The sequence below is a fragment of the Babylonia areolata genome, chromosome 18, assembly GCF_041734735.1.
Source record: "Babylonia areolata isolate BAREFJ2019XMU chromosome 18, ASM4173473v1, whole genome shotgun sequence".
In the NCBI taxonomy this organism is placed as follows: domain Eukaryota; kingdom Metazoa; phylum Mollusca; class Gastropoda; order Neogastropoda; family Buccinidae; genus Babylonia; species Babylonia areolata.
This window is the reverse complement of record NC_134893.1, coordinates 24894862-24966559: the sequence shown is the minus strand read 5'-3', so window position 1 is coordinate 24966559 and position 71698 is coordinate 24894862. Positions and strand designations below refer to the sequence as shown.

Sequence of the window (71698 nt, the reverse complement as noted above, 5' to 3'; positions counted from 1 at the left end):
GGTGGACTGAGCTAGACGGTCAGGGATTGACAGCCTCGCTTAAGACCTGCCAATAACACAGCACGTTGCCGAAATTATTCGTGACGAAGCCGGCGAGGTGGCGCTTCCTGTATACGGGAACTATGTTTCACTTCCGCTTCAATAGTTTCAAGTTACCTGTTCTATTTGCAAGTCTCGTCGACTGATCATAGGAACGCAAGGAAAAGTCTCTCAATACTTGAGTCCCTGAGCAGCTAAGCAGTTACCATGGAGACTGCACAACAGGAGAAGGAATGAATGACCTTCCAACCGGAAGGCAAAGTCTCATTACTTAGCTAAGTCCCTGAGCAGGTAACCAGTTGCAGTGGAGACCGTGCAATAGGGAGACGGACTGGTGGACAAATTCCCACACGAAGGCCATGTACCATGACAGTTGCCATGGAGACTGTACAATCGGACACGGATGGTGGGCCATGTCATGTGTGCCGGGGTAACTGGGTCATTATCTCTGCCTTGGGGCGCGGCCATGATGTCCTTCGTGTACACCAGAGCTGTGAGAGTGAGTGAATGAGTGAGTGAGGGGGGGAGAGAGAGAGAGAGAGAGTCTACGTACGCGCGCGGTGTGTGAAAAAGAAAGAGTGTGCGTATGTCTGCTAGTGTATGTTGTTATACATTGTACGAAACTATGTCATACGAAACCATGCCAATGGTTGGGCGGCTTTGTCTGGGAAGATCTAGAGAATAAACAAGAAAGATCCACACGCTCTGGGTTGTGTCCATTCTGTCATAAATACTGTATCATACGAGTATTTCATGGTGGCAGCGGTGGGATACTGGCAGTTCAACGCTTCTAACCGCAAGTAAACATAAACTTTTGAAGAAGACGAAAAAGACGCTAAATCGCCATTGTTTAGGTCAATGCACAAAACAAGAACAGTTTGTATAGCTGCGATATCTCGACGCGACATAACGATGACGGAAAACAGCGCTGCTATGACGTCTTTTATCGCCAAAGAGTAACCCACACGACACGAGACAGACTGGTGACACATCAAACAGACGTAAATATCTCTCTTGCAGCCATACACATTACACAATCATGGCTGCTGCACGCATACCTCAAATGAATTGGGCTACTGACAATCACGAGGAAGCTTTACAATTGTTCAAAAGCAATATCTCCGTATACTGTGAAGACGAAGAGATCGAGAACGATAACAAAAAAGCGCTCAAGATCTTGCGCGGCATCGGTGACGAGGGCACCAGACGACTGCAAGTGTCCGGCCTGTCAGAGGAGGACAAACGCAAACCAGACAAGCTGTGGGAGTTCTTCGAATCCCAACTCAAGCCCAAGATCAACTTCAGAGTCCACCGCTTACATCTGATGGAGTGTCGGCAACGCGAGGATGAAACTCTGGATGATTTCATCCTGCGAGTGCGCACTCTGGCCATGAAGTGCGAGTTTGACCAAACAGAGATGGAAGAGAGACTGATAGAACTGATTATAGCATCCACTCCACTTGAGGACTTCCAACGCGACCTGCTGGGAAAGGCAAAAGGGTACAAGCTGGCCGACGCTCTTGCTGAAGGCAGACGATACCAAGCCATAGTTGCCGGACGCAGCAAGCTTCAGCAACTCAACCCTAGCACAGGGGAACACAAGCTTGACCTGCTTAGCGACAAGCACGTACGGAAAACCAGGTCATGTGGGAATTGTAATACTTCCCATGATCCACGGAAATGCCCAGCGTTCAACAGCACCTGTCACCATTGTGGAAAGAAAGGACATTGGCGACGAGCATGCAGACAGAGAAAGAGAGAAGACCTGGCCCGCATACAAAACAGTGATAGCAAAAAGAAAACCAAAGGCAGAAAGAAAATTCACGACATGGCGTCGGAGACTGAAGACACAAGTGATGACGACAACATTCAGCATGACACAATCAACATTTCCAGTGTCCGTAGTGAAGCTTTCACAACGATGGATGTCATAGCCCCAGGAAAGATGGGCAAGATACCAATTAAGCTGAAAATTGACACTGGGGCATCTGGTAACACTCTAACTCTACAGACATACAGGAAGCTGTATGGAAAACGTGATCCATCCAAAATTATCACACCTGTCAAGAACACAAGACTGACGGCGTACAACGGGCAGAGGATTCCTTGCCATGGTAGCCTCGAGCTTGAGCTCAGTCACAAGGGCAAGCTCACTAAAGCCAAGTTCTACGTGGTAGACGTAGAAGGCCCATGCATCATCGGTCTGCCTACCTGTGAGAAGTTGAGGTTGGTGACTATCAACTGCAGCGAAATCAGCACAACAGACGTTTCATCAATTGAAAGCCTAAAGCAGGCTTACCCAGGCCAGTTTGACACTCTTGGGGACTTCCAAAACCCAGCCCAGCTATACACCAAACCGGGAGCAGAACCCTCCATCGATCCCCCAAGGAAATGTTCAGTGCACCTTGAAGAACAGCTAAAAGCAGAGCTGGAGAAAATGGTTAAGCAGGGAGTCATCCGTAAGGTCAAAGAGCACACAGACTGGTGCTCCAGCCTAGCCTACTCAGTGAAAAAAGATGGCTCTCTCCGTATCTGTATTGATCCCCAGAAGCTCAACGCAGCATTGAAGCGATGTCCCCACAAAATCCCTACGCTAGAAGAGATCAATCCCAAATTCACTGGATCGTCAGTATTCAGCAAGATGGACGCCAAGGCAGGATACTGGTCAGTCCACCTCGACGAACCAAGCCAACTGTTGACCACGTTCCGAACGCCCTTTGGTCGTTATTGTTGGAAACGACTCCCTTTTGGACTGCGTGTATCGCAAGACATTTTTCAAGCAAGAATGGACGAGATCCTGGAAGACCTTCCAGGCGTGACTGGCATCACAGACGATGTGTGCGTGCATGGCAAGAATGTGCAGGAGCACGACGACAACCTCAGGCGCTTGATGGAAAGAGCCAAACAGTGTGGGCTCGTTTTCAATTCAGAAAAGTGCGACATACGCAAGGAAGAGATCTCCTTCTTTGGGAATATATACTCCAAAGACGGGATTCGCCCAGATCCGGCCAAAATCCAGGGCATTCAGAGCATTCCAATCCCTGAAAACAAAGAAGACTTACAGAGATTCCTCGGCATGATGACGTATCTGTCGACGTTCATCCCAAATTTCAGCAAGGAGTCACAGCCGCTGAGGGAGCTGTTGAAAAAAGACGTGCCATTCATCATGTCAGAAGACCTCATCCACTGCTTCAACAACCTCAAGAAACTGGTGTCATCAACCACATGCCTCAAGTTCTATGACCCGAAGAAACCGACTGTGCTGGAGGTCGACAGTTCCATGAAGGGCCTGGGTGCAGCCATCATTCAGGATGGGTATCCGGTTGCCTTCGCATCGAAGTCACTTGACTCCACACAAAGCAACTACCCAAACATCGACCGTGAGATGCTCGCGGTGGTCTTTGGAATCACACGGTTCCATACATACCTCTACAGGAGGCCTTTCAAGGTGATCTCGGATCACAAACCGCTCGAGATGATAGTACAGAAGCCACTGCTCAAAGCCCCACCACGTCTCCAGCGCATGCTACAAAAGATCCAGGGATACGACTATGAGGTGGAATACCGCAGCGGGAAATCCATGACCCTCGCAGACACGCTGTCAAGACTCCCATCCCAGGCGGACAAGGCATCCATTGATCTCGACCTCCGTGTGGACGGCCTAGACCTCTCCGAGGACGAGATTGGTTTCTGTCAGTACGACTTCATAAGCTTCACACCCAAGAAGCTATACCAGCTACGTGAAACCACCAAGACCGATCCTGTGCTGAACAGCCTGATGGAGACCATAGTTCACGGGTGGCCAGACAACATTAAAGCACTCCCCACAGATGTCAGACCATACTGGTCATTCAGAGACGAGCTAGCAATAGAAGATGGGATCATCTTCAAAGGACAGGAGGTAATCATACCCAAGGTTCTCCAGAAGGATGTACTGAAACAACTCCATCAATCTCACCAAGGCCTAGAGAAGACGCGACTCCTGGCCAAAGAATGTGCGTACTGGCCAAACATCTCCAGAGACATTGAGCAAGTAGTCAAATCATGCGCAACCTGCCAAGAATTCACGAGTGCAAACCAGCGTGAGCCCCTTCTTCCCCATGACATTCCCAACAGCCCTTGGAGAAAATTAGGAACAGACCTGTTTGAAATTGAAGGCCGCAACTTCCTCCTGATTGCAGACTATTTATCAAAATACCCCATCATGACCGAGATGAAAACCACGTCCAGCCAAGCCATAGCGGATGAAGTGGAGAAGGTCATCGCCATGTTCGGACGGCCCGACCAGATTGTCAGTGACAACGGGCCACAGTACCAAGGCCAGCCTTTCAGAGCACTCATGGACAAGTACGGCATCGAGCACATTACCTCATCCCCAAGATACCCCCAATCAAACGGCTTCATAGAGCGCCAGGTGCAGACGGTCAAGAAGTCCATCAAGAAATGTGACAGGGAAGGAAAAGGTTTCCAGCTCGCCATGCTCAACCTCCGGGCCACTCCTGTGGACTCCAAGCTCCCATCCCCTGCTGAAATGCTCTTCGGTCGTCCCCTAGCCACCCTCCTACCCTCGCGGGTAGCGCCGCTCGCTGAGTATCAACAGTACAAGCTACAACTGGACGAGAGGCGACAGACTATGAAAGCCAATTATGACAAATCTGCCTCCAGTGACCTCCCCCCACTCTACCCAGGACAGGGCATTCGTATCTGGAACCAGGAGACCAAAAGATGGGAGCCAGGGCAGGTGGTGAACAAAGCCTCCACTCCTAGGTCATACAACGTCAGAACGTACACGGGCAGCACACTCCGCCGGAACAGGATTGCCCTGCGCGAACGCGTCAGAGGAGAGGAAAGTACCGGCACGTCCGAGTCAAGAGATGCACCGACACAGCAGCAGACCATTGGACCAAAGGAGATACCGGCTACAGACAAGTCGATGTCGGCAGGCAGCCAGAGCTCCCCTGTTCCCCCGTACACTCAGATACTCACGGCAGAGAGCCCTCCCCCACGGAACACCACGCGCTCTGGCAGGGAAGTGAGAAAGCCCCTGAGATACAGGGAAGAGTGACACTAACAGACTGTTCACACACACACACACACACACACACACACACACACACACACACACACCACAGTGCTGAAACAAGGTAACTGTTTTACTTTTCGTTTTCGTTATTTCTTGCATGCACAAGTTATGTGCTAGTTTAATGACAGTTTCCGTGTTCAAGAACAGAGCAATTTAATTTTGAGTAGATTGTTTCAATGTTATTGAAATTGGATCTTCTGTTGAAAGAAGGGGGATGTTATACATTGTACGAAACTATGTCATACGAAACCATGCCAATGGTTGGGCGGCTTTGTCTGGGAAGATCTAGAGAATAAACAAGAAAGATCCACACGCTCTGGGTTGTGTCCATTCTGTCATAAATACTGTATCATACGAGTATTTCATATGTGTGTGTGCTCTGTTTGTCCGTCCTCCGTGTTCAGTTTGTCCACTCTTCTCAAAACTCTACTTATACTTTCGAATCCCACACATACGAGTGTATATACGCTTTCAGTTCGCGTGAGTACGTGTGAAAGTACGTGAATATATATATATATATATATATATATATATATATATATATATATAGGTTTGTACTTTTAGTTTCTGAAACTATTTAGCACATGACAATGTGTATTAGGAATGCGCAATATACATTATGAGTGTACAATATGCAGGATGAATGTGCAATACTGTACGATATGCACTATGTTAATGTTCATGTCTTTAACCATGTTTATATTTATAATTACGATGTAATAATTATTAATCAGAATATTTGTAAAGCGAAAATGTGGAATGCTTTTATTTGGAAATTTTTTATTTTTATTGCTCCTGTTTAATCAAGTAATGCTTAATGTTGTTTTCTTGTGTGTGTGTGTGTGTGTGTGTGTGTGTGTGTGTGTGTGTTTGCGGCGCGCGCGCGCGCGTGTGTATATGTGTGTATTGGCTGATTGTCTAATTGTGTTTTGCGCACCTGATGCAATTTCTCTTTGCGACATAATAAAATATCTGTAAGATAGAGATAGGGGGGCGGAGAGAGAGAGACATAGGGGGAGGGAAAGTGCACTGTGTTTGTGTATGTGAGTGACAGAGAGAGAGAGAGAAATAGAGAGTGTTAGTGTGTTTGTGTTTCTGTGTGTGTGAGAGAGAGAGACAGAGAGAGAGAGAGAGAACTGAACACTGAACACTGAAATGTTTAATGCCATTAGCTGAAAAGCTCTGGTGACATAGTAGGTACTAATCAGAACAAAATGGTGCAAAATAGATAAAATGTAACAAAGAAAAAAAAAAACAGAAGTGAAACAACATAAAATAAACTCATTAAAAAGAGCATCAGTCGCATGTACTGTCTTAGAAAAATGAAATCTTTTAATGTATGCAAGCTGATGCTCCAAATGTTTTTACACATGTTGTCTGCAGTGTTTTAACATATGGAGCCGTGTGCTGGGGGGGAAACTTGACCAAACATGACAAAGACAGGTTGGAAAAAGTCATTAGGAAAGCGGGTGGGGTGGTGGGTTTAAGACAAGACACCTTCAGCGACATGCACAATAGAAAACTGACTGACAGACTAATAACAATTTTGACCGACGAAAGACACCCACTACATGATGACATTAATAGCAGAAGGTCAGACATAAGTGGTAGGTTCAGAGCTCCACGCGCAAGAACATCTCGCTACATTCATTCATTCATCCCTACAGCCATTCGCGCACACAATCAAAACATCCAATACACTAACTCATGAGTGAACCCTCGGAAGTAATTTTTAAATATTTTCTTATTTTACTTGGATTTCATGTCTCTTAATGTTAATGTACTAATTTTATTGGCGTTACATATGTTATGTGCATGCATACGTGCCTACATCCGTGTGTGTGTGTGTGTGTGTGTGTGTGTGTGTGTGTGTGTGTGTGCATTTTACTTATATTTACGATTTATTCCCTTGATGTTTTTATTAATATATTGTTGTACAATACCTTATGGTCTTAACGTGTGTGTGTGTGTGTGTGTGTGTGCGTGCGTGCGTGCGTACGTACGTGCGCGCATGTCCTTTTTAGTAATATATATCCTTTATTTGTTGGATGTTTTCATTTGTAAATATTGTTGTGCAATACCCTATTGTCTTAACATGAGTATGTGTGTGTGCGGAGGGGGTGGTTAGTCTATCGTCAGCTATTGGGAATTCTTATTTGACTAGTTTTAATGTCTAGCCTGTGATTGCACAACTTAATTTCCATGTGGATTAATAAAGTGTTTTTGATTGATTGATTGATTAATAAGAGATTTACGACACTTTGGCACTTTGTCATTAGCTTAAAGTACATGTGACAGGGGGGTAATGTGCCTTTTTTGTCAGTCGTTCGTCTCCAAGGTTTGGATAGTACACAGAAAACAAAGGACAGATAAACCATATAATAAATATTTACGAATGTAACATCGACACACATATCAATACAAACACATACTAAAGTACATATAAATCCTGAAAAAAATATTTATGCCTCAACATCAAAACCCATCACATTAATACGAACACATCAAATAATTACAATGTCGAGATTGACCATCCAAATGTAGCCCTTCCTTTTTATCTATGCTTTTTTCCTCATAGAACCCACGCTGATTTTTAATTGATTAATGAGCATTTAGACCGATGATGGACGTTTTCTGTATATTAATTGCCTCAGATACATATTTCGCAAGTGAAAGTATCATATCTTCATTTTCTGTCATCTGTATGCCGAGCAAATATTTTCTCTGCGCTGGAGCTGTATTGAAAATGGTACAGTTTTTTCGCAGTTCATCGTATCTTTTGCAGCTGAATATGAAATGATTTTCATCTTCTGGGCTTTCGCCACACATTGTGCAAGGAGATGTTGCTACGTCCGAATCGAACCATCTTCTGTTGGCATTCAGTCCAAGTGCTCTCAATCTAAGCTTCGCAAATCAGATTTTATGCCATTTATTTGTTATAATCTCAATATAGTTCTCTGAATTGCTCTCTATTTCTCCGTGCCAGTTTTATTTGTAACATGCTATAAGTCTATCTTTAAATTCCGATACAAAGCCGCTCTCATGTCCTACTCCTTGACACATCCAAACAAGACCGAATCCATGTTCCGTTAGTGTTTTCTTGATGTGGAATACCCAGTTCTGTTTGCCCTTCTCTTGCAGCAGCAGCATCTCGTATGCTTGTCTACACAATCGTGATGTTGGCAGTCTTGTTAGTTTGAGCCTTTTTTTTTCTTTTCTTTTTTTTTAATGCATTTTACAATTGATCTAATATGCAGTGAGTACCTGCCGGTTTCGCCATACATTATAGTTTATGTGTGAGGGAGAGAGAGAGAGAGAGCCTGAGAGAGAGAGAGAGAGTGTGTGTGTGTGTGTATGTGTGTGTGTACTGAGAGGGGGGATGGCACGGTAGGGGTGGTGTCTACGACAGGATGAAGTCAAAGTCATTTCACAGATCAGAGTCTCACTTTCACACTTGCTTCTCCAACTTTCTTCAGTCCCACGACATCGTCTCTTTTCTGGCCACGACGATGATAACGATAATACTGACGGCGCTAATGATGACGATGACGACAGTGATGATGATGATGAAGAGGAGGAGGACAAGGATTAGGACAGTGGAGTGGTGATGGTGATGATGACTCTTATGATGACAGTGATAATGATGCTGATAATAATTACTATAATGCTGATAAAGATGACATGATGACTGATGATTTTTGTTACCCACAGATGCCAGAAGGAAGCCTTTCTCCACGCTGAACAAGGTGAAGGCCGACAACACCTCCACTGCCCCTCCTCCTCAATCCCACCTTTACACACTCCGGGACTGGATCCCCCGGTACCAGAGCCACCGACAGCCGTGCACGGCGGAGGAGGAACGACGGGCGGCTTGTATGCTCGACGGCCACTGCTTCGCCCTTGACTTTGGTGACGTCAGGCGCGGCGCCTTCTGCGCATGTCCGGAACTGTACGTGGGGTCCCGGTGTGAACAGCTGTCAGGGGACGTCTTGGTGAAACGTAAGTGAACTCAGTGTCTGTGAGGTTTGAGCATCAGTCAGCATTATTATCTCTTTGTGTGTGTGTGTGTGTTTGTTTGTTTGTTTTGTTTCGTTTGCTGTTGTTGTTGTAGTTGCTGCTGTTGTTGTTTTCAGTCTTCCAGTGTTGCGATTTCTGATGTCTAAACTAGTTCTTTTGCAAAATTATACTGGAAACTTTCACATGTAAACAGGTATACAAACATTCCACAATGCGGTGACTAAAGACCACCAGTTTAAAACTGAAACAGTTTAGTTGTTGTTTTAATTATTGTTATCATTATTGCTTTCTTTTGTTTTAACTAGATTTTCTGTTTTTTAGACTAATCCATCTGAAAAAAAAAATGGTCCTGTCAGTTTGGTGAGTCATGCCCAGAATGTTGTGTTGCAGATCTTTCCCTCACACACACACCTCCGCTGACAACTACAGCGTCTCTGGTTCCTGTGACACACCTTAAGGCGGACAACACCAACACCACCGCTGCCAACACCACCACCACCACCACCATCATCGACATCAACATCAACGCCACTATAGCCACCACCACCACCACGACCACCACCATCAGTTTATCAGTGGTGCTGACATGGACCGCGTGGATAGGAGGGGCGGTGTGCGGGATGCTAGCGCTGTTTCTCTTCTGCTTTGTCATGAAGATGGTGAGAGACCAACTGACGGCCATCACTGACAAACCTCACACCTTGTCACCGACCACGGGGCCACTCGGCCCCCTACACATCGGAGAACTGGCCGAACTGAAGACCGTGCTGGTGGAAGAAACCACGACCCGTGTCATGACGTCATTCTCCACGTCATACTGCACCCTGTCAGCTGTTATGACGTGTCATGACACGGTCACTGACAGCCAACGACAGCTATCATCCTTCACGTGACACGACACCCTGTCAGCCGTTACACGTGTCATGACACAGTGACGGACAGCCACCGACAGACGTCATCCTCCACGTCACACTACACCCTGTCAGCTGTTACACGTGTCATGACGCGGTAACGGACAGCCAGACGTCATCCTCCACGCGACACCGCACCTGCCAGCTGTTACACGTATGTGCACCCTCCCTCCTGAGACAACGGCAGTTTCCAGCGGCACTGATAAAAGGCTGCAATAACAAACAACTCATTTGAACTGTTCCCGGCGTCGGAACGTTACCTGGTGACTTGTGTGCCTTGCCATAAGCCTTTAAAACGTTGTTGAAAGACTGGTTCATTCCGTCCTTAGTCTGTTGTGTTGAAAGTTTCAGACTTGTGTCCCCCAAAATATTGGTCACCGTGAGAGAGAGAGAGAGAGAGAGAGAGAGAGAGAGGTCGCCAGGATTCTGGGTGACCAGAATAGTCAAGTTTATTTGGGGGACATCCACGACTCCTCGAAATGCCTGACTTGTGTTTTGACTCTATACAGACCAGTTTCTCCACACCCCCATACTATCTTCGTCCCAACCATTCTCTCCATCTGTCTGTATCTATCCCCCCCCCGCCCCCCTCACCACCACCACCCCCTCCGCCCCACCTCGATCTCTTCCTCCCACCACACTCTCTCTGAAAATTTATATATTTTATATGTGTTTATATGTTATAATGGTGCATAAGAATGTGACTGCTTCATCTGCAGATGCGAAAGTGTCTTTATGGCCTTGATGAAATGTGTGAATAGTGTCTGCATGGCCTGATTAACGTGTGAAAAAAGTGTATGCGTGGCCTAATAAATGTGTGACAAGTGTCTGTGTGGCCTGACAGTTGTGTGAAATGTACGTGGGTGTATGGCCTGATGGATGTGTGAAAAGTGCATGTATGGCTTGAAGATTGTGTGAAAACTGTCTGTATGGCCTGGAGATTGTGTGAAAAGTGTCTATACAGCCTGATGAATATGTGAAAAGTGTCTGTACAGCCTAATGAATGTGTGAAAAGTGTCTGTATGGCCTTTTGATGTGCACAAAATGAACATTTTGTCTTTTGTACTTACCGACCTCGCGTATCCCTGTTGTGACCGAAAGCTGATATATTTTGTTGTTGTTGCTTTTTTCTGAAACGGGTACTGCCGGCGACAAGTGGACGAACAACATGTCAGAAATATGTAATCATTATGAATGTGACAGCTGGTCGAATTAGTGTTTTGACCCGGCGATTGATTAAAATATTATTGGTGTTATGACAGATTGACTGAACAGCTGAAGGATTATTTACGTTGGAGAGAGAGAGAGAGAGAGAGAGAGAGAGAGAACAAAATCTTTCATTGAACTTTGGCCATAGACCACACAATTCAAAACCAGGAGACTGGGAACTGAGCGTGGGAAGAGATATTATTACAATACTTGTATAGCATTACACAAAATCAGACTGTGCATGGATATGACCTTCTTTTACATAACTTGTTACGTCTGAACAGATGGTGTCTCCTTTTGATTGCATGTAAAATTAATTTCGGAACTTGATAACTCCCGTGTCTGTTCATTGTTTGATTGAAGGTGAAGTGCACTGAGAGACAAACAGTCTTCAAGAAATTTTGTCCGTAAATCACTGTGCACAGTACAAACACTACATAAATTGTATACGTTTTCCAGTTCACATCGGCAAAAAGGAAGGCGAGGATATGAATAAATGGTAATAGATAATTTTGAGTCGATCTTTAATTTGAGACAGAGTTTGAGTTCATAGAAACGACTGATAGATGGGAGTTTCTAATTTTTGGAGCCGGCAGTGAAACCGGCTAAAATTACGCTCTCCGACTGCCTTCATTTTATAACTAGGAATTCTCAGTAACATTCCGTCATAAGAAAGAGATGTAATGTTAAAACGCAAAATGATTTGAGAATACTTGCGGAGGAGGGTAAAAATGCAACAGAATATGAATCACGGTTGAAAACTCTGTCTAGAAGTGACAGTGAATATTTGGGTCAATTAATATCGCTGCCCCTGACAGAGCAAGCCCAGTTGTCGTTCGCCCTGTCATTCCGTAACATACCGCTAACCCCCCCCCCCCCCCCCCCCACTAATCTAAAATAGAATATTTTTAGATCAGTGCCCCACCCCCACTCTCTCCCAACCCCCTTTTGTTTCTCAACTCTTTTTTTTCTTTTTGTTCCATTCTATCCCTTTTCCTTTTTTTTTTTTTTTTTTTTTTTTTTTTTGGTATTGATTATCTGTTTATGCTGAGTTTCGTTGCCTAGATTGCACTGATCGAGCAAAATCACATCCCTGAGTCAAGCAACCTCGGGCCCGGTTTATACTTATAATCCAGCCCCCCCTCTCCCCCCTCCCTTAAAGCCTGACTAAACACGTTGGGTTACGCTGCTGGTTACAGTGGTAGAACATCTGCTTAGTAGATGTGGTGTAGCGTATCAGGATTTGTCTGAACGCAGTGACTGAACTCAAATATTATGTCAGACTGAACGGAATGGAAACGTCAGAGGTTAAAAATGTGCCGCCGGTGTAGCCCACAACTTTGTAAATTGTATGTGTGTGTGTGTGTGCTCGCGTGTGTGTTTGTGTTGGTTAGATTCAGTTGTGTGCTAGGTAACGCTTGTTACTGTTCTGTAGTTTGTGATCAGTGTGTTCTTGTTCATGAAGTGTTTTCTTCTGACATGGTGCAATGGGTGTACAGCCGGGGTAGGCATTGCAACATTACATCTATCATTTATGTGTGTGTATTACTCGCTGTGCTGTGGGTAAAATTAATATAATTATTGTATATAATGCGATTCAGTCTCCAGAAGTGGTCGCAACTCAGGGTCGTTTATCATCGAATCAGTTTCCACATGTATTGAAAATGACCATTCAAATGTTTTGCTTGTGTGATTCATTTGAATAAAGAAATAATTGCAACAATTGTATATGAATCTGTTTTGTTTTAATGTCACAAATGAAATGGATGTTGTGACAAATCATGACTCACATCGCGATTTTGTGTCATTGATGTCTGAAATGAAGTGGCTAGAAACAATGCAGAACTTACCAAAACCCATATTGTTGATGTTCTTCCAGTATGAATCCAATTTACAGTTTAATTGAAAATATTAAAAAGGCAGATATTATACAATATATAAACTACAGACTAAATAAATTCTCTGCCAAATGGTGTCATTACAAAAACCTGCTTACCGCACCCCCCCATTTTCTTTTTGGATACTTATTTTATTTAACAAGAACCAGTTCCCAACAATTTATATGTATTGGCGTTGTGTTGTTTTGGATAACCCAACGCAATTTTCAAACAGACGGATCTTGATTGCAATTATTAGATCACCATTATCACATACCACCTTTGTGGCAATGGGGCCGTTGTAGTTCTCTTATGTCCCCTGTGATCCATTTAATCTGTCAAATGAGTAAAGCCAGTAAGGAATCGAAGTGTCATACTGTAAGTGATAAAGGATTTTTTTCCCCTAAAATTACGTTTATCTAACATACTTACCGTGACCCACTAATGCAGACTCCGGCAGGGAGTCCGATTCCTGTCCTGTGCAAACTACTATCCGCCTATGCGGAGAAAACGAAAGTAACTATGGCCGATAAAGGGAGAGACAATATCGGCCTGAGCACTGCCGAGTGGCAGGATCAAGTTATAAAGAGGCACTCCAACGTGGAAGTGCCAATATTAACCTAGGTAACAACAGAGTTAGGCGGTGGGGCAGAAGGAACCAGCACTGCCAAAGTTCAATGGGCCATGCACGTACGTGCTCTCTGTGGGCAAGGTGTGGTGCAGGCGCAAGGGAGGTAACCGCGGCAGTCACTGGCAGGGGTGCCGAAGCAGAAGCTGCCTCCCTTGAATTTGATGTTCGGGACAAGGGTGAGCACACGTATGGGCGTGTGTGTACCCTATTGGTCCACCTTCCTCCCTAACTAAATGGAGGGCTTCCCGACTCACCACGGTCGCCACTGGACACGAGGTGGTCAGGGCATACCAAGTGTGAGGCGTGGATATTATGTGCCGCGTCACTGACGAAAACAAGGTGCGTGTGCACACATATGGCATGTGTCCCCCAGTGGTCCACCTTCCTCCCCACCTAGAGGGACGGAACCCCGACTCACCATGGCCGCCACGAGGTCAGGGCATGCCACGTGCGGGGCATGGATATGTCGTCCAGCCGCTGACACGGGCAAAAAACATACTGATAGAGTGTGCAGTGCAGCCGACATACGCCCGTGTTGGTTACCCATTGAGAACGCATGCTCAGTCATTGAAATTTTGGGCATAGGGAAAGAGACAGAGGAGGGAAACTTGTACACTGCTGACTGGCAGGGCAGAGAAAACACGAAGTGCAGACACGAATTGATCTAGTCAAATAAGGAAACAGCACAACTGACCTTTGTGTGGGTAAACAAACCCACAGATGACACCGGTGGAGGTGTAGGAAGTGGTAGTGGTCTGAGGTGGACCAGAGGGTGTGAAGGAGTGGAAAGGCCACAAGGCTTAATTTCTGCCCCAAATACTGTACCTGTACCTATTGTTGAGTGACCCGAAGTAGAGGGCCATAATTTTAGCTCGACTGGCCAAACGATTTAAGTAAGTTTGTGACCTGATGCAAGTCTTCGTCAGATACAAATCATGAGTGTCAAAGAATTGACAGACAGAAATACAAAAAAAAACTTAGCTGTATGAAGAGCACAGGATCAGGAGTCAAGATGGCTGCCGGAAAAAGAGGAAGCTGAACAGGGATAGAGGGGAGGTAACCTACTTCCAGGAGGTTATTGGCCGTAGCTACTTTTGTTTTCTCCGCATAGGCGGATAGTAGTTTGCACAGGACAGGAATCGGACTCCCTGCCGTGGTGAGTCATGGTAAAAGTATGTGTAGTGAAATCCTTTTTTGTTGATGTTTGTTTTGATGTTTGGTGGCCCCCCCCCCCCCCCTTTTTTTTTTTTTTTACATTGCAAACTATTACCACACTTGTACTGAAATTACTTAATGTGTCAAAAGTTATATTTTCATTGTAATACGTAATTTGTTACATGAAAATGTTATGGTGATGACGTTGAAAGAAAATACAACCTTCAATGCAAGGGGAAGTTCAAAGTCAAAGTCCAAGGTGTTTGATAAGAAAAGCCTGTAATGATCCAAGTCACTGTCTGGATGAAAGGTTTACTGTGACAATATGACCTGCACTGTTGTCAGGACAGTGAAGGCAGAAAACACCTGATCACCATCTACCACTTCAGGTCATGGTTTTTATCAGCAGACATACCTCCTAACATAATACCAACTATTATGTTTCATGTTCACCTAACACCCACACACATACTTGCAGGAAGCCAGATGATCATGTCTTGAAATTGTACGATTACACAATGCCAATTTCTTTTTAATACTAGCAAGCAAAATCCGTAGTTTCATTTTCTCCGCATAGGCGGATAGTAGTTTGCACGGGCAGGAATGTCAGACCCCTGCCGGAGTCTGCACTAGTTGGGTCACGGTTAAGTATGTGTAATTAAACTAAAATTTATTGCAAGAAAGAACAAAATGTGGAAATATTAACTTGAGAAAGAGAAATGAGAGAGCAAGCAGAGAGATGAGAGATGAGAGAGAGTTGAGAGAGAGAAAGAGTCGGAGATACGAGTTGAGAGAGATGAGAGAGCACCACCCAAGGCACACAGACTGCAGTGAGTTAACTCCACGATTTATTCATAATGTTCATGTGCGGAGCCTAGTCCTCAGTACACTTTCTGCTCCTGTTTCTGCACGGCCACACGGGAGTGATTCTTCATCAGGTAGTCTGTGAACTCCTGGTACGGGGACTTGGTGAACACCGTCTCCTTCCACAGGTCGGGGGTCAGGTAGGCATATGTCTTGGAGATTGCCTGGTACGTCGCCTTGGCTGCAACAACAAACCAGTCCGCGTCAGGCTTTGTCACTTGTTTTATTATTATTTTTTTAATGCTGCAGCTAAACACAGATGCCAATTATAAATCTTGTTTCTTCCGTGACTTCAAGGGACTTGAATCAATCCTTTTTAGTGGAAGTAAAACACTGTTTACAAAGGAATACTGGGGAGGAGATAACTAGCCACATCTACTTTCGCTTTCTCTCCTTCAGCAGGGTAGTAGTTTGCAGAGGACAGGGAATCAAGACCCCTACCGGAGTCTGCACCAGTGGGTCATGCTACAGTATGTGTAATGTAATTCATTTTTAGCTTATATATCAGAGCTGTGAGATGCAAAAATGCACCTGTTGAATTCCCTACTTTCCCTCCCTCAAGTGTTGCAAGTGGTTTCCCATTAACACTAAATCCAGAATATCAGATGCCTAAAGTCCTGAAAACATGACACTGACAAAGTGCAGTCTGTGTCACTGGGGACTCTCTATACACACCAAACATGAACATGCTGTAGAGACCAGTCAGCGGGGACTCAATACACACCAAACATGACTGACATGATGCAATGACTGACATGATGCAAAGATCATGTCAATGGGGACTCTCATTACACACCAAACATGACATTGACATGCTACACAGACTTTGTTACAGATGTTATCCAAACATGACACTGGCAAAGTGCAGTCTGTGTCACTGGGGACTCTCTATACACACCAAACATGAACATGCTGTAGAGACTACATCAGTGGGGACTCAATACACACCAAACATGACGCAAAGATTATGTCAATGGGGACTCTCATTACACACCAAACATGACACTGACATGTTACAAAGACTATGTCACAGGGGACTCTCAATACACACCAAACATGACATTGGCATGCTACACAGACTTTGTTACAGGGGACTCTCAATACACACTAAACATGACACTGATATGTTGCAGAGACTATGTCACTGGGGACTCTCAATACACACACATCCTCTGCTCAGCCTGAGCAGCCAGTCCAGAGAAGTGGCAACTCACCAAAGTTGCCCAGGGTGGCGGTGGAGCCCCGGGAGGAGGTGTAACAGTCATCGATCCCAGCCATGGTCAGCAGCTTCTTGGGGACAGGGGCACTGACGATGCCCGTACCACGGGGAGCTGGGATCAGCCGCACCACCACACTACCACACTTCCCTGTCAGCTGTCACCACACCACACACACTTATCAGTTACTCACAGGATAACTCACATGGATGTCCTAGGCAAGCTGAATGTTCCAGTCCTGTCATGTGCCATTACAGTTTTGCTGCAAATGAAGCAGCCTAACCTAAACCAAATGTGCTACATCATCACCATGGATGCTGCTTAAAACAGCATTTCAACTTTGCAGATATCGTAATTTTTTCAATGCCTCCTAAGTAAGTATAAAAAGGAGGATTTTATGCTTTTGTTTTTTTCAAAGTTGTAATACTGATGAAAAATCATTTATAAAAATGTCTGGGATTTTATATTCTATCACATGAAATAACTTTGCTCCTGGCAGATGTATGCATTGATGTAACTCCCCCATACAGTTTCAGTTTCAGTTTCACTTTCTCAAGGAGGCGTCACTGCGTTCAGACAAATCCATACACGCTACACCACATCTGTTGAGCAGATGCCTGACCAGCAGCATAACCCAACGCGCTTAGACAGGCCTCGAGTGCATGCTTACATATTTGTGTACCTATGAAAGGGGATTTCATTTTACGTAATTTCGCCAGAGGACAACACTCTCGTTGCCATGGGTTCTTTTTCAGTGCGCCAAGTGCGTGCTGCACACGGGACCTCGGTTTATCGTCTCATCCGAAAGACTAGACGCTCAGTTTGATTTTCCAGTCAAACTTAGGAGAAAGGGCGAGAGCGGGAATCGAACCCACACCCTCACGGACTCTCTGTATTGGCAGCTGAGCGTCTTAAAAATCCCCCATACAGAAAATGTATCCAAAGTGAGTTAAAATGATAAAATGTCAATAGCAAAAGTGCAAATTGTGAAAAATGCATAGTATACTAAACAGTGAAAACAACTGCTTCATGTGTCCTTCCTCAATCCTAGTAGTGAAATGTCCTTATCAGAATGTGCAGAATACCTTTCCTATATGTAGGCCATATGTCGTAATGACAAATCATTTCCAAGACTTTTTTTTTTTTTTAACGTTTACCATGTACATACAACAGACATGTACAGACAACTAAAACAGGGTTTTCACACAGATCAACTTTTGTTGACACATGTGAACCAATAAAGAATACATTTGGTGGGAAAAAGGGAGGGATAACATCACACACCCACACAGACTGTAACAGGGTTTTCACACTGACCCATTTTGGTTCACACATGTGAACCAATATAGAATACATTTGGTTGGAAAAAAGGAGGATAACATCACCCACACACAAGACTGTCGCCCTACCTTGCAAGGCACTGTGTGCGGCTTGCCGATCTTGTTGCCCCAGTAACCACGTCGGACAGGGATGACTGACAGCTTGGCCAGGATGATGGCGCCACGGATGGCTGTGGCCACTTCTTTGGAGCACTTCACACCCAGGCCCACATGGCCATTGTAGTCTCCAACTGCCACAAAGGCCTGAAACACACATATGGATAATGAAGACTCCCAACTGGCACAAAGGCCTGAAACACACACATGGATAATGAAGACTCCCAACTGGCACAAAGGCCTGAAACACACACATGGATCTTTCAGTCCCCCACTGCCACAAAGGCCTAAATCACACACATGGACATTTCAGATCCCCACTGCCACAAAGGCCTGAAACACACACATGCATACTGCAGTCCTACACTGTCACAAAGTAAGGAATCACTTCTCTTTTTGTACCCCACTGTACTGATCAGAAAAACAGTGGTAGATGTCCATTTTCCATCTAACTACCCTGTACAATGTACCATCAAATAAAACACACCAGTGTACACATCCTAACAGGCGTCACAAAGCTTGCCTTGAAACAAACACCACAGTGTATATATACACAGATGTCACAAAAAAATCACACTGAAACAATCACCACAGTGTAGTCACTGAACTCATCTTGAAACAAACACCACAGTGTACACAACACCCAAACTGGAATCACGAAAAATCACAATGAAACAAACACCACAGTGTATATACCCGAACAGGAGCCACAATAAATCACACTGAAACAAACAAGTGTAATCACAGAATTCATCTTGAAACAAACACCACAGTGTACATAATATCCAAACTAAAGTCACAAAAAAATCACAATGAAACAAACACCACTGTGTATATATCCAAACAGGAGTCACAAAGCCCACCTTAAAACACCAACAGTGTAAATATACAAACAGATGTCACAAAAAATCACACTAAAATAAACACCAAAGTGTACATATCCAAACAGGAGTCACAAAACTCACATTGAAACAAACACAGTGTACATATCCAAACAGGTGTCACAAAACTCACACTGAAACAATCACCACAGCATATATATCCTGGTGTCACAAAACACCAGAATGCACTTCTCCAAACATGTCACAAACTCACCTTGAAACGTGTTCTCTGACCAGCCCGTGTCTGTTTCTGCACAGGCATGATTTTGAGGACCTCGTCTTTCAGGGTGCCAGAGGGCAGGAAGGTGTCGATGATCTCACACTCCTGAAACACACAGTTTGTCACTATTTTCACCAGCACACGTTTCTGACCATGATGCATGCAACGCTCTCATCAGTCAGGCACTTATTTTCACTTCCTTTGCTGTCTTCTCATACAAATGCAAGGAATGTATAGAACATATCTACCACTGGCAAGTTGTTCCATTGTTCATATTTCCCCAAATGCCTTTTGAAACATCCCATGGCAAAACAGCTTATTTAATAATTTTCAATGGCATGCTTTTACAGATAGGCCTGGTTTGCATCAGTTTGACATGGTACACGAACAGTATATGACACCAAATTAGAGGATTACAACTACAGACATACTTATATCACTATCATTCATCACATTACATCCAATATGCCATGTATTGTTCGTTTCATTATCCATCATCTTTTTGTCATAAATAAGTCTGACAACTCTTTGCTTTTACCAACGCTTCATTTGCACAGATTCAAGCAATGACAAAAAGGGTCTTCAGGATAATGAAACAAATAATACACGGCAAATTGGATGCAATGTGATGAATGATAGAGATATAAGTATGCCTACAGTTGTAATCCTCTACAAATCTACTTTATACTCTTTATTACGTGCCACCTGTACGTTCTCACTTACTTTGATGGGAAGAGAAAACATGTAGATTTCCTCCAAGCCTTTGATTTTTCCGTCTTTGACAAGGCGGCCAAGTTTGGTCACTGGTACCCATTCTTTCTCGCCCTCTTTGGCACCACGGCCTCGGCCTCGGCCACGACCCCTGCCACGGCCTCGGCCACGACCTCTCCCACGTCCTTCTCCACCAAATCCTCCACGGAATCCACCACGTCCACTGTCAGCCATGTCTGCTGATACAATGCTGATGAAAACAGCAAAATAAAATAGTATAAATATTAACGCCAAATCAGCAGGTTCTTAGGCTAAAACAACATAAATTCATTGATTTTAACTGCTGACTAACGACTGGCAAACTTTTCTTTCTTTTTTATTCAAACAAAAACGTTGACTTCTTTAGTACTAAGGTAAACGCGTGATCAGGAGTAAATGAACTTCAAATGAGTTCAGTTAAGTTGCTCAAGAAGGCGTCACTACGTTCGGACATATCCATATAAACGCTACACCACATCTGCTAAGCAGATACGTGACCAGCAGCGAAATCCAACGCAAATGACTTCAAATGAGAATGCACTCCGTCTTGATCAACAATTGAAGCGATCTCATTTTCCCTGTGGACAGCTGACGTTCACGGGTTACAACCATACGATATGGCTACTATGTGTTTTGACCTAAAGATCTTTTACACAGAACATACAAATAAAGACAATCACAGAGACAGTATCAAGCCAGCACTTCCAAGTCGCTACATGGGCTCTCGGATCATGACGACAGTCGAATAAAAATCCTTAACTTCACCATCCTCACGAAAAATAATTCAACGAAACATAAATCAATAAACAGAAAACTTAATTAGGAGGACAATGTAGTAAGACATATACTAGATGGACCTTAACACCTTCAGATTAAGTCGATTTGAATTTCGAAAACACATGCACAACATACCTTCTTGACCATAAACTAGTGAAAGGCCAACTTCCGTTAAGAATCAAGGGAAATTACTGGACTTCCGGAAACTATATGCACGGAAGCCGCGCATCTTGGGGGTTTCTTTCCTTTTTTTTTTTTCTTTTTTTTTTTTTTGTTGTTGTTGTTGTTGTTGTTCCTTTCTTTCTTTCTTCCTTTTTTTTAAAAATAGTTTTCTTTGTTCCTTTTTTCTGTTGTTGTAACCATGTGTGTGTCTGTGTCTGTGTCTGTGTGTGTGAACTGAGGAGGATGGGTGGTTTTCAACCATCACGGCGTCTTCTGTAGACCCTCAAGTGTGTGTACACGGCGCTTTAAAAAAACAAACAGAACACAAAACAAAAAAAAACACGGGTAGATATGGGTAAACAGTATGCGAACAGCGTGTAATTGCGAACGATTCGTATACCGTTCCACTTTGAAGCGTTCTTAGCGATTGCATTTCACAATTTAAACGTCTGCTTCGACCTTTTCCTAATCACAGTACCTTAGTACTATAGTAAATATATCCATCTCCAAGAACCAGTAAAACATCAGCTATTAATTTTTTTATGACTATTTCCGCGCTCTTTCTTCTCTTCGCGCACCACTGCCGCCGACCAAGGTTACAAACGTGCTCTCAAACCCAAAAACCAAGGGAAGCAAGTTATATGACTTGAACATCGACACAGTTTAAAGCAGAAGCAAGTCTTCGACTCAAGTTAGACATGTTACTGAAACATCGCACCAGACTGTTATATTGTTGGTTTTGATCACACTGGCATGAATACAAACACACACCGGCAAACAGACATTTAAAAACACACAACCCACACTCCACACATACACACACTTTTGAGAGTGCTCAGTAACGTGACCGTGCAGCGTCATTCACCGCAAATAGACTCACGTCAACTGATATCCATCTAATTGCAAATGACATCATTTTGCAGATTCCTGTCAAAACAGACGTTTTAGTCTGTCACCAACGTGCCGGCTTTCTTGAATTCTCCCAGTACTGGTAATGCGCATCACTGGGTTCAAAATACCCGATCAAACCAAATATTTTAATTGTCTACATTTACCCAAAGCCATTGCTCACAATTAGACTTGCCCGTTCGTCATGATAATTTACTCTCAAGCACCCCTGCTATTTCAAACGTTGACAAAACGGCGATCAAAAGAATGAACAGACGAACTTTTTCTGGTGCAACCACTGGTCGGAGAAACTAAGCTTTCAAAAACAAAAGAACCGTACGTTTGACTATCTTAAGTTACGACATGTATCTTTACAGTACACGCGTTAAGCTGAGGGTAATATATATATATATATATATATATATATATATATATATATATATATATATATATATATATATGTATAAAATTGCTGACACATTGGCATGTTTCCAGTCTTTAGGGGACACATCCCTCGGTGTTAGTCTTCTTGAATATCAGCGTGAGCATTGGTGTCAGGTTCTTCTGCACAATCTCTCAACTGACACTCTTGCTGGTATTTCATCTGGCCCTGCTGCCTTCTGTAGATTGAACCTTGACTGGACTCTGATATTGTGATGTCCTTCATGTCTGGGAAGGGCGTTCAGTTTCCTGATGGCATTAAAATATCGACTCTGTTTTTCTTTTGTAAAGGGGTTAGGTTTAGACGGGGTAGGGTTAGGGCAAGGTTAGGGTTAGGGCAAGGTTAGGGTTAGGGTTGGGCCAAAGCTGAAGTTCTGAGAAAGGAACGGCAAAACTACTGTAAGTACAGCAGCAGCCTGATTTACCCCATTTGAGAAGACAAACCAGCCATCAGTCGGAAGCACTCAGTTCTGGAGCCTTATAAAATCTCCAAGGAGGGACAACACTGGCATTGCGCCCCTGAAACACCTTGGGATACTGCACACTTTAGCCAAAGATAAGGCAGATAATTGAACGCTCAGTATCAGTCTAGGGTTAGCGTTAGTTTTAAGAACGACTGAGAATCCTCATCGGCAGGTCTAAGTTCCTCTTTCTATGGCTGTAACCCTCCTGTGTAATTCGGGGGTCAGAGTTGTGATCCTGGTATGTATCTCTATGACTAGATGGGGAGGACGTAGCTCAGTTTTGGGCTTGGAAAGCTTAGGTCAGAACCGATAGCATCACTGGGTGGGGAAGTGAGTACCTCGTATGAATCTGAGTCCATGATGGTGCTATTGAACAGATATGTTGAAAAATTTGTGATACCACGATGGACGCATTCCCAGGACACGTTACGAAGGGCGCTGAACTTGAGACAGGCAATGCAAGAGTCGCAGCACACTTGGAGCATGATGATCCCATTTTACTACCTTGGTACTTTGGTGGTCTGGGGCCAGGGGTGCTATGTACGTCTCCAGCAAGGAGTATGAGGAAGAATCGTGCCGTATATATTTGGACACTGATAATTTTGGGGAGCCTGAGTGGGGTGATCCCCTGAAGTGACTTAATTCTCACTGAGAAGCGGCAAAACAACAAGACACTGCCTCACCCACTGAGTGTCCTTTTGTGGAAGTCCACTAGGAGGAGGGCAAGAAAGAAACAAAACACACTGACCGGTTTCATGCTGAAGTATCGATTTTGAACGACAGGGAGAAACTGAGAATATTCCATTATTTCTGTTGTAACACAGTTTTCAATCTAGATTTCTGATGTAAACACTTCTGTCGACAAAGTGCCGGAAGTTACATTTTCGAGTTCACAAAGAGTAATTATATCAACTCCCAGTTAAATGAACGAAGCAAAATGAATCTTTTTTTTTACACGGAAGGGTACGATTGGTGACGGTGGTTGCACAATAAGTGACGGCGGTTGTAAACTACACCTAGTTTCTGTGTGAAGAAACAGGAAACGAACAAGTAGTTACCTAAAAAATTCAAGATAATAATGGAGCACGATAGATGACATGTTAGCACTCCCCCAGTCAGTGTATGTTACTAAACTGATGTTTTCGTCGTGTGGTTGTTGTTTCGTTGTTGACTACCAAATTAATCATCGTTCTCCACCACCATCACGCTCTCTCTCTCTCTCTCTCTCTCTCTCTCTCTCTCTTGTTGTGAAAAGTGTAGGAGGGAGGGAACGTTCGAAGGGGTGGGAGAGGGGGGGAGCGTGTTTTCCACGGTGATATGAGCATGTTGCTTAAGTCATTAAACCATTTGAATCTTGAATCTCTCTCTCTCTCTCTCTCTCTCTCTCTCTCTCTCCCTCTCACTCACTCACACACACACACACACAACATATGCCATGTATAATATTTCCTCGTCTGTTGATATTGTTATTGCTTCTCTGTGCTTTGCGGTTGCATATGGAACTCTAGAGACCCGATCCGTTCTTTATAATCATGTATATTCTGAGGCGCGTTTCCCACGCGCTTGTCAAGAAAGGTTCTCGCGAGACATAATCATATACACAGATGGATCAGTCACCAAAGACCAGTCCGGTTGGGGATTCACTGCGAAACAAGATCATGGAAAACAATTAGGGAAGAGAATGCTGCCTACGATGTCACAACATCCAGCCTAACGATGGAAGTTGAAGCTGTGACACATGCTCTCCAGTGGCTGTCATCTATCGATATGCCTGGAAAGCAGCATGCCATGATTCTAACGGACTCAATGAACATCATACAGAAAATTGAAATAGGAAGCCCAGAGTGGCATAAGGCAATGCGTCGCAACTTTCAGATTAAAAAACTTACATAGTGATACTGCCCGGGACATGCAGTTGTGAAGGGAAATGAGCGAGCGGACAGACTTGCTGGTAACGGTACAACAACGAGCGGCCTACATCTAGGAAAATTTGAAATCCTCAGAAAAGTCAAAGAAAACCAAAAAGAACAGGTACAAGGCCATCACACCATCGATCGCCTCAAAGAAATAAAGGCAGAGAGAGGGAGCGGCCGTAAGTCTTGCATGAAAGGTAGAGCACGATGCTTTGCAAATCAAACTGACGAATACTGGCATAATTTCCAAACCAACATTGCGCAAATTTCTTCAAAACGGAACAGATCGAGTCTCTGTGGGCTATTCCAAATACAATAGACTGAGCAACACGCTAGACGCCACGTTCCTGGCATCAGAGATCTTTTCCCACCCCTCTTGCAGCCAATCAGTGGCAGCCTGTGTGTGTGTGTGTGTGTGTGTGTGTGTGTGTGTGTGTGTGTGTGTGTTTGTGTGCATGTGCGAGTGTGTAAGTGTACACATGTGTCAGGAGAACTCTATGCACGTGTGTGTGTGTGTGTGTGTGTGTGTAGGCTGTATGTTTTACATTTGCTTATTCATTATAATTATTGTCTTTTATTTATTATTATTATTATTGTGATTGTTATTATCATTATATTATTATTATTATCTGACTAAAATTTATCATTATTTTTTTAATTTTTCAATTTTTTTAAGATATTCATTTACCTCTTTGTTTTTTGTTTGTTTATTTCTCAAGGCCTAACTAAGCGCATTGGGTTACGCTGCTGGTCAGACATCTGCTTGGCAGATGTTGTGTAGCATATATGTACTTGTCTGAACGCATCGATGCCTCCTTGAGCTATTGATACTGATACTCTCGTGAGACACGCTAGGAAGGTGCGTTTCTTTTTTCCACCTTGCAGCAAGAGTGGCTAGGTTCTCGCGAGTCAAGGCAAGGCAGCAACTTAGCCGCAAGGTACACGTAAAATCTACTTCCCCCTTCGCATTCATTTCGTTGCGCATGTGTCCCTTCGCCCTTTCGCCACGAACACGCAGGCATGCTCGCGACTAAGATACGTCTCTGTTATTTGTTTTCTTGTACTTGTCTTATTTCAAGATGGCAGAATATACATAATGTGTGTGTGTATACATGTATGTGTATATATTATTTTGCATATTCTTTCTCCTTTGCCACTCCCATGAAAAGAAATCTTTAATTCAATTTTTCCCTTTTGTCTAAGTTTGTCTGTCTGTCTCATTCTCTCTAGCCCATACACTAAAATTCCTTTGCTTTATTAGTAATGTTCTCCCATTATTGCTACGGTTATCTCTATAAATATACTTGTGCGTTGTTATATTTTGATGTGTGTAATTCATATTCCTATATATGTTATGAACCTGAAATCCATGTCAGCATTCGGTGGGATATGGTAACAAGAATATACCCAGCATGTGCATCCCGTAAAACAAAGTATGGCTGCGTCTAAGGCAGGGTAAAAAACAAGTCATACAGGTGTGTGTGTGTGTGTGTGTGTGACTGTGACTGAAGCCCAACTGAATGACAAAGGAAACAAATGCGGAGCGCCAAAAGGCAGCTGTCAGCTGGCTCCACCCAGGTAGGCAGTTTGTTGTGCAAATGACTCCATGTTTGTAAACGTAGAGCTTGGTCTATGACCAAGGGTATGCACTCTATTAGTATGCATATTATATAATATTCTGTTCTGATTAAACTCAGTGCTGGGCTTAGAGGTTTTGTGTAATTTTCCTTATGCGTCTCTATGCACATTTATTTGTGTGTGTGTGTGTGTGTGTGTGTGTGTGTGTGTGTGTGTGCAGAACAAAATGTGAAGACAGGAGAGAGAAAACAGAAACAAAATTTAAATGTGCTGTTACTCATTAAATAGGTGTGCTTAAAAAGCCCCCCTCCCCCGACACACACATACATCAATGTGAAATGCAGACTTTGCAGAAAGGTTAGTTTATTTAAGAAGAAACATCATTCATGAAGAAATACACAAAAAAGAAAAACATGGTTAAATATTGTCTACACCTCATTCCAACAGGTTAGGACAGAACTGACAGAAAAACAAAATACATTGCATAGTGCAGTGGTTGCTACTTTTCGGTCAAAATGAACAAAAATTGCAAAACATTTCATGATTATCTTTTAACACAGTTCAAACACAACCCATCCTAAATATGAAATTAGTAAAACAAATGTAACTGCAACCTCTACCCAAGGCTCGAGTATTATATTGAAGGAAAACATATGCAACTTTATGTCAGCTGATCGTGCAAGAGATCAAACACAGAGATTTGTACAGGATCCACAAAAAATTATGGGATAAAAACAGGTAAGTTTTCATAAAATGTTAAAAAACCAAAACAAACCCAAACCCAGAAAGATCAATGAAATTATGCAGGCTGAACAAGGCCCATAATTGGTTTCTCATGGAACACACTAACAGCTATCTCAGGCACACGTGCACCAAGAATGACTTGAAAAATGTGTTTGAAAAACAGATGCTTTCACCAAAAAATTTAGTTGTTCTGTAGCTCATACTGGATAGCTGTGGTTTTCTGTTGTAAAGAATGGAAGTGCATGCACAGGAAAGCACCTCTGGTTATATGGTGCTTATTTAGCTGGCTGCACATTGATACACAGCTGTTTCCTGAAAATCATGCATCATCTCACCATGCCCACAAGAAAACTGTGCCAGTTCCCACATAGTCCTTAACTTTTTGTGAACCCTGTATATTAGACACAATTAAAATTAACTACATTTATAATAACTGACACTGACAACACGCTTTATTGTGACCTTATTTTAGTTATGTCATGACCTAGTTCTGTACTGTGCCAATGGGTGGGGTGGGTGGGTATGGACAGATAGCACATGACCTGCATGACACAGTGTGTCCAATCTTAACCCTTTCACCGCCAAGCTCGCATTTATGCACAGGCGTGGTAGAGGACCCATGTCACTAAAAGGTGACTATTATTGGTCTGTTATTCATGAACCTACTGCTCTTGATGTTCGGTGGTAGGATAGGCCATATTTTCTATACATCGCAGGGGGAATCCCCAGCGATTCTTAGCCACTGTCTTTTCTGTGTTTGTACAACAAGGGAATTTTGTACTCTAAATTGACTGACGGTGAAAGGGTTAACAGCTGTAAAGTGTGTCTCCACAGTGGAATGAATGTATAGTATACACTCTGGCTTCTCAGAGTGAGAGACATTTTGTTCACTCTTAACAGGTGTAAAACATCACCACAGTGGAATTTGATTGCACAGTCATTCTTCTGATCACGAATACTTTATCACTATTATCAGAAAAAAAACATTTTTTTAAATGACATTTCAGCAGAGTATACAAAGGGAGTCTGAATTGCCAAGAAAAAACAACCAAATGCAGTCCTCCAGAAAATGGAACTGCTTTATATATACATATATCACATCATCATGGTTTTCAGTTAAAGGGTCCAAAGTGCATTAATTTCATCACAGAAAGACTTTTGATTATCATCACAAGGACTATGTCCCAATCAGATTGTGTGTAGATCTCACTGAATCTGCTTAACATCTGTGCTGATACATGTATTTTTTAACCCTAAACACAACAATATATTTCTACGGTATCTGATCTCAATTTGCTGTTTGAAATGAGTGTTAAAATTTATTATATAAAAAAAATACCGCAAAGACAGGAATTCAAACAAATATACTGTCAAAAGACAATAAACATTTCACAGTTAAAAATGAAACGCGTGCCCCCTTGGACAGTGAAGCATTATTTACTCATTACTATGACAAATACAGCAAACTCTATGGTAAATATTGATGAAGCTGGTTGTTAACATATTGATGAAGTTGGTTGTCAACATTATCAACTAACATAGCAACACCTGCAAAAACCCTTATTCTTTCATCCTGAAAATGAAACAATCTCAGGACAATATTGTCTCAAGAAAAGACGAGTACTCACAACCCATATTCAGTAATCTTTGATACAACAACTTGCAATACAGAGAAATACCAGCATCCTGACTCCAGAACATGCAACAAACCAGTCTCTAATGCTTCTGAACTGATGGCCTTTCATGTCTTCCAGTTCCAAGATTACCACAGTAATGCTTTGAGATTGCACTTCACCATCTCCTCTTCTCATCGTCAGGTGGAAAAGACAAATGCTGTTGTCTTCGTTTAGATGTACGAAAATCAGTCTGGGGAGGTTTGCAAAACAAAATTCACTGAAACTTGTAAACACGGATATCAGGAATGGGGATCTGAATAGGGTACATATATTCACACACACACACACACATACTCATACACACTCTCTCAAGTAAAGGGCTTTTCCACTGTTGAACAAGAGCAGTGACTATCAATTTTACCCAAAGCATTCATGAACAAACAACATAACCTTTTACCCACCATTGTCTGCATACACAATGTGTACAAAAACAATGAAACCAATTGCCAGTCTTGCCCTGAGTCAATTCAAACAGTGAGTATAAAATAGTTCTGGTAATAAAACTATAGGTGAATGTATTCAGTATTCAACAACGGATGTAAGAGTGGATGTTTTTTTCTCAGGCAATGAATGTTCTTATTATGTCAAGACAGAAGACAACAAAACACAGGTCAGCTCCTGCAACCAACCCCTACAAAAATTACTAGATTGGTAAAAAACAACATTGTGTTGATTTCTTAATGGAACAGGTTAAAAATGATATCCAGAGCAGGAGACGCACAAACTTTTTCTACAGACATACACTACAGGCACAATTCATTATCAATTAACTTCTTTGGACTTGGACAACACCAGACTTCTCTACCAATGCAACAATTATTCCAAAGTTCTCAGGCCAGATGCAACAACTAATGCCACCCTTACTGCCCCAGTGCTATATTCCAACTGCATTTCTATCATTCAATTTCACACCAAGCTTTACAAATTCTTGACTGAAGCAAAACATTGTCAGCAAAAATCTTACACACAAGCACCAAGGCAACATCAAAGCACAAAGCTGTCACCATAACAACTTCAAAGCATGAAGCAGCCATCTCACAGATGTGGAAGAACCACTAACAAAAACTATCCACAGTCCTGTAAAACAATGGTGGGTGAGTATGACAGAGATGATCTCAATGGATCAACAGTATTGCAGAATTAAGGACCAAATGAGGTGAGCTGTGAAGTCAGTGCCTGGTCATCATACAAGCCAGCCACAGACTGACAGCCAGCGGCTGGCTGACACATGCAGTCATGAATTCTGAGGTGGGCCCTCTCATGGGGTAGAACTATGGGGTGGACTGACTTTTACTGCACAGTTAAGGAAAACTCCTGTGCAGATCCAGAATCAGTCAGACAGCATGTAACTTTGCCTGGATGATGCTCTGACCGTCAGGCAGGTGCACAAACACACATCATCATCACCACCATAAACTAATAATTTTTGTATCATGATTAATTGCATAGGCAAAGTACATTCTTACATGCGCAAAAAACGAAAATGCAAAAAAATATGCACTATCTTTCAGAAATGGGATTCTACCATCTCAAAATCACCAACCACATCTTAAATAAAAGGTGGGAAAAGGAGAAAGTCAACCATACTTAAAACAAAAGATACATTTATTAAAACAAAAGATACAAATTCAAGGAGTATATACGGACTTCAGCGAACTTGTTCATGTGCATCAAACCTATTTTAGTCAATATATTTGGTTTCTGTTTTTGAGATGTATATAAATAGGCTTTGAAGGGTGGGTAGAGAGAGAGAGAGAGATACACACAGAGGCAAATGAAATCAACCAAAAATAAGGACTATAATACTTTTGTATTGGTGTCAGAACCAACAGAAAATTTGTTCATAAAACTGAATTTATCGTTCTCACAGCAGAGATTCTGAAGAAGTGACACTTTAAAACAGGAAATGGAACTGTACGGTACAGCTGAACAAACGATGTATTTGTCCTGAGAACAGTCACATGCTGATCAAAAAAAAAAAAAAAAAAAAAGCTTTCATATCACAGGGATGGAACAATACAGTATCAAATAATGGACCAACTTGTTAAAATGTTTTCACAAACATGCAGTTAAAAAATGGATTTCACAACACAAGATAAATAACCAGTTTTGAAGATATACCATGTAATTCTTGTAAAAATTACAAAAGCACACTGCCAATGTACTTGAGCAATAAACAATTTTTTAAACAAATAAATCAAAGGAATAAACAAAGAACTGTACAGGGATTTCCGAAAAACAATATGCCCATTCTAAAAACAAAGGGGAAAAAAACAACAGTTCATAGCAGTCACTAGTACTAAGGCTGCTTGAGCTGAATTGTCAGAAGCAAAATCACAGTTTGGTTCCAATCTTTCTTATTGTTCTCATTATAATGCGCAACCGTTGCAACGTTTTCTCCTTTTGTTCTTTTTCATGCAAAATGTATTTTGCATTTCTGTCCACAGACAGAGAACAAAAAACCCCCAACCAGATTATGATACAAATATTAACAATTTTGCCAATGTACACCAAATCTTGATTTCTCCCGATTTTTTTCTGAGTTACCGTAATTTTCAGCCCACAAGGCTGTTCAGCGCAATTGTGTGCTTTCATTGTGATAAACGATTTTGTCATATATTGAGTTTGTTGTGTCAGATGGCCCCACGTAGTGGTAAGAATTTAGTTTTCAGACACAGATATGGCGCATACATCCGATAAGATGCAGGGGTCAGATTTGAGTAAAAAGGCAGCACCTTCAGACCAAAAATTACAGTAGTTAATAACTGAGAAACAAACTCACATCATGAACTATGTGTAACAATTTCAAAATAACTCCTCATAACAATGTTCAAAACAATGCAACGGTTTAAAATGATGTAAAATTCAACTTCCGACTGAATTCTGTTCTCTTGATCAAGCAACACTGTGCCTAAAAACTCAACAAAAACAACAACAAACAAACAACAACAACAACAAAAAACCCTTCAGGAAGTGTTTTCTAATTTCCAACATTTCCCACAATCTTCTGCTGGAAGTCGACAGTGAAGTGGGCCGTCTCCAAGGTGCGCAGTGTACGCAGGTAGTCGAATGAGTTCTTCAGCTCCTGCGTGTTGAGGCCCAGACGGTTGTAGAGCGCCTTCAGCCCCTGGGATCGAGCCTTCTCCACCGTGGCCGTGTAGTTGGCCGCGGCCACTGTGGCTATCATCTGGGCCTGGGCCTGCGCCTCCTGACTGATTTCCAGAGCCTGGTTCTGGATGTTCCGCACCTGTTGTCATAGCAACAGGCTTTTGTTTGTCTGTCAATCACACACAGCCTGTTTGTGCAACATAGCTAACATCACCTCCATCAACCACACCCAGCCTGCTGGTGTAACATAGCTAACATCACCTCCATCAACCACACCCAGCCTGTTGGTGTAACACAGCTAATATCACCTCCATCAACCACACCCAGCCTGTTAGTGTAACACAGCTAACATCACCTCCATCAACCACACCCAGCCTGTTGGTGTAACATAGCTAACATCACCTCCATCAACCACACCCAGCCTGTTGGTGTAACATAGCTAACATCACCTCCATCAACCACACCCAGCCTGTTGGTGTAACATAGCTAACATCACCTCCATCAACCACACCCAGCCTGTTGGTGTAACACAGCTAACATCACCTCCTGGCTGATAGCCCATCAACCACACACAGCCTGTGAGTGTAACATAGCTATCATCACCTACCAGCTGATCTCCACAGCTTGCTCTGGATGTTCCACACCTGATGTCATAGCAACAAGCTGTTCTTTGTTTATCATTGTTGTTCACTGCCCAGAGCAAGGTGGCAGAATGGTTAAGACACTTATGTGCCAATAAAGTGTCCGTGTGATTCTAGGTTCAAATCCCAATCTTGCCCTTTCTCCGAAGTTTGTGCAGCAACCTCGCTTGTTCTTCTTTTCGTGAAACCACACAAGTTCGAAATGTTTACCACGTGTTTCCGGCACACCAATTCTACGTTTGAGTTGCAAGTTGAAGCATGCTGTTGAATATTTCCAAATTCATTTAGCAGATTAAATTTTCTCCAGTTGAAGCACGGCCAGCACTTCAGGAAACAAACGAAAGGGTGTTTACAAAAAAATTTAGATGACAATTCGTCCGCTGGTGTGCCAATTGCTGACAGTGACATTGGAGAAGAATTCACCAGACCAGTCGATAATGAGTGTGTTGTGGTAGTGTTTTCCCAAATCTCTGCACATCGGTGAGTGCACATTTTTATTACATTGTGTTATGTCTATGTTTCTAGTTATATTTCCCAGTCTGTATGTTCATTTTTCACTTGAAATGTGTATTTTATGTTTAAAACAACTAAGAATATATAAAAACTGCTCAAAAGTACATACTTTTTCATTTTCATCAACTGATTTAAAAATTCAGTCAATGTGTTCATATAAATAATCATGCTTATTCTAATTTGCATTCTTTGCCCTTGAAAATGAGCTATGAATGAAGAAAATTCAATGAGTAAAAGTAAAGTTATGGCAGGTTAAAGTGGGTTGGTGGTTTTCCCTCTCCTGCACAGCTGGTTTAGACAGAAGTGTACTGCTGCTCAGCTGGTTTGTACAGTCAGCTAGCTCTGCAACTCTGGCGATGGAAGGGTTAAGACAATCACCACCATGACAATCAACCCACTCACATCGGCCTCGGTCTTTTTGCGCACCACCTGTGCGTCCTGCAGCAGCTCTTCCCGTGCCGCCTCCTCCTTCAATGTCAAGGCCTTCAGGAAGCGGTCCTCCACATCAGAGGGGATCTCCACGGCACCCAGCTGGAAGTACTTGACGTACACCCACAGCCCCTTCTCCGTCTTGTCGTCACACAGCGCATACTCCTTGCACCCCGGGGGGCAGGCTGCAACAGGCACAGTAATGGGGTGTTGTGGTAAGGGTCACACTGTGTGCTGCAACGGGGGCAGTGTTGTGGTTAGGCTCACACTGTGCACTGCAACATGTGTCTTCTGGTTATCTTTTGTCAACTCTCACAGAAGTTGTAGGAGAGCAATGGGAGGTAGACTGGTAGGGGGAGAGCAAGACAGAGTGGGAGAGAGACAGACAGACAGAGACAGAGTGAGAGAGGCAGACAGAGTGAGAGACAGAGAGAGAGAGAGAGAGGCAGAGAGAAAGACAGACTGTGAGAGAAATGAAAAGTCCAGGTCATGGTGCCTGGTGGATTAGGGGTGGAGATATATTTGGTCTCCCAGGTAAACAGCTGCCTGAAACCCTTTACGTCTGTACACATGCAAAACATCGAGAATGCATGTAATCAATGTAAGCAGTTGGTGGGACATGGTAACAAGGACACATTCTGCACGTACGCTCCTGAACACTGGGCAGAGGAGGCCAAGTCTCAACAGCTGATGTAGCATCAAATGCTCCAACCACCCTAAAAACGGAGCATGGTGGGGTAAAAACGGTCATGTACATGAAAGCGCATCAGACACAGCAGTGAACCTGAGAGGTGCAGCCCACGAACACAGAGGAAGAAAAAGAAAAAGCAGCAGCAGAAGTAGAAGAAGAAGAGGAGGAGGCAGAAGAACAAGAAGTTGCACAAGAAGAAGAAGAAGCAGAAGAAGAAGACAAAGAAGATGAAGATGAAGAGGAAGAAGAACAAAAAACAAAAAATAAAAAAAAAAAGAAGCAGAAGCAAAGGCAGCAGAAAAAGAGAAGGAAAAGGAGGAAGAAGGGGAAGAAGAAGAAGCAGCAGAAGAAGAAGATCAAGAGGAAGAAGAAGAAGAAGATCAAGAGGAAGAAGAAGAAGACAAAGAAGAACAACAACACCACACAAAAGAAGAAAAAAAAGAGGCAGAAGCAAAAGCAGAAGAAGAAGAATATGAGGAGGAAGAAGAGAATGAAGACAAGGAGGAAGAAGAAGAGGAAGAATAAACAAAAGGAAGAAGAAAAATGAGGAAGAGGAAGAAGAAGAGGAAGAGGAAGAAGCAGAAGAAGAAGCATCACTCACCAAACTGGTAGAGAGAGCAGTCCTTGGCACAGCAGTTGCCCCCTAGACGTTCACGCACAGCTTTGAACAGCGCTGCCTCCAGTACTTTGCGGTTGGTGATGAACTCTCGGGTGTTGAAGTTTGGTGCTTCTCCCTGAACACACACACCCACACCCCATCAATACTCTACTCTCTCCCTGGGTTGGACAAAGGGGGTGGTGGTGGTGGTGAGAGGTGGTAGTGAGAGACGGGGTGGTGGGACAGGTGGTGGTGGGACAAAGGGGGTGGTGGTGGTGAGAGAGGTGGTAGTGGGAGAGGGGGTGGTGGGACACAGGGGAGTGGGGGAGGAGGTTGTGGGACAGGTGGTGGTGGTGGTGATGGGACAAAGGGGGTGGGGGTGGGAGAGGGGGTGGTGGTGGTGGTTGGACATAGGGGAGTGGGGGTGGGCGTGGTGGGAAAGGTGGTGGTAGTGGTGGTGGGACAAAGGGGGTGGTGGGAGAGGGGCTGGTGGTGGTTGTGGGACGAAGGGGGTGGTGGTGGGACAAAGGGGGTGGTGGTGGTGGTGGGACAAGGGGTGGTGATGGGACAGGGGGTAGTGGTGGTGGTGGGACATAGGGGAGTGGGAGAGGAAGTTGTGGGACAAAGGAGGGTTGATAGGGGTGTTAAGACAAAAGGGGTGATGGGACAACGGGTGTATGATTGGAGTAGGTTGGGGCTGGATAAAGACAAAAGGTGACCGACCTTGAGGGCGTCGATGGCGCTAGTTCTGATGACCTTCTCATAGTAGAGGTCGTAGTTACGGTGCAGGATGGCCAAGTCTTCCTTCTTCAGGAAGTACTGGAAACTGACGTCTAGCTTCACCTGAAAACACATCACTCTGATGGTGGTAACGTCACAACGCTGGGAGTGAGCCTTCACATGAAAACATGTCACTCTAATGGTAATAACTTCACTACACTGACGGTGAACCTCACACTCCTGGTTTCCTCTTCCTTTCAAACTGCTAAGCATTGTGTCAGACTAAACTGTAATGACATCATGTTTGCAATATCTTTTATTTTTTTGTCAGGTGCTCACATGCTTTCTCACACTTTAAGAGAAAGCATGGGATTGCGAGAAAGCGTGATTGTTCCCTTGCCACACTTTTTTTGCAAATGCATCCCCACACTTCCGTGCACTATATGAGAAAGCTTGGGAAGTCCCCCTTATTATCATTCATTTTTTAATCAAACATTTCCTTTGTCATAAGACCTGGTTTCTTGTCTTTTCAAAAAATAAATCTGAGAAAAATGAAACAGAGAAACAGAGAGGCTGGGGCGACAATGGCAAAAACATTAATGGAAATGATGTCGTTATTGAAGATGTTGATGGTGATGACAGAGACACTTATCATCATGCATTTATTTGATGTCACATAAGAAAGATCACATCAGTGCAAGCATGGGATTGTGACACCCCTCCACCCCTCACACCCATGTACTGTAATCTGATTTTCACAATTTGCTAAACACTGATTCATGGTAATATTTGTATTGAATAACACAAAAAAACAACAACAAAAAACACATGCAGACAATGGACACACATACACCATACACATTCAAAGAGAGACAGGGGGAGAGAGAAAGAGAGAGGGATACACAAACATACACACATAGACTGACAGACACAGAATAATGCCAGATTCTTCACTGTTCTGCAAACTCGTCCCATTTCAAGATTTCTGCACTTACTTCAAGCTTGTCGGAGGTGAACACAGAGACATCAGACAGACTTTCAAAGTGAGCGCTGGCCTTGAAGGTCTTGAAGGTGAAGTCAGGTCCGATCAAGTACTTCCCTCCTGAGTACACTTCATCCGTGTTCACAGAGCCTGTACTTTTTTGTCGCTTGAAGGCAAACTGCAAAATACAGCTTACATGCAGCAAGTCACAATTTGTACAGCATGCCATACCATATGTAAAACTGTCCAATTTTCATCATGAAAACTCTTCCATCATAACCAGTGATGAATAGACTATAAGTCTGCACTGTACAGTATTTGTATTGTAATTTGTATCATGTTCTTGTCACAACAGTATCAGTATCACCCCAATTGACTTGTATGGGACAGTATGTTTGCTACAATGTGGTGCAGTGTATATGGATTCTTACATGTTTTCATTCAAAGGTGGTGTCAAAGTGTGGGGACTGGTCCATATACGATCCTTCACATCTGCTGTGAATAAAAAAAAAGAAAGTTATTGGGAGCAGATGCCTGATATCTGCATAAACTCGATGAACTGATCAGGCCTTGAAAGATTACCCAAAGTTTGAGTAAAACATTAACACAGCATTAAAAAAAAAAAGAAGAAGTAATTACAACAAAATATAGTAAAGTGAAAGATACACAGAGGGAAAATCATAGAAATAAAAAAAAAGAACAATTACAACAAAATATAGAAAACAGAAAGATATATCAAGAACAAATCATAAAATAAAAAAAATGAACAAAAAAGGACCATGCTAAGTGAATCCACGAGCAGTCCTCACATATATGAGTCTGCATGTGTTGACACCTCCTTTAAACTGATAAAGTGCAGTGCTGCCCATTTTTACAAACACACGCAGGCACGCACGCACACATGTACACATACACACACACTCAGAACCCAGATCATAGTAAAAATGACTGACTCATTTCATAATATTCAACACCCAGAACCCAGATCACAGTACACGTGACTGACTCACCTCATTTAATATTCAACACCCAGAACCCGGATCAGAGTACACGTGACTGACTCACCTCATTTAATATTCAACAATCAGAACCCTGATCGCAGTACAAATGACTGAATCACCTTATAATATTCAACAATCCTGATCATAGTACACATGACTGACTCACCTCATAGTATTCCACACCAGAGAAGCTCATTGGCAGAAGGATCACCAGCAGCAGCACACCAAGGCCAACCACACCGATGATGACGTGTTCAATACCAAGTGCCATGGTGACCTGATCACTCTTTCACACCTGAAAAAAACCACAATTCAATTTTCATCAACACCAGAAACTCTTACATTTTGTATAACCAAAGTGTAACCATGATAAATCAACGACAAAAATCAGAACTGGAATTTAGAAGAAAACACAAACAGGAAATGTAACAATGTGCTTAAGTTTAAAATTAAGAGATGAGAGGGAAGTGATTCTTTTGGGGTTATTCATAAAACTATCAAACATGCTCTTCTTCCTTGGCATGGACTGGGTTCTGATGAATGTGTGTAGTCCAGCAGTGGAGTCTGCTGAGCTAAATGGGAATGATAAGTGGGTGGCTAATAGCTTTAAAAAAAATTTAAAAAAAGTTAATTTCATCACAATGCATGTAAGTCTGTTTACATACCTATACCAGTGCAAAATGAACAGAAATTCAGTATTCTTCCCACTCTGTATGTCGCACATTGTTGTGTAGTTGAGGCAAAAAGAAGCTGTACACTGGTATGTAAAATTGCACTCATATACAGTTTCCTTTGCATTTCTTCAAGTTTTTTTGTTGTTTTTTTTACACACACACACACACATATATATATATATATAATTATTGTTTTTAGCAGAATATAGGAAACAAAAGAGTGAAGATATCTTTCTTGCAAGAATAACTGGATTACACACTGTAAGTGTGAGGACACCATGTCAGAATTAAAATATCTATTTTTCATTTTTTAATTATTCTAATGGTAGATGACGCCAAAGTTTATCCCTCCACATCCCTCCCCCACCCCCGAACAAAATGAAGAAAAATAAGAAAAAGATAGGTGGTTAATTAATTCATAGAATAAATGTAATAATCACTTCTTGGTTTTTTTTTTGCCCGACGGCTTGGTAACGTATTGCGAGCCCCACAGAATGCTGCACATATATTCGTCAGTCCTCGTAAGTTTCGCCTCTGGTCGCATAATGTGAAATAGTTTACCTCTTGAACCTCTGCCGTTGGATGATAGCCTACTTGTCACTGACAGAGTTCTTTTAGTACTACTTCGGGGTTAATCCCAAGACTCGAAGTATCAACGCCTAATAAAATGCAGACCCTGGTTTGGACAGTGATTTTGTTTTTACCTGATCACACAGCACAGGAAATCACTGAAACAGAGAAGTCAATGTATGCAATAACTGAGCATTGCACAACCCTGCATTGCAACACTGCGGGGGACTACCCAACTTGACCAGTTGCACACTTGACTGCCCAGCCCTGCGCCGAAAAAAGTTACTCGAAAAAAGTTACTGTGCGCAATCGGACAGTGCACAAACAAAACTGATCTCTCTTTTCACCCTCATCTAATCATAGATACACACATACATAACACATTTTCTTTTCTACAAATACAAAATTCGTAACAAGACATTACCTCTCTCTGCACTTTATGTATCGCGAGCCCTTGCCAAGGGAAACCCAATCAACAAGCGCTGCGGGATTGACCGCGGAAAAGGTCGAAACTGGGCCGAGTGGTCTGTGATATGGATCATTAGTTTTGCTAACTGTGCACTGCGCTTTGTTCTCTATGATTTAAACATGTTTTATCATATATTGAAATTTTAAAGTTTTGAATCCTCTTTTTATTTTTGAAGTTACATTATTTGATAAATATTTATGTACATTCCGTCGAGGCATCGACCTGAGAACTCCCGAGGTTGTGACGAAACAATTTTCGAAAACGAGGGTAACAGACATGGCGGCCTTAGAGCCAAGAAACATTTGATGTGAGCTGGTTGAAATCGGTTGTGCACTATGCTTCTTCAGGAGCCTGTTCAGGTATTTAGCAGGAATGGGACTTTTGTTGAACTCAGAGAAGAGCATATCAAAATGGTTTTATTAGCAGAAATCTATGTGTGAGGAGATGATTGTCCTGTTGCTTTGATTGTATTGTCAGTGTGTCCGATGGTCTTTGTTGACTTGAAAGCAGCTGATCATTGGGTTGTTCAGGCTGTGGTAGTGCTTTGTTGCACGCGCGCAGGGATTCCCATAGACACTTCTCACTCGTTAGGACAAATCATTGTCGTTAATTTTGTGGACAAAGCATGTGGTATTTCTAGCATTTGGAAAATAATCATTCAATAAAGTTGATATTCCTTGTACGCGTGTCAGGTCAGGGTGTGATACCCGTCGATATAATTGAGTAGGTTAGAGTAGGAGTGTACTTTACTCATTTCGACTTCGAGTAATTTGGAGATGGACTAAAACCCGAGTAAAAAATCAAATTGATGATTGTGGCCGTCAACGCCGTGAAAGTGAAAGTAGTTAGAAACTTCAAATTCTAGTAGCACCTACTGACGTAGTGGATTATGGTGGAGATTTTTCCTGTTTTAAAGTGAGCAATTGTTTTTTTATATTTTATACCAGACAGTTAAGAGCTAGAGATGACATGACTGAAACTTTCAAAATTCATGGATATTACAATGGTGAAAGTATGGATCAAACAGTTAAGAGCTCGAGATAGAATGTTAAAAATTCATGGATATAATATATAGTGGTGCAAGTATTAATCATTAAGAAATCAGTGGGTTGTTTTCAGTAATTGCAATACCAGTCCTTGAAACTAAGTTAACTGGTTATGAGTAACATTGATGCATGTTATATTTGTGGTCAGTGTCAAAGAAAGAACAAACATAAAACAATTAACTATTAAGCCAGGGTGTTGATCTCGCATTAACCATTAACTGAAGGTAAACCTTTGCTATATATTACAAACAGGTCATTGGCTAATAGTAATAAAGATAACATAATAAGTTTTAAAAAAAGATTGACTGCACACAGACACAAATATACATGAATACAAGTATGTTTAAATTGTTGATACAGTGTGCACAGACAGTTTTAGTGCAGTTTCAGTTTCAGTAGCTCAAGGAGGCGTCACTGTTTGGACAAATCCATATACGCTACACCACATCTGCCAAGCAGATGCCTGACCAGCATCGTAACCCAATGCGCTTAGTCAGGCCTTGAGAAAAAAAAGTAAATAAATAATAGATAAATACATAAAAAAGAGAACTGCTACTACTAATACTGCTACGCAAAAACTTGATGAAGTCAACTATAAGCGTACAAAAAAAAAAGAAAAAAAAAAGAAATAATAAAATAAATAAATAAATAAATAATAATAATAATGATAAAAATAATCATAATAGAAAAAAAAAGAAAAAAAAGACAACAATAATGATAAATAAGCAAATAAATGTAAAAAATGCAGACACACATTCACACATACACACACATATGCATAACAGATATGTACCAAACATGCAGTTTCATAGATATGAAAGCACAGTCAAATACACATAAATATACATGAGCCCCAACACACACACACACACACACACATTACCCTGCACCCCCTCTACCCCCCCTCCTCCACATACTCATTTCTAGGCTATGTATCGCAGCTTCCACGGCACACACACACACACACACACACATATATACAAGGATATATATATGCACACCTGCACGTTCCAATATTCCGTTGCTCCCACAGTGTAGGCATGAATACACACACATACCTCATCCTCTATCCACCCCCCAACCCCAATACACACACACACATATATACACGTGCACAGAACTCTCCTGACAGTTGTGTACACTTACACCCTCGCTCATGCACAAACGCACAGAAACACACAGACCCACACATACACACAAACACACACACACACACACACACACACGCACAGAGGCTGCAACTGATTGGCCGCAAGAGGGATGGGAGAAGATCTCTGATGCCAAGAACGTGGTGTCTAGTGTGTTGCTCAGTCTGTTGTATTTGGAAAAGCCCACAGAGACTCTGTTCCGTTTTGAAGAAATTTGCGCAATGTTGGTTTGGAAATGATGCCGATATTTGTTTGATTTGCAAAGCATCGTGCTCTACCTTTCATGCTAGACTTACTGCCGCTCCCTCTCTCTGCCTTTATTTCTTTGAGGCGATCAGTGGTGTGATGGCCTTGTACCTGTTCTTTTTGGTATTCTTTGACTTGACTGAGGATTTCCAATTTTTCTATATGTAGGCCGCTCGTTGTTGTTGCGTTACCAGCAAGTCTGTCCGCTCGCTCATTTCCCTTAACACCTGGTTTTTTCTTTCATTTTCATTTCAATATCTCTGTGTGCACAGACATACATGCACATTATAGAACACTCATATTTCAAGATAATGTCATATACTGATATATACTGATCAGCATAGTTCTTTATGTAGATTGTAGACTTACAAAAAACTGATCATAAGTAATGCCAAGGCTGATAAGATAAGTGACATAGTAACTCCAGTGGTCAAAGGTCCCATGGCCTTTTACAGCTTTTGGGGCAGAGCTTTCATAAACACTGTGTCAATGGCTTGACATTGGAAGTGGGGCCCAATCCTCTTTTTCATCCATTTTTTCCAAGTCAGGTACACATTTACACCTGGTTGAAATGAGTAAAATGGAAGTCAAGTTCCTTTCCCAAGTACACAGCACCAGGACAAAACTGGGGATCGAATTCTGACCACTGGATCAGAAGTCCAATGCATTACTGATTTTGCCAAAAGTTCAAAGTACACTAACTGTACTTTATAAACTATTTTCTACGCCAGTTTGTTCACCAATGATGAATTCATTTGTTTTATTTGTTTGTTGAAATATAATTGTTGATTACACTCTTGTACACACATAAAACGCTGTTGTGAATTTACAAGAATATGATCACAGTACACACATACACACGCACGCATGCACGCACGCGATGCACACATGTGCTAACACACAGAACAGTCATAGTCACATGTGCACACGACATGTGTGCACGACTTGATTGCATTGTGTGACTTTCTCAGTCTCATGGCATATTTACACTTTTGAGACACTAAATTCAGGTCATGAATGTAGCCTTGCTCTTGTTCTCTTTCTTGCGTTTGGCTCACTTATCTGGACACATATTGCCATTTTTTATATATTCTAGTTTCTTCTGGACTGTGATTTCAGGCGGCCATCTGGGATGCCTTGAACCACTACTCTTTTGGTGACGCCATTTTCCTCGCTGAAAGACTTTATGCTGAAGGTAACACAGGTTCTTCAACATGATAATAGTCTGACTGTAATGCTGAAGGTAACACAGGTTCTTCAACATGACAATAGTCTGATTGTTACCAAGCAGGAACTACCTAGAATAGAAGAGAACATGTCTTTCTTAACAAGTGTTCCAAGGTTACAAGGTGTATTTGGGGCATTGTTCATAAAAACGTAAAAACATAAATTAAAAATCACATATGATATACAAAGTTAAACACAAATGAAGTCTAGTGTGAATAATGCCATGGAACAGCCAGGATTTATGTAAAACCTTATTGTTTTTATAGAGATTTACTCTTGAACTCTGTTTGTCTGCTTAGACAAAAAAAACAACAAAACAAACAAACAAAAAAAAAGAAAAAAAAGGCAAATGATTTAATGAATAACTGACTGTGTATTATGATTTTTTTTTTCCAGGTTGACATGAATTATTCTTCCCATTCCTTTACAGTAATTGGTAATGTTGAATGAAAAAAAAGTGTTATTTGACTGATGTGGTGTGTAGTCAGAGCTAGTGTCTGGAAATGTGGCTGTTTGACTTTGGGTAATGTAGTTTGGATTTGTTACATTCTTTTTTCGAACAAAGAAGTATGTTGTTGGATTAGTAGAAATAATTGTCCTATAATTTTTTTTAACGATGAGCAAGTCGTAACCTGTTCCTAATGTCTAAACTGCAATAAGAATTAGCAGGGCTTTTGATAACTCACAGATGTGCGTACCTGACACTTTGAAAATTGAAAGGATGCACTGTACATGCAGTGAGTGGGCACCTGGAATTCCCCCAAATGACAAAAATAAACATTTATGAAAAGAGCAAAAACTGTTTATCAGAGCTCAGTCTGCCAAGTTTGTCTGCTACGAAGAAGAGTTATTTCCCTTGGCCACTTCCTGGCCCAGAAACCTAGATGATAATGACTGGAAGGTCGGTCTGCTTTTGTACATGTGCAAGAATGCATGTTGCATTAGAATGTGCAGCATTAGAGTGAACCTCAGAAGATTTTCTGGGACCCCCAAGAATCATGGTAGAAGACTGCTTGGGACTTCCCAAGATTTTTAATTTACCATAATCTCTGATAAGAGTTACGTACCCTGCTTAAGTGTCAAATGATGAAGCCTGTATGAACAAGAGTTGTGTACCCTGTTTCAGTGTCAGATGATTGCGTGCTGCATCTCCTGGTGAAGTGTTATTTTAATAAAGATTTGTCTACTGTGTTTCAGTGTCAAATGATGATGCCTTGATATGAACAAGAGTTGTGTACTGCGTTTCAGTGTCAAATGATGACCCGCTGTATTTCCTGGTGATGTGTTATTTTAACAAAGAGTTGTGCACCATGTTTCAGTGTCAAACTATGATATGCTCAGATGCTGTACCTCCTGGCGACGTGTTTTTTTTTAACGAGTTGTGTACTGTGTTTCAGTGTCAGATGATAACACGCTGTACCTTCTGGTGGCGTGTTGTTTTAACAACGAGTTGTGTACTGAGTTTCAGTGTCAAACGATAACACGCTGTACCTCCTGGCAACATGTTGTTTTAACAAAGAGTTGTGTACCGTGTTTCAGTGTCAAACGATGACACGCTGTACCTCCTGGCGACATGTTATTTCCGCGGGGGCCACCCCCTGCAAGCCTACATGCTGCTGCAGAAACAGAGCTGCCCCTCCCCCCAGTGCAGGTTCCTCATGGCCCGTTGTTGCCTGGAGACGAGAAAGTTAGTCACCTCTTGCATCACTGTCTATCTGTCTCATGTCTTGTCTTGTGCTGGCATTTGGGCTGCTTTTTTTGGTTGGTTGGTTTTGTTTTGTTTTCTAAGTTGCTGTTGATTTTTTGTTGTTGAGAATTTGTTGTCATTAGATTCTGCATTTCTCTGTCAGCATTCAATTCTATGTATGAATAAGTGTAATAATCCAGAATGATACACTGACCCATAGGTATTCTGACAAGAAAAGAACGTGGATCATGTCCTTGCACTGATTTAAATGGTACCCATTTGATGGAGGCTCTTTGCGTAACATTTGGATAATTCATGGTGTTTGAGGTGCTACAATGCCATGGGTACACACCCCTTCACCCCAACCTCTCCTCCCCTCACCCAGTAGGGGTAGGTGATATTGTTGCTTCCACCCGTGCTTGCGATTGTGCATATGTTTGTGTGAATATTTGTGAGTGTTTGTGTGTATGTGTGTTTGTGTGTATACATGTGTGTGTGTGTGTGTATGTGTGTGTGCCTGTGTGTGTATGTGTGTGCGTCTATATATATATATATATATATATATATATATATATATGTGTGTGTGTGTGTGTGTGTGTGTGTATATATTATGTGTGTGTGTGTGCATGACAGGTACGCGGAAGCTGAGCGGATGTTGGCGGGCAGTATGCTGATGAAGACGAAGAGCTGTGAGGAGATAGAGACAGAGTTTGGCAGCACTGCCTGTCATGTCTTCTCCCTGCTGGGACAGGTCTACAGGTCTGTCTGTGTTGGGGGACAGGGGGTAAGGGGAAGGCTGTTTGGGAGGGGGGTGGGACAGAGGGGAAGGCTGTTTGGGAGGGGGGTGGGGACAGAGGGGAAGGCTGTTTGGGAGGGGGGTGGGACAGAGGGGAAGGCTGTTTGGGAGGGGGGTGGGGACAGAGGGGAAGGCTGTTTGGGAGGGGGGTGGGACAGAGGGGAAGGCTGTTTGGGAGGGGGGTGGGGACAGAGGGGAAGGCTGTTTGGGAGGGGGGTGGGACAGAGGGGAAGGCTGTTTGGGAGGGGGGTGGGACAGGAGGGAAGGCTGTTTGGGAGGGGGGATGGGACAGGTGGGGGAGGTTGTTTGGCTGGGGTAAACAGTCTCCAGTTACTTCCTTTTTGACTCCTCATCTCCTGGGTGTCCAGCACTTGCCACCTGGTTACTGCGGCAGTCTGTCTTTCTGACAGCAATTTGATTGAATTTATTGTAAAAGGGGTTGATTTATTAAGGTAAAAAATGGTAGTGTGTGTGGCACACAGAATCTGTTAGAGTGACTGTGTGTGTGTGTGTGTGTGTGTGTTTGAGAGAGAGGGAGGAGTGATAAAATGGATGAGCACCTTTGTTTATGTATGAGAGAGAGAAAGGATGTGTGAGAAACATGCTTGACTGAGTGTATTCATGCATGCTTCCAATGAGTGTGAGAGATTATTTGAACACTTAAAGCAAATCTCAGTTTGCTGCATTGTCATTAGTTACTGATCACATCATGACTACATTTATTTTTCCAGCAAAACAGACAGAATCCAGAAAGCGTGCGAATGCTACAAAAAAAGTTTAAAGCTGAATCCACTTCTGTGGAAATCCTACGAAGCATTATGTCAGCTGGGTAAGTGAGTGGCTTCAAGTTTGCATCCCTGTTTAAAAAAAAAAAGAATGTGTTGCATTAATGTATATATTTCATTACATTTCAGGACAAAAATTTCAGTATTCATGAATTCTGTAAGAAAGTTTATAAAATAAATGCTTGGTATGTAATTATTTTGAATAATTGTGTGGAGAGGAAAAAGAAATGGGTTTTACAAAAAAAGAAAGAAAAAAAGCCCATCAAATTTTCACCCAGGTTTTTAAGATTTATAGTGTTTTTAAGGGTTAAAAAGAAAAGTAAAAAAAACAACAAAAAAACGTTAATATATATATATTGAATGATGTGATTACAAAACCTGATGACTGCACTGTTATGAAAGAAGGGTGAAAAGTGTCCATTGCCTGCTGCAGGAGCCAAGGTGGACCCTGTCCGGGTGTTCAGTTTGCCAGCCGGGATGTCCGCCCCCCCAACCACTACCACCATCCCCCCCTGCAGCCACCCCCCTCCACCCTCTCTGTCCACAGAGCAGGCTGCACCCAGTGTGCTCCCACCCACCACCACCACCACCACCATGCCCTCCACCACCCCCACTCCTCTGGACACCTGTAGTAGTGTGAGTATCAGCCTTGGGTGTGGGGGGGCTTGGGGGGGAGGTGTTTCTGTAGAGTGTAGGTTTCAGTGATGTCATGGGGGGTGCTTCTGTTGTGTGGGAGTTTCATTGATGTCATAGGAAGGGTGTGTGGGGGGGGGAGTTATGTAGAGTGTGGGTTCCAGTGATGTCATGGAGGGGGCGAAGGGGGGTGTCTTGTGTGTGGGTTCCAGTGGCGTCATGGGGGGGGAGTGGGGGGAGATGTTTCTGTAGTGTGTGGGTTTCGGTTATGTCACGGGTGTGTGTACAACTACAAGCATTTAAGATTGATAATGTTCTAAAGAAAGAAGGAAAAAAGCAGAAGAGAGTGATGTACATGAGTTGAGTGTGAGCGGTGGGGAGATGTTTGTCTTGATGTTCTAAAGAAAGAAGAAAACAAAAGCAGAAGTGAGCGATGTTCGTGAGTTGAGTGTGAGCGATGGGGAGATGTGAGCGGTCAGTCACTGTGTGTGTGTCCTGTGTGCAGACCACACCCCGCACGGCCTGCACAGAGTGGACACCAGACAACAACACTCAGGACGTCAACAACGGGGAGGTTTGGGCGCCCGCTCGTCGCACCAAACTGGTCAAGTGAGTGTCATGCCTGCCACTCACCCTGTCATCCTGTTTGTATTGTTATCAGTCACACGTGAACCATAAAGACTTTGCCTGTCTTGTTTGTCATGAACACTAAACTGCACATACACCAGTACTGTCAGGTCTGGTAAGTTATATCATGGAGAGTGAACTGAAACCATATCAGTGTGTTATAACTGATGTAGATAATGCCTCTATTGCTAAAACAAAATGATTTATTTTATTTTTTTCTTAAGTGCCTTTTGTCGCCCAGTGCATGGACTACACACAGTGTGTGTGATGGTGACAGTGTGTGTGTGATGGTGACACTGTTTGTTGGTGACAGTGTGTGTGATGGCTACACAGCATGTAATGGTTACAGTGTGTGATTGTGACACAGTGATACAGTGTGTGTGATGGTGATACAGTGTGTGGGATGGTGACAGTGTGTGGTGACAGTGTGTGATGGTGACACAGTGTGTATGATGATGACAGTGTGTGATGGTGACACAGTATATGATGGTGACACAGTGTGTGGTGACACAGTGTGTGTGATGGTGACAGTGTGTGTAATGTTGACAGTGTGTGATTGTGACACAGTGTGTGATCGTAACACAGTGTGTGTGATGGTGACACAGTGTGTGTGATGGTGACACAGTGTGTGATGGTGACACAGTATGTGACACAATATATGACACTGTTGCAGGCCTGAGAGCCAGCGTGAAGGACCCAAGCCCATCAAGATCCTCTTCCCCAACGCTTACCTGTCTCCCAGGTCAGCTGCTCCCACTCTCTGCAATGGTCCACTGTTGTAATACTGAAATAGAATAAATTGAACCAAGTAAACAGATTAGTAAATAATTAGAAATAGAATGAATAAAAATGTCAGGTGATATGAGGCAAGTAATTAAAATTACGAAAATTGGATATATTCAGAGAACTTTTGCACACTCCTTGAAGTCTTTAATGCCTGTACACAAGTGTACACAAACTTGTTGGCTTATCACGTTTATTCCTAATGGAATTGCTCTACAAGTAGGGTTGTGTGATATTTTTCAAGTTCCAAGTGTTGTCTTTTCATTGAAGAAATGTTAGATACCCTCCCACACCCCCAAAAACAGCATTTGAAAATAGTAAAATTTCTACACCAGAAAGGTCCACAACTATCTACTGTAAGCTCTGCTGTCTAAAGAAAACCAAAAAGAAAAACAGCTTTCTATGTTTTACACTTTCATCCTCCAGATGTAATTTTGAAGAGAAAAAAAGAAAGCAAGTGAGAGGTCCTGAGGCACGTTTGAGTAAAGTTACATTTTCTGTTCACACATTCATGAGAAAATGAAAGAGGGCAAATGGTGTAAACACAATATTTATTGATTCAAGAAGAAAAACAACAAAACAAAAAAAGACACCCTCCCCCCAAACCCCCCCCCCCCCCAAAACCAAACAAGAAATAAAATTTACAATTACTGATTCCATTTCATGAAAGTCTGTTGCCATGTTCTCGTTCATGTTGAAAGAAGAGCTGTTAATAAATCTGTCCGACAATCAATCTTTTGTCTCACCTATCAATTCATCTGCCAACCAACCCATTAACCAGTTCACCAGACAGATGAACAACATGTTGGGTTGTGCCACAGGTCAGTCACCAGAGTCATTTATTGTGTGATGACAGTTTTGGAGTGATGAACTTGGAGACAGCCAGTGGCCTTGACCCTGCATCTTCCACCCTGCCTTTCATCAGTCCCAGTCCTACGCCAATCCTGCCTGACGACCCCGTCCATGACCCCAAAGCTCCCAGCAAAAAGGTGGGCATGTCCAGAGGTATCAAGTCCAGACATACGTTTTGTTTTGTATGTGTTGCTGTTTTTATCAGGTTGTGACTGTGTGTGTTGCTGTGTTTGTCAGGTTGTGACTGTGGTGTGTGTCGCTGTGTTTGTCAGGTTGTAACTGTGTTGCTGTGTTTGTCAGGTTGTGACTGTGTGTGTTGCTGTTTGTCAGGTTGTGACTGTGTGTTGCTGTGTTTGTCAGGTTGTGACTGTGGTGTGTGTTGCTGTGTTTGTCAGGTTGTGACTGTGGTGTGTGTTGCTGTGTTTGTCAGGTTGTGACTGTGTGTTGCTGTGTTTGTCAGGTTGTGACTGTGGTGTGTGTTGCTGTGTTTGTCAGGTTGTGACTGTGGTGTGTGTTGCTGTGTTTGTCAGGTTGTGACTGGTGTGTGTCGCTGTGTTTGTCAGGTTGTAACTGTGTTGCTGTGTTTGTCAGGTTGTGACTGTGGTGTGTGTTGCTGTGTTTGTCAGGTTGTGACTGTGTGTGTTGCTGTTTGTCAGGTTGTGACTGTGTGTTGCTGTGTTTGTCAGGTTGTGACTGTGGTGTGTGTTGCTGTGTTTGTCAGGTTGTGACTGTGTGTTGCTTTGTTTGTCAGGTTGTGACTGTGTTTTGCTGTTTGTCAGGTTGTGACTGTGTGTGTTGCTGTGTTTGTCAGGTTGTGACTGTGTGTTGCTGTTTGTCGGGTTGTGACTGTGTGCTGCTGTGTTTGGCAGGTTGTGACTGTGTGTTGCTGTGTTTGTCAGGTTGTGACTGTGTGTGTTGCTGTGTTTGTCAGGTTGTGACTGTGTGTTGCTGTGTTTGTCAGGTTGTGACTGTGTGTATTGCTGTGTTTGTCAGGTTGTGACTGTGTGTTGCTGTTTGTCGGGTTGTGACTGTGTGCTGCTGTGTTTGGCAGGTTGTGACTGTGTGTTGCTGTGTTTGTCAGGTTGTGACTGTGTGTGTTGCTGTGTTTGTCAGGTTGTGACTGTGTGTTGCTGTGTTTGTCAGGTTGTGACTGTGGTGTGTGTTACTGTGTTTGTCAGGTTGTGACTGGTGTGTTGCTGTGTTTGTCAGGTTGTGACTGTGTGTTGCTGTGTTTGTCAGGTTGTGACTGTGTGTGTTGCTGTTTGTCAGGTTGTGACTGTGTGTGTTGCTGCGTTTGTCAGGTTGTGACTGTGTGTGTTGCTGTGTTCGTCAGGTTGTGACTGTGTGTTGCTGTGTTTGTCAGGTTGTGACTGTGTGTGTTGCTGTGTTTGTCAGGTTGTTATGTGTGTGTTGCTGTTTGTCAGGTTGTGACTGTGTGTGTTGCTGTGTTGGGCAGGTTGTGACTGTGTGTGTTGCTGGGTTGGGCAGGTTGTGACTCGCAGAAAACAGACAGCCAAGCCCCCAGTGTTCAGTTTGTCTGGTAACTCCAACACCCGTGATGTCAGCAGTCAGCCACAGTGTGGGTGAGTTAGGGGGCATAACACAGCCGTTTTGGGGAGGCAACTCTCACCACAAAGGAAAACATGCTTATCACAGAATGGTTTGACTGTTTCTTTTATTTTATTTTTTTTATTGTGAACATGTGACAGATGATTGTTAGAAAAAAGGTTTGACTTCTTTAGTATTGGCTCAAATGCCATTTAATCATTAACCTGCACACAAAGGTCAGAGATGGTTCTTTGACACATGGAAGAGAACTGACAGAAGGGGAGAGAATGAAATAGGATCTGTGCAATATGTGCAAGATTATTATAAACAGTTATTTATTTCTGTATTGGTGTAATGTATGGGTAGTGGTAGTGGTACTACCGATCAGAAGTAGTATGGAAACAAACACTGAATACTGAATGGACCAGTGTCTTCTTCTTCCATATGCCCAGGGTCAAAATGTTGACCATTACTGGCATTTTGTCTTGTTGACTCACACGTATACACAAAGTGAGTCTAGGAAACCTCTTTCTGTGACAAGCATGTTCACTTTTGTTACATGGTGAGGATTGCCTCTCAATGGGATTACATTGAAACTGATTTTAACACTTGAAAATCAATGCATTTCTTTTTCTTTGGTTTTTTTTTGTTTGTGTGTGTGGCAGATTAAGTGTTGATTGCACAAGTCATCATGCTTCCATTCTTTTTTTCTGTACAAAATAAGAAATAACAGCACTAAGGAAACAACAGGTTGACATATCAAAAATGTTTTCTGCTCCACTTTAACAAGTCTTATTGTGTGTGTGATGTATTGCAGAAATCCCCCCAGTGTACGTCGAAGTTCCAGGTTGTTCGGCAACTCCAGTTCAGTAAAAGTAAGGATAATTTACCTTTTGTTTTGCCATTTTCTTTGTGCACATACAAGAGAGAGAAGGGGGGGGGGGTGACAGATGGTGTGTGTGATGTGTGTCCAGGTGAACAAGTTGGGGCAGAGAGAGAGAGAGAGATAGGGTGACAGATGGTATGTGTGATGTGTGTCCAGGAGAACAAGTCACAGGGCAGAAGAGAGAGAGAGAGAGAGACAGGATGACAGATGGTATGTGTGATGTGTCCAGGAGAACAAGTCACAGGGCAGAAGAGAGAGAGAGACAGGGTGACAGATGGTGTGTGTGATGTGTGTCCAGGAGAACAACACGTCTGAGGGCAGAGAGAAAGAGGGTGACGGATGGTGTATGTGATGTGTGTCCAAAACAAATCTGAGGGCAGAGAGAGAGAGAGGGTGACGGATGGTGTGTGTGATGTGTGTCCCAGAGAACAACATGTCTTGAAGACAGTTTAGGGAGGGAGAGAGGCAGGGTGACGGATGGTGTGTGTGATGTGTGTCCAGGAGAACAACAAGTCTCAGGGCAAGTGTCGCTTTACCAGCCCACGCGGGGTGGGGCGGAAGAGCAAGACACGGGGCAGCAAGTCACAGCAGGAGCTGAACGAGCTGAACAAGAGTGAGGGGGGTCCAGGCAGCAAGGTGACCCCCCACCCTGACCTCCCCACCCCCGCCATGATCCTCCACATGCAGCAACAATCCCTCGGTCAGTCTTCACATGTCTTTGGGTCGGGGGTGGGGGTTTGTGTGTGTGTGTGGGGGTAAGGTCTGTGTGGGTGTGGCTGTGTGGGTGGATCAGTGTGGGTGTGGGTTGGTGTGTGTGTGTGTGTGTGAGGGTGTGGTTTGTGTGTGTGTGTGTGTGTGTGTGTGTGTATGGATCAGTGTATGTGTGGGTGTGGCTGTGTGGGTTGGTGTGGATGGGTGGGTAGGTAAGTGGTGCAGTAACTCTAGAAAGCGCTGTCCACCTTCGAGCTGTCTGTGCATGAACACAGGCATAACTTAAGCATGATTTTCTGAGTTCATGGGCTGAAATTCATATGTTCGTTTGAACATATGAGTGGTTGAGAACATGATGCTGGGAAAATGACCCTCAGATTGGAAGTCCAATGTTTTGACTGTTCCACTGTTGTGCCTGTCTTTTCAGTCATGAGGTCTGACTGCACAAGACACATTGCCAGTCTGATCATTTAGTTGAAATTAGCTTCATGGAATACCTAATGTGACATGTATCTGCATGAAGAATGTGTTTGTGTTACACAGGGATATGTTGGTATAGATGTGTGTTACACAGGGATATATTGATGTAGATATGTGCGTTACACAGTGGTGGTGATTTGTTGTAGCACAGTGATATATTGACACAGATGTGTGTGTGTTACAAGTGATATATTGACGTAGATGTATTTGTTGCACATATTGACATAGATGTGTTACACAGTGATATATTGATGTAAATGTATATTACACAGACACAGATGTGTGTTTTACACAAGGATATATTGATGTAGATGGGTGTGTTTTGCAGGGATATATTGACACAAATGTGTGTGTTTTGCAGAGATATATTGATGAAGATGTGTCTTTCACAGGGATATATTGACATAGGTATGTGTGTGTTACACAGGAATATATTGATGTAGATGGATATATTGACATAGGTATGTGTGTGTTACACAGGAATATATTGATGTAGATTTGTATGTTACACAGGGATATATTGACATAGACGTGTGTTACACAGGAATATTTTGACATAGATGTATGTTTCACAGGGATATATTGACACGGATGTTTGAGTTACACAGGGATATATTGACACAGATGTGTTACACAGGGATATGTAGACATAGATGTGTGTTACCAAGGGATATATTGATACAGATGTTTGTTACATAGGGATATATTGACACAGATGTGTGTTTCCCAGGGGGCTTGTTAAAGCTGATGCAGGGAGTGGGGAAGGCGTACGCAGCCCTGTCTCAGTACGACTGTGCGCGGTCGGTACAGCTGTTTGAGGAGCTGCCCGAACACCAGTATTCCACAGCCTGGGTCCTCACTCACATTGCCACCGCTCACTTTGAACAGGGACACTTCCAGAAGGTGGGCACAGCTCATTTTGCTTTCTGGCTGACGGCCTTGGTCTCTTCTGTAAGAGCATGGTTCATATAGGTATTTAAAAGGTTTCTTTGAAATCTGGCGAACATGATATATCTTTTTTTGATTCATTAGAAATATATATATATATATATAAAAAAAAGGAAAAAAAAAAGGTTTGTGACAGTTTTTGATTTTGGCTCTCAGTTCTGAAAAATTGCAACATTGTTGCTGTCAATGATTACTTAAGCATGGCAGCAAAATGTTCCACCCAAATCTGAAACAAATATTGAAATAATTGAAAAACAAAGACCCGTCTTGAAAGGATTTTTCTTACCAAATTGGCAGTTCTTGTCTATGTCCTGAATGAAGATTCATGCAAGGGCAGATAGTGGCGCTCAAAGGGCCATGTCTGTCATTCGGGTTCCTTGTGTAATAGTTCTGAACTTTGGTGCTTTGCTATGTACACCTGCTGCCTGTAGACGTAGCTTATGCAGTAAGGGAGTATTTCTGACAACACTGATGACTGATGTGTGTGACAGATGAAGCAATCCAGTACAGGGAGTATTTCTGACAACACTGATGACTGTAGTGTGTGTGTGACAGACAGCAAAGCAGTACAGGAAGTATTTCTGACAGCACTGATGACTGTAGTGTGTGTGTGACAGACATAGCAATGCAGTACAGGGAGTATTTCTGACAGCACTAATGACTGTAGTGTGTGTGTGACAGACGAAGCAGTGCAGTACAGGGAGTATTTCTGACAGCACTCACACTGATGACTGTGGTGTGTGTGACAGACATAGCTATGCAGTATAGGGAAGTATTTCTGATAACACTGATGACTGGTGTGTGTGACAGACATAGCTTTGCAGTACAGGGAAGTATTTCTGACAGCACTGATGACTGGTGTGTGTGACAGACGTAGCTTATGCAGTACAGAAAGTATTTCTGACAACACTGATGACTGTGGTGTGTGTGACAGACGTAGCTTATGCAGTACAGGAAGTATTTCTGATAACACTGATGATTGGTGTGTGTGACAGATGAAGCAGTGCAGTAAGGGATGACCGTGTTGTGTGTGTGACAAACAACAGTGCAGGACAGGAAGTATTTCTGTCAACACTGATGACTGTGATGTGTGTGTGACAGACATAGCAGTGCAGGACACAAAGTATTTCTGACAACACTGGTGACAGTAATGTGTGTGTGCATGTGGCAGGCAGCCACAGTGTATGCGGAGGTTCGACGCCTGGAGCCGTACCAGCTGTTGGGGATGGACCGCTACAGCACGGCCCTGTGGCACCTGCAGCGAGAGGTGGAGCTGTCTGCTCTGGCCCAGGACCTGTCCGTGCTGGACAAGGGCTGTGCTCAGGTGATCACCTCCCTTTACCTTGTTTCTAATTCTTCAAGTGCTGTTTCACACACCCTGCACTGTGCCGTGTGCGTTCAGTGTCTCCTGTGTCTATCTTCTTTACCTTGTGCTATGTGTGTTCTGTGTCTCCTGTGTCTGTCTTCCTTACCTTGTGCTATGTGTGTTCTGTGTCTCCTGTGTCTGTCTTCCTTACCTTGTGCTATGTGTGTTCTGTGTCTCCTGTGTCTGTCTTCCTTACCTTGTGCTATGTGTGTTCTGTGTCTGTCTTCCTTACCTTGTGCTATGTGTGTTCTGTGTCTCCTGTCTGTCTTCCTTACCTTGTGCTCTGTGTGTTCTGTGTCTGTCTTCCTTACCTTGTGCTATGTGTGTTTTGTGTCTTGTGTCTGTCTTCCTTACCTTGTGCTATGTGTGTTCTGTCTGTCTTCCTTACCTTGTGCTATGTGTGTTCTGTGTCTCCTGTCTCTGTCTTCCTTACCTTGTGCTATGTGTGTTCTGTGTCTGTCTTCCTTACCTTGTGCTATGTGTGTTCTGTGTCTGTCTTCCTTACCTTGTGCTCTGTGTGTTCTGTGTCTCCTGTCTCTGTCTTCCTTACCTTGTACTCTGTGTCTCCTGTCTCTGTCTTCTTTACCTTGTGCTATGTGTGTTGTGTGTCTGTCTTCCTTACCTTGTGCTATGTGTGTTCTGTGTCTGTCTTCCTTACCTTGTGCTCTGTGTGTTCTGTGTCCCCTGTCTCTGTCTTCCTTACCTTGTGCTCTGTGTGTTCTGTGTCTGTCTTCCTTACCTTGTGCTATGTGTGTTCTGTGTCCCCTGTCTCTGTCTTCCTTACCTTGTGCTCTGTGTGTTCTGTGTCTGTCTTCCTTACCTTGTGCTATGTGTGTTCTGTGTCTGTCTTCCTTACCTTGTGCTATGTGTGTTCTGTGTCTCCTGTCTCTGTCTTCCTTACCTTGTACTCTGTGTCTTCTGTGTCTGTCTTCCTTACCTTGTACTCTGTGTCTCCTGTCTCTGTCTTCCTTACCTTGTGCTATGTGTGTTCTGTGTCTCTCTTCTTTCTGTGTCTGTCTTCCTTACCTTGTGCTATGTGTGTTCTGTGTCTGTCTTCTTTACATTGTGCTATGTGTGTTCTGTGTCTGTCTTCCTTACCTTGTGCTCTATGTGTTATGCGTCTCCTGTGTCTATCTTCTTTACCTTGTGCTCTGTGCGTTCTGTCTCCTGTCTCTCTTCTTTCTTACCTTGAGTGTGTGTTTGAAGTGGGAGGTATTTCATATCTTAAGTGCAATAGAATCACCTGTTAAATGTGCACCTTCTCTTTCTGGAACATTTTGGAAAAAAAAAAGATTTTTATCATTTAAGAAATGTGGCAATTTCTAACTAACATTCGTCTTAACATTTTATAAATTAACTTTTGACTTACTCATTGACTGACTGTTTTACTGTTACAGACGTGGTGTGCAACAGGCAACTGTTTTTCTCTTCAAAAAGAACATGATGTCGCCATCAAGTTTTTCAAACGTGCAATACAGGTATGCATCACTCTGTCTGTCTGTCAGTCTGTCTGTGTGTGTGGCCAGGCGGCCAGCTAGTTGGCTATCTGTCTGTCTGTATGTGGAGACACATGGGCCTCAAGGAATGTGAAGAGACTGAAAGTTAGACTATAGGGTAATGGAGAGACTGCATGTTAGACTGTACGATAAATGTTAGCCAGTGATTTGTTTTGGAATAGTGATTACTGTTGACGGTGAACTGCTGTTGTTTGCTTGGACCTTGTATACCGTGCATGTATACATATATGTGTATGTGTGAAAGAGAGAGAGAGAAAGAAAATATTTTACGTTTTGCATCTACATTTTAGGCTTTAGGCTTTGATGCTTCCTTGAAATTGAAACTAAAGCTGACATATAAAATTTGATTACTACCTTGTCACTTCTTAGGGCTGAAGAAACTGCCTTGTGCTTTTATGATTCTTTTTTGCATTTCTATTTGATGTTACAGGTTAATTCGTTCATTTTAAATATTGGATTTGTAAAGTGCTCAGAGTTTTCTTCAGCTTGAGTTCTAGAACTACGTAAAAATAAAGTATAATTATATTAATGATTTATAATTATATTAATGAGTTGACAGCTGACCCATGTATGTGTGTGTGTGCATATGTATGTTTGTGTGTGTGCAGGTGGACCCAGACTATGCCTATGCCTACACCCTGCTGGCCCATGAATATGTGTTCATTGAGGAGCTGGACAAGGCTCTGGCCTGCTTCAGGAACGGCCTCAGAGTGGACTCCAGACACTACAATGCATGGTAAACTTTACGGTTTCTTGGGACTGTTCTCTGCCAGTGTGTGTGTGTGTGTGTGTGTGTTTGTGTGTGTTAGCAATACAGTACACTACACTACAATACAATACAGTAGAAAACAATGCAATACAGTTCAATACAATACAGTTCAATACAGTACAATACAATACAAAGTGGATGTGTGTTGAAGGTACGGGGTGGGCATGATCTACTACAAGCAGGAGAAGTTCAGCCTGGCAGAGGTCCACTTCCGGAGAGCCTTGTCCATCAACCCCCAGAGCTCCGCCCTCATCTGTCATGTGGGCGTGGTGAGTCAGGCCTGGGGTTTTGCCCCTTGTTTTAGTTTCAGTTTCTCCAGGAGGCATCACTGTATTGTCTGCTCTATGGCTGTTATGTTTTTGTTTATTTTGTGTGTATTCTGAATACTCGTGTTACGTTCTGTAACTTTGTTCTGAATGCTTATGTTACATTCTGTTTGTGTGATTCATTGTATATTCATTCATTAAAAAAAAAGGCTAATGTACTTGGAGTTAAAAACAAGACTGCGTACAAAATATTGGAGTTAAAGACAATGGTTGGAGCATATAAAACAGGTTTTTGTGTTGGCATTTTTGTGATCCCTCCCCCCCTCCCCACCCCCATCCCAGAATTTGTGGTGTCACTAAAGTCAGTCACTCCTTCCTGTGTAAAAGATGAAAGCTGCCTTCAGCTTGGATTGTGTCGTATTGGTTGAACAGTGCAGTGATGTGGTGTTGGTAGTGGCACTAGGGGTTGAAGAGTGCAGTGATGTTGCTGGTGTCACTAGGGGTTGAATAGTGCAGTGATGTTGGTAGTGTCACTAGGGGTTGAATAGTGCAGTGATGTTGGTAGTGGCACTAGGGGTTGAATAGTGCAGTGATGTTGGTAGTGGCACTAGGGGTTGAATAGTGCAGTGATGTTGGTACTGTACCTTGGGGTTGAATAGTGCAGTGATGTTGGTACTGTACCTCGAGGTTGGATAGTGCAATAATGTTGGTAGTGTCACTAGGGGTTGAAGACTGCAGTGATGTTGGTAGTGTCACTAGGGAAGTGCAGTGGTGTTGATAGTGTCACTAGGGGTTGAAAAGTGCAGTTATGTTGGTAGCGCCCCTAGAAGTTGAATTGTGCACTCAGAAAGGTGATGTTGTGGTGTGCAGGCCCAACATGCCCAGAAGAAGACAGACCAGGCACTGGCCACTTTGAACCGAGCCATGGCCAACGACCCCCGCAACTCTCTATGCAAATTTCACAAAGCCTCCATTCTCCTGGCCTGTGATAGACATAAAGTGAGTCCAGGGGTTGTTTTGTTTTGGTGGGTGGGTGGGCGTTGGTGTGTGTGTGTATGTGTGTGTGTGTTGGTGTGCATAAATGTGTGTTTGCTGAGAAGTCTTTGTGATAACAGTGAAGAGACAGATACACCATATTACCATTTGTATCACACAGAAGGAAATCATTTCTGATTTTGGTTATGTGTATCTTCCTTCTGAAGGTGTGGACTTAAGACAGATAAATAATTTATCAGTATGCATATATGCACACACTCACACACTCACAAACAGCACATGCACACAGCCACACACACAAATACACTCACATAATCTTGCAGCTCTGTGCAAACTTGCAGTCTAGTCTTCCTTAGACAAGCATTAATCTACAACCAATTGTTTCATTTTTAAGATAGTATGCTTGAAAACAGTTCACTTCAGAAAGCACTTCATTTTCTTAATATTCTGCAACTTCACTTGTGCACAAAATGTTCTTAGGAGTCAGAAACCCATCAGACATTTAGAAAAGTCGACTGACATACTTACACAGGCTCACACGTTTGCCCCTGTGCACACACATGAACACAGACACAGACACGCTTCCCACCCCACCAACACACACATGTACCCATGAGCACCCATAACACACTCACACATACACCCTACACACACACCCCTTCTCCAGCCGCCCCCCAGCCCCACCCCTACACAGAGGCAGAGTTTGACAGACAGTCAAGATGATTTATTCATATATAAGCCAAGGCCCCTTATGAAGGGGTATGTGAACACGATGTAATGGAAACACCAAAATGCAACATATGGAAAATACAACATCACTTCCAAACGTAAACTAGCCAAGCTGTGAAACTTAATGCAGAAAAATCAGTATTCTCATGATATAGTGGTTTCTCGGAATTTGAAAGTTTTATATAGATACAAAGAAAGGTTTCTAACAGAGAAGAGGGATGGTGTGTGTGTGATATCAGGAAGCCCTGGAAGAGTTAGAGGAGCTGAAGCAGATCATCCCCACAGAGTCCCTGGTGTATTTTCTCATGGGAAAGGTCAGTGTTGGTCTGTCCATCTCCCCCTTGTCTGTTGGTATGACAGTTGTGAAAGAGTGTATGTGTTTGTGTGAGTGTGTGTTTTCAAGCATTCTTAAAAGAGAGAAATACAACTGCATTTGACATATTTATAAAAGAAAAATTAAAAAGAAAATAGAAGAATTGCATTTGAAAGTGGAAGAATTGCATGTGTAAAGATGGGGGTTAATATCTTGTTAAATTAGTATCCTACAAAAAAAAGAAGAAAAAAAAGACACCAGTGTGAGCCTGTTTAGTGAGATTTTCAGTTTGTGTCTGTTTGAGAGAGAGAGAAAGAGAGAGAGTGTGTGTGTGTGTGTTTGCATCCCATGCCCCTGGAAGCTGTGAAGTGGTGTTCCCCCAGTGGAGAAGCAGTGGCAGTGTGTGTGTGTGTGTGAACATGTGTGTCAGCATCCCTTTCCCCCGAAAGCTGTCCAGCGGTGTTCCCCCAGTGAAGAAGCAGTAGCAGTGTGTGTGCAGGTGCACAAGAAGCTTGGCAACACCCACCTGGCGCTGATGAACTTCTCCTGGGCCATGGACCTGGACCCCAAGGGGGTCAACAACCAGATCAAGGAGGCCATCGACAAGCGCTACGCCACAGAAGAGGAGGACTCCTTAGCCAGGCTTACCGACTCCTGTGAGTCAGGGGGTGGGCGAGGAGAGGGGTGGGGGGTGGGGGGTCTGCTTGTACACAAATGGTTGTGTTGTATTACTGTTTGTCATAGCAGATTCCTTTTACTAAATATTCTATATATGTATGTATGTAGAGAGAGAGAGAGAGAGAGAGCAGAACAGACAAAAGAAAGAATCCCATCAATCATTGAGTGTATACATGTACACACACCTCTGTTGACTTCACTGAACAGTTTCCGTGACTGTCCTCACCTCCACACCCTGTCTGTGTCACTGTGATCAGCTTGACACACACTGTTTGTATTGAACACATCTCCCCTTCCTGTCTGACTGCCATCACCTCTACACCCTGTCTGTGTCACTGTGATCAGCTGCACACACACTGTATTGAACACATCTCCCCTTCCTGTCTCTGTGACTGCCATCACCTCTACACCCTGTCTGTCACTGTGATCAGCTACACACTCACTGTATTGAACACATTTCTCCTTCCTGTCTCCGTGACTGCCAATACCTCTACACCCTGCCTGTGTCACTGTGATCAGCTTGACACACACTGTTTGTATTGAACACATCTCCCCTTCCTCTCTCTGTGACTGTCTTCACCTCCACACCCTGTCTGTGTCACTGTGATCAGTTTGACACACACTGTTTGTATTGAACACATCTCTCCTTCCTATCTCTGTGACTGCCATCACCTCTACACACTGTCTGTGTCACTGTGATCAGCTACACACACGCTGTATTGAACATATCTCCCCTTCCTATCTCTGTGACTGCCTTCACATCTACACCCTGTCTGTCTGTCTCACTGTGATCAGCGTTACACACACTGTATTGAATACACCTCCCCTTCCTATCTCTGTGACTGCCTTCCCCTCTACACCCTGTCTGTGTCACTGTGATCAGCGTCACACACACTGTATTCAATACGCCTCCCCTTCCTATCTCTGTGACTGCCTTCACATCTACACCCTGTCTGTCTGACTGTGATCAGCGTTACACCCACTGTATTGAATACACCTCCCCTCTCCTATCTCTGTGACTGCCTTCCCCTCTACACCCTGTCTGTCTCACTGTGATCAGCGTCACACACACTGTATTGAATACACCTCCCCTTCCTATCTCTGTGACTGCCTTCCCCTCTCCACTCTGTCTGTTTGTGTCACTGTGATCAGCGTCACACACACTGTATTCAATACGCCTCCCCTTCCTATCTCTGTGACTGCCTTCACATCTACACCCTGTCTGTCTGACTGTGATCAGCGTTACACCCACTGTATTGAATACACCTCCCCTCTCCTATCTCTGGGACTGCCTTCCCCTCTACACCCTGTCTGTCTCACTGTGATCAGTGTTACACACACTGTATTGAATACACCTCCCCTCTCCTATCTCTGTGACTGCCTTCCCCTCTACACCCTGTCTGTCTCACTGTGATCAGTGTTACACACACTGTATTGAATACACCTCCCCTCTCCTATCTCTGTGACTGCCTTCCCCTCTACACCCTGTCTGTCTCACTGTGATCAGCGTTACACACACTGTATTGAATACACCTCCCCTCTCCTATCTCTGTGACTGCCTTCCCCTCTACACCCTGTCTGTCTCACTGTGATCAGCGTTACACACACTGTATTGAATACACCTCCCCTCTCCTATCTCTGTGACTGCCTTCCCCTCTACACCCTGCCTGTGTCACTGTGATCAGTGTTACACACACTGTATTGAATACACCTCCCCTCTCCTATCTCTGTGACTGCCTTCCCCTCTACACCCTGTCTGTGTCACTGTGATCAGTGTTACACACACTGTATTGAATACACCTCCCCTCTCCTATCTCTGTGACTGCCTTCCCCTCTACACCCTGCCTGTGTCACTGTGATCAGTGTTACACACACTGTATTGAATACACCTCCCCTTCCTATCTCTGTGACTGCCTTCACATCTACACCCTGTCTGGCTGTGTCACTTTGATCAGTGTCACACACACTGTATTGAATACACCTCCCCTTCCTATCTCTGTGTCTGCCTTGCCCTCTATATTCTGTCTGTGTCACTGATCAGCGTCACACACACTCTTTCTGTGTTCCGAGATTCAGCCTCTCCACAGTATTCTGCCTCTCTTTCTCTGTCTCTGGATCTTACACTTGGAATGATCTCCCCCTTTTGTTTTTGTCAAATCTCTGCACTCAGCTCTTTAAAGTGTGGCATTAAAACCTACCTCTTTCCTTAATAGTTCCTCCCTTTTATGAATATCTCTGCACTCAAATATTTGACATGTGGCCTTCAGACCTGCCTCTTTCCAAAAGTAGTTCCTGCCTTTCCTCAGTATCTTTGCACTCAGTTCTTTGAAGTGTGGCCTTCAAACCTTCCTCTTTCCAAAAGAGTCTCCTTTTCGTCAGTATCATTGCACTCAGTTCTTTGAAGTGTGGCCTTCAAACCGTGTGGCCTTCAAACGTTCCTTTTTCCAATATAGTTCCTCCCTTTTGTCAGTATCATTGCAGTCAGTTCTTTGAAGTGTGGCTTTCAAACCTACCTTTTTCCAAAATAGTTCCTCCCTTTTGTCAATATCTCTGCAGTTAGCTCTTTGACATGTGGCCTTCAAACCAACCTCTTTCCAAAATAGTTCCTCTCTTTTGTCAATATCTCTGCACTCAAGTCTTTGACATGTGGCCTGAAAACCTACCTCTTTTCAAAATAGTTCTCTCTCACTCCCTCCCCTCCCTCTTGCCGATCTGCAGTTTCTTCAGCTTTTCACATGTGTGTAAAAATGTTGTCCCTCATCCCTCTTAGAGCTATGTGTGGTGTGAATGACAGGTGTGTCATCCCAGTGCTATCTCGACACAAGATTGAGTGCTGTATGAATACTTAGTGTTTCTCCTGTTGCTGATCTGACTGTGCAGTCTCTGTGTTCGCAGTGCCGGACGCTGGGGTGGGGCCGGGAGAGGAAGAGCACGGACCTTCGTCTCACGCTGTGTCACCAGAGGATGTTCACCCTGACCTACAGGCCATTGAGAGTGATGAGAGTTTGTGATGGCTTGTCCACAAACTGGTGCATTCGGGGACTTTTTTATTTTTTTTTATCTCCCCTTTCCTTCTCCCCACCCTTCTCTTATTCCTTGTATGTCCCTCCGCTGTATTCTTCTTCTTCTTTTCTTTTTTAAATTAAAGTGGGCGATTGATTTTGATCAGCCTTCAGTGTGTGTGTATGTGTGTGCACGAGGAAGAGGATTTCTATGTGTGTGATGGACGGATGTTAGTGAAGCCAGGATCAGTGTGCTGGTCAGGGCTGGAGGGAAGACACTGACAGCTCTGTCACAACACGCCGTGTCCCTGTGGTCATGACCACAACAGTCAGTCATCTCTGGTCTGTACATTCACTGCCTCCGTTTTCGGGTCTTCTCATGTGTTCTTCTCCAACAAATTACTCCCAGTTTTTAATGAATGTAAGTGTTGAAGGGAAAGCCGAGTGCTGGTGTGGCATTACGTTGTGTGGGTGATGAGTGTGTCTGTTTTTCTGTTCAGTTTTCCTGTTCCTTTCCGAGTGTCTTACCTGTTGTTGTGTGTGGGTGTCATGTTCCCCTACCCTTCCCCCTTCTACCCTGCCAGTGTACCTGTTGTGTGTGGGTGTCATGTTCCCCTACCCTTCCCCCTCCTACCCTGCCAGTGTACCTGTTGTGTGTGGGTGTCATGCTCCCCTACCCTTCCCCCTTCTACCCTGCCAGTGTACCTGTTGTTGTGTGTGGGTGTCATGTTCCCCTACCCTTCCCCCTCCTACCCTGCCAGTGTACCTGTTGTTGTGTGTGGGTGTCATGTTCCCCTACCCTTCCCCCTCCTACCCTGCCAGCGTACCTGATGTTGTGTGTGGGTGTCATGTTCCTCTGCCCTTCCCCCTCCTACCCTGCCAGTGTACCTGTTGTTGTGTGTCGTTGTTTTGTGTGGGTGTCATGTTCCTCTACCCTTCCCCCTCCTACCCTCCCAGTGTCTTACCTGTTGTGTGTGGGTGTCCTCCACCCCCACCCCCCATTCCCCCAGTGACTTACCATGTGTGTGTGTCCTGTTCTCCCCCCACTCCGCATCCTTCATGTGACTTCCCATGTGTGTGGGTGCAGTGTGTGAGGGCACAGAGCTGTGCTGTGAGGAGTGTGAGGGTGAGGAGGTAGATGGGGGATCATTCTCCACCAGACGCTGTCTTGCTGTTTGCCGGAACAGCATCCATAGTACATAAGTCTGTATGGTTTGTAACATGTATGAAGACTTCATAATATATTTCACTTTTTCCATGCTTGCTGGTGTGGAGTGGTTTTTTTTTTTTAGGTGTGTGGTCACTGTGGTGTGGTGTGTGTGTGTTCAGCATGTATGTCTGGAGTGTGTCTGAATGTGGTGGGGTGGCGGTGGAGTGTTCTACTGTCTCATAATCAAACTGTTTCAGTGGCATTACTCACACGCCGCTCCCCACAGGTTTTCCCCCACACATCCACATTCACCCACTGCAGCCTGTGCATCAGCAGTCCACAGGGAACTATCAATCTTAGGTCACCAGGCCACACCAGAGGAGACCCTGCACTGCTGCTAAGTCACAGTGGTGTCCAAAAGTGCTTGTTCTGATTTAACGTATTAAAGACACCACCCACTACTGACGACAGTAATTGCTTAGTCACAGAGCCAGAATTAGGTGTCCCATCCAGAGTGGAGAACACCACCATGACCTCCAACAAGTGTCCTATGAATCTGCTGACACTGAAAGCCTTGACAAGACCCATCCTATGCATGAAAGTGGAGGCTAAGTGAAATCTGTGATCGCCATGAAAGAGGGGCATGAAAGGCGTTTTTAACTACACATAACCGTGACCCACTAGTGCAGACTCTGGCAGGGGTCCGATTCCTGTCCTGTGCAAACTACTACCTGCCTTTTTTTCACCACTGGGATGAAGATAATGATGCTGTGATGGAGAGCCACTGGTATGTGGGACCACATGGCAATGCTGTACTCTACTCTTCCTTTTATGTTGTATCCCAGCATTCACCTGGCACCAAGGATACAGATACTTGCAATGTTGGTCAGGAAATTTAAGCAGCAATTCCAAAGATGCATCCGTGAAGTGTATAACCATCCAAATGTGTTGTTCCAATCTTCCCACTTGAGCCTAATGTACACAAACATCGGGTAGGATCTTACCACAAGCTGAAAAATCCCATTTCCAGTGGGGCTCAAACTTAGTACTCGCAGTTGTTGATCTGTGACACTGAACACTTTGCCACGATCGCTGGTGGATGCTTTGTTTTTTTTATGAATGAGAGTTTTAATAATAATAATAATAATATATTGCACTTATATTAATAATGATGGTATTTATATAGCGCTGAATCTTGTGCAGAGACAAATCAAAGAACAAACTCCCCATGGATGGGCTCTAAGTGTCTCATATGAAACAACATATATTAGTGCATAATACAACACATGAAGACATAGAAGTAGAAAACAAGATCAGTATCCACTAATACAATACTGCAAATTGCAGTCATAAATGATCACAGGAATAAGGCACAACACACACACAATGCGCACGCTCGCGCTCGAGCACCAACCCACAAGCACACACACCACAGGAGGGGGGCCACAAGGGGAGTGCAGAGGTTAGGAGGAGACAAAGAACTATGCTTCGTTGCATCCAAAGGCCATGTTGAACAGGTGGGTTTTCTGCTTTGAAAGAGGACAGAGTTGGCGAGTTAGGGATATCCAGTGGAAGAGAATTCCGAAACAGAAGGCGCTTGATGCCGAAAAGCTCTGACCGAACGTCTTTGAAGAGACGATAAAATGTCTGTTTGTCTAAAATTCAGCAGCAACAGGCGGAACAAACTCACCAAAATGACGGCCACACCATGACGAAGACGAAGACAGGAACGAACACGACAGACGAGACAGGTATCCAACGAAAAAAGCCAAATGTCTAACAGCAAAGATTTCACTTAGTAAAATAACGATAAAACAATACAAAATTCATCTCAGCTCTGTGTGTGTGAATGCTGGTTCAAAATAAGGAAAGAATAAGGAAAAGGTTATTGATTTGCTTATTTCAACCATAAATTTATTTTTGTCTTCCACTTAGTTATACAGTGTGTACACACACGTACACATACACACGCACACACACTCACGATAACATACCAGTGTACACACACACACACGCACACACTCATGATAACATACTAGTATGTATACACACACACTCATGGCTACAGAAATCCTGTTTGATAAACAATACGTTGCTTGGCACACTGACAAACGCATGTGTGTATATATGCACACACACACACACACACACACGCACACACACACACACACACACACAAAGGCATGGAACAGGCTGTCAAAAGTTACAGACACTGGTGAGGATTGGTACATTCTTTCAGTGCGTACATGGAATACATGCAGACGGATACGTATTTGAAACCCACCATTTGCTTTCAAAACACAGGCAGCATATGCCTGGCTTAAACAAAGACCCAACACTGCAGGTCAGACCTTACAGGACAAAGAGAACTAACATTGGTCTGGGACACGTGTTTTGTCCGTCCATGAACACACAGGGTCCACACCACAGTTCACTTCAGTTCAGTTTCTCAATGAGGTGTCAAAATTACTTAGCCCCATACTGACGACAATTACTGCTTTGTCGCACAAAGTGGAGACCACCACAACTTCCCTCCAACGGCAGTCCCCCCCCCCTCCCCCTCTCCCCGTGAGTATCAGTATCAGTAGCTCAAGGAGGCGTCACTGCGTTCGGGCAAATCCATATAGGCTACATCACATCTGCTAAGCAGATGCCTGACAAGCAGCGTTACCCAACGCGCTTAGCCAGGCCTCGAAAAAAAAAAAAAAAAAAAAAAGAAAAGAGAAAAAACAAAACGAAACAAAACAAACAAACAAAAAACAACAACAACAACAACAAAAAACCAAAACAAACAAAAAAAAAAAAACGTGAAAAAAGATAAATTAAAAGATTACATAAATAAATAAATTTGAAAAAAGACAAGAAAAAAGAAAGAAGAATAAATAAATTTCTAAAACAAAAACAAAAACAGAATAAATACATAAATACATAAAACAATGAATAAATAATTGTAAATAAACAAAATAATGAATAAATAATTAAACAAATAAAGAAGTAAATGAATATATAGAATAATAAAAAAAAAAAACAACAACAACTGAAGACAGCTCTCACCCCAATCATGGAAGTGGAGGGGGATCGAAACTGAGGTCACTGTGAGAGTACGGCATGAAAGGCCACATAATTTGGGTCTATTTTTTTTTTATGATGATGGATGATGGTCATGCAATGGAGGTCCATTTTGGTTTGGGACTATATGACAAGGCTTCCTTTCATAATGATAACTCGGCGTTAACCAGGCCCGAGAGATACAGACACCTACATTGTTGGTCAGGAAATTTGAGCAACACACCCGAAGACGCACACGTGAAATGGATGATACTCCACTGTATGGTCCCAGTCTTCCTATTTAAGCCCATAGCACACTCAACTCTGGATAGGAGCTGGCCGCGGGCCGAAAAATCCCACCTCCCAGCATTAATAATAATGATAATATGCAGGCTTTCAAAGCGCAGTGGCCCCATCTCATATCGGACACTGCGCTTTACAATAAGACATACAAATTCAAGACTAAGTGACGTAAAATACGTATAAAAATGAAACAAGATGAAATAAACCAATCAATCAATCAACACAGTCTCACGTCACATTTGCTAAAATACACATATTTCAGACTGTCTTACATCACACGGGCTAAAATGTACATACTTCAAACTAAGTGACATAGAAATATTTAGTCATCACAGGCAACATCACAGTCTCATATCACATAAAACATAAATCATGACATTCACCCCAGTCAGAACATACATCAAGAAACCAAGCCTCAACAGAACCACACCAAAAATCATCACAAATGCACGCAAATCAACACCAAGAGCACGCCCAGCGAGCATATAAGACAGAAAAGGTCTACTCAGAAAGTTACAACTTGAAAATATGTGTTTTGAGTGTTATCATGAATGCGGGTGTTTGGGTGTGACGGATGTGTGAGGGCAGTGAATTCCTCTGTTTTGGTGCAACAAAAGAAAAGGAACGTTCACCATGAGTTCTTGTGCGAATCCTTGGAATAGACAGTGTGTGCATGTCATTTGAAGAACGAAGTTGTCTGGATGGTGAATAGACAGAAAGTAGATCTGAAAGATAGACAGGACAAGAATCAGTGAAGAAAGTGTGACAAAGGACTGAGAGTTTGTATTGTATTCGTGCTTGAATGAGGAGCCAGTGAAGGGAAGCGAGTAGGGGAGTGATGTGTTGACGTTTCCTAGCCTTGAGTGTGAGTCGCGCTGCAGAGTTTTGAACTTTTTACAAATTTGTCAACACAGTGTTTGAGGCAGCCAGCAAGAAGAGCGTTTCCATAATCTAATGTAAATAGGACAAAAGAACAAACCAACGGCTTTGTGGTATCTGTGGTTAGATATTGGCGAGTGGAGCTGATTTGTCGGAGTGCTGCAAATGTTGACCTTCAATTCCGCGAGCCTAAAATACACCCTGTATTCTGGAAAGTAAATTCCCGATCCTTTCAGATATGGATCCTGTGGCAATATTCACAATTTTTCCCCTCAAGACGGAATGAGTAGAGTTCACAAAAATGCGTGGACGTTCACTCCGCCAGTCAAACAAATGAACAGAGGGGAAGAATGCGGATATTACCGACACAGTAATAGAGTGTGACACTGATGTTCGCTGCGCACGCACGCGTGTGTGTATGTCAGTGTGCATCGTGCACGCACGCGCGCGTGCGCGTATGCATCCGTGCGTGCGCGCGTGTGTAGCCTATGTGTGTATGTGTGCGTGCCTACTTGCGCCGTGCGCGCACACGCGCGCTTTGTATGTGTGTGTGTGTGTGTGTGTGTGTGTGTGTGTGTGTGTGCATGGGCGCGCGCGCGCGTGTATTAGTGAGTGATTGCCAGTGACCCAGTGGTTGTGTAACGTCAACAGCGGACTGAAATCGGTCAGCACTGTTCGGGCAGGGGGTCAGTCATGACCACTGCAGGCCTTTGGATCTCTACCTGCGGGTCAGTCGTACTGATTCAGGCAATGTTTACCTTTCTCATTGTCATGTACTCCGTTCGTTGCCAGTGAAAATGTTGCCCAGCGTTGGGCAGGGTGCCTTTGATGACTTAGGTATGGCGCGATGCATCGGAACAGAATGGTCCATTTGGTGTGTTATGGAATGGTAGACACAATGTGCTATGGTACATTTGACACGAGAAATATGAACACCGGAAAACTCTGATCTGAAAACTGTAAAAGCCAGCGTTGTGTGACAAATTACGTAAAGCTGTTTCTCAACACGAAACACGAACATGACGCCAACGAAGCTTGTTCAATCGACATGCCGATAACAGCTATTTTCATTGTTTGTCTGTCAGTGAGTGCAACGGAAATTGTCAGAGTGTGTTTGTACACTGCTTCATGATGTAAGAATTACGCACGTGTGTGTGTGTGTGTGTGTGTGTGTGTGTGTGTGTGTGTATGTCTGTGTGTGTGTGTGTGTGTGTGTGAAGCAGCAAGGCGCCCACCTGGCGTGAAATAAGCTCCCTTAAGAGATGAGACGTGTTCACGTGTTGCTCAGTGAGCACTTTGTTTGACACGGACTGGTGCTGCTTCACTGCTTTCCTTGTCTACTGCCAACTCTGTGAGAGAGAGAGAGAGAGAGAGGAGAGAGAGAGAGAGAGCGGGAGAAAGAGAGATGCAATTGTGTTTTTCATTATCACACTATTCTTAGCTTTTTGGTTGGCTGGTTTGTTTTCTAATTTTTTTCCTGGATGACGTAAAAACTGAGCAGTTGTTGCTTATTCAATTTACCATGAAATATAATTTGTCTTTCTCTCTGACTTGACTTTGAAACACGTACACACACACACACACACACACACACACACACACACACACACACACACACACACACATACACAACAACAATAACAACAAAAACAACAAAAAAGCACACGCACATGATACACAGACAGACACACACACACGCACGAACTGTTGTAATTCTACTGGCTGACTGGTCTGTTTGTTTTATTTCGTTTATATTCTTTTTTATGCTAATTGAGGAGAGAGGAACAGGGAAAGTAGTGATGATTTAAGGCATGGGTGGGGTGGGGAAGATGATGGATTTTCGTCTAAAATCACGTATGTGAATAGACGTTAAGCAAAAGAACGAACGAACGCACGAGCACCCACCCACGCACGCACCAGCACACGTACCCACTCACGCACAAGCAAACACACCCATTAAGAAAAAAAAAAAAATATATATATAGACAAACATACAGATACACAAAGACAAACGCACAGACACAAGAACGCACCCACATCATCGCACATACGAACACACACAGATACACACACACACACACACACACACACACACACACGCATCACCCACGCATATACATACTCAAACACACACACACACACACACACACACACACACACACACACACGCATCACCCACGCACACACACACTCAAACACACACATACACACACACACGAATGACGTTCGAAGGCGGTTATCCAAACATACAGAAAACAAGGCAGGTCACAAGTTGACGGACCACAAACCAGGACATCAGTGCAGTTTCACACTGCCCCGTACCCCACATGAGCGCTCAGTCAACCCCCGCACCCCCCCCCCCCCATCCCCCTATCCCCCTTTCTCCCCCCCTCCCACTTTGCTGCGAGTGTCAGGCTGGTCCCCTGCAGTGTATGTATCAAACATATACCACAACAAAGCTCTGTACTACAATCGATGCCGCTCTTAGTACTGGCTGGGATGTTAGTCCGTACAGGTCTGGCAATCATAATCGACACTCAGTCAACCGTCAGCTTATTACTGCAGTGACAACAGACCTACCATGTGGCAACGGTAACACGATTCGTCCACGCATCAAGTATTTCTGCCCCGTCGTTTCAGTGTATATCAGGCAAACTCAGAAGCTGTTTCGCCGAGTAAAAAAAAAGAATAAATAATAATTAAAAAAAAAAAGTTTAAAGTTTTACTATAAACGTGACTGTACGTCGGTAGTGCCGTTGTTTTCTGCGAGGAAGTGATACTTATTAATATTGTCTGTCAAGCATTTTGGCGCCAGCCGCTGACAGGAATATTGTCACAGAAAATTAAAGATAATGATGTGGTGGAATGCTGCTAATGAGGGAAGGACTTGTTTCATTGTGTTGGTTCGCCAATGGTACCTCTCTCTTTGTTGCCAATGGTCCAGCCGACC

At 43.3% G+C, this 71698-nt stretch overlaps 4 protein-coding genes across 6 annotated transcripts; 2 read left to right on the top strand and 2 right to left on the bottom strand.

The window, feature by feature from the left end:
• Window positions 1-8988: 8988 nt before the first annotated feature.
• Window positions 8989-10281, top strand: LOC143292106 (uncharacterized). Its single transcript, XM_076602293.1, has 2 exons — window positions 8989-9121; window positions 9530-10281. Exons 1-2 carry the CDS (start codon window positions 8998-9000, stop codon window positions 10030-10032), a joined length of 627 nt encoding a protein of 208 aa, XP_076458408.1. The 5' UTR covers window positions 8989-8997; the 3' UTR covers window positions 10033-10281.
• Window positions 10282-15757: 5476 nt separating this feature from the next.
• On the bottom strand, window positions 15758-20501 carry LOC143292588 (small ribosomal subunit protein uS5). The gene is made up of 5 exons (XM_076603037.1): window positions 20264-20501; window positions 19535-19645; window positions 18413-18586; window positions 17001-17160; window positions 15758-15967 (listed from the first exon to the last, which is right to left on the bottom strand). Exons 1-5 carry the CDS (start codon window positions 20483-20485, stop codon window positions 15804-15806), a joined length of 831 nt encoding a protein of 276 aa, XP_076459152.1. The 5' UTR covers window positions 20486-20501; the 3' UTR covers window positions 15758-15803.
• A 9137-nt stretch (window positions 20502-29638) lies between these two features.
• On the bottom strand, window positions 29639-48308 carry LOC143292587 (uncharacterized). Of its 3 annotated transcripts, none has more exons than XM_076603035.1 (7): window positions 48256-48308; window positions 37783-37911; window positions 36629-36793; window positions 35637-35756; window positions 34917-35049; window positions 33598-33809; window positions 29639-32180 (listed from the first exon to the last, which is right to left on the bottom strand). In XM_076603035.1, exons 2-7 carry the CDS (start codon window positions 37885-37887, stop codon window positions 31914-31916), a joined length of 1002 nt encoding a protein of 333 aa, XP_076459150.1. In that variant the 5' UTR covers window positions 37888-37911; window positions 48256-48308; the 3' UTR covers window positions 29639-31913. The 3 variants fall into 3 exon arrangements, with proteins under 3 accessions (XP_076459150.1, XP_076459149.1, XP_076459148.1); XM_076603034.1 differs by lacking the exon at window positions 48256-48308 and adding an exon at window positions 39285-39330; XM_076603033.1 differs by lacking the exon at window positions 48256-48308 and adding an exon at window positions 38995-39123.
• Window positions 39374-64628, top strand: LOC143292586 (cell division cycle protein 27 homolog). The gene is made up of 21 exons (XM_076603032.1): window positions 39374-39688; window positions 42889-42964; window positions 44536-44683; window positions 45317-45442; window positions 46211-46308; window positions 46698-46900; window positions 47403-47506; window positions 48198-48266; window positions 49164-49296; window positions 50648-50742; window positions 51525-51582; window positions 52095-52293; window positions 53515-53687; window positions 54904-55056; window positions 56496-56576; window positions 57224-57351; window positions 57536-57653; window positions 58521-58649; window positions 59615-59689; window positions 60188-60344; window positions 63262-64628. Exons 1-21 carry the CDS (start codon window positions 39665-39667, stop codon window positions 63375-63377), a joined length of 2463 nt encoding a protein of 820 aa, XP_076459147.1. The 5' UTR covers window positions 39374-39664; the 3' UTR covers window positions 63378-64628.
• Window positions 64629-71698: the final 7070 nt, after the last annotated feature.

What these genes read in the sequence shown, in the direction of transcription:
- LOC143292106 (XM_076602293.1), top strand. Translation starts at nt 8,998, where the DNA reads ATGCTCGACGGCCACTGCTTCGCCCTTGACTTTGGTGACGTCAGGCGC. An exon ending in AGGGGACGTCTTGGTGAAAC is followed by an intron (nt 9,122 to 9,529) that starts GTAAGTGAACTC and finishes GTTGTGTTGCAG; the next exon opens with ATCTTTCCCTCACACACACA.
- LOC143292588 (XM_076603037.1), bottom strand. Translation starts at nt 20,485, where the DNA reads ATGGCTGACAGTGGACGTGGTGGATTCCGTGGAGGATTTGGTGGAGAA. An exon ending in TGTTTTCTCTTCCCATCAAA is followed by an intron (nt 19,646 to 20,263) that starts GTAAGTGAGAAC and finishes TGTGTGTTTCAG; the next exon opens with GAGTGTGAGATCATCGACAC. An exon ending in CGCCACCCTGGGCAACTTTG is followed by an intron (nt 15,968 to 17,000) that starts GTGAGTTGCCAC and finishes TTGTTGTTGCAG; the next exon opens with CCAAGGCGACGTACCAGGCA.
- LOC143292587 (XM_076603035.1), bottom strand. Translation starts at nt 37,887, where the DNA reads ATGGCACTTGGTATTGAACACGTCATCATCGGTGTGGTTGGCCTTGGT. An exon ending in TCACCTCCGACAAGCTTGAA is followed by an intron (nt 35,757 to 36,628) that starts GTAAGTGCAGAA and finishes ATGTGTTTTCAG; the next exon opens with GTGAAGCTAGACGTCAGTTT. An exon ending in GCGCCATCGACGCCCTCAAG is followed by an intron (nt 35,050 to 35,636) that starts GTCGGTCACCTT and finishes GTGTGTGTTCAG; the next exon opens with GGAGAAGCACCAAACTTCAA.
- LOC143292586 (XM_076603032.1), top strand. Translation starts at nt 39,665, where the DNA reads ATGCTTCTTCAGGAGCCTGTTCAG. An exon ending in CCAAAGCTCCCAGCAAAAAG is followed by an intron (nt 49,297 to 50,647) that starts GTGGGCATGTCC and finishes TGGGTTGGGCAG; the next exon opens with GTTGTGACTCGCAGAAAACA. An exon ending in TGGCCTGTGATAGACATAAA is followed by an intron (nt 58,650 to 59,614) that starts GTGAGTCCAGGG and finishes GTGTGATATCAG; the next exon opens with GAAGCCCTGGAAGAGTTAGA.